This window comes from Colius striatus, chromosome 3 (assembly GCF_028858725.1).
Source record: "Colius striatus isolate bColStr4 chromosome 3, bColStr4.1.hap1, whole genome shotgun sequence".
In the NCBI taxonomy this organism is placed as follows: Eukaryota; Metazoa; Chordata; class Aves; order Coliiformes; family Coliidae; genus Colius; species Colius striatus.
Genome location: NC_084761.1, coordinates 96,593,739 through 96,665,827, shown reverse-complemented (window position 1 = coordinate 96,665,827; position 72,089 = coordinate 96,593,739).

Below are 72,089 nucleotides of genomic sequence, written 5' to 3'. Positions count from 1 at the left end.
ATGTATTTAAGGGCTGAAAAAAGAACATGTACAACCCAACGAGATACTAACAGGCCTGAAGATGCACAACTGCCTTTCGGCAAAACATTTCAAACTGGTATTTTCTCTCTTGCTGAAATGAGTTCTGGAACACAATGGATTGAAGCCTGGAGGTTTTCACTCTAAATCTGCTTCTGCTGAGTGCTTGTTTGAAGCCTCCTTCAGCAGTGAAAACCTTAACCAGAAATCTAATTTGTGTTCTTTTTGACTGTGGCTTTTGAAATTACTACTGTTTTCTTAGAGGGAATTTTTTGGATGAGCCCATCATGCCATGTTCCATGTTTTTCTGCTGCATCCTTGTTTGAATTAGCTTTTGACACTGGAGGAAAGTGCATCACTTGTCCCTTTGGCAGATCTTCACAACAGCCAGAGCTATATAAGCCCAAAACACACTTCACACAAGATAGGATTAATTTGGATGTGTCTCCCTACTGAAAAATGGCAGTGTAACATTCACAAGAAGTCTGTCAGTTTGCAGAGGTCTTTGTGCTACTCACCCATGAAAAATCCCCTGTTGCTCAGCCACTTAAAATACAAAATTACCTTATTCTTTGCAAGTCACTAGGTTTCCAAACATCTGGGATGCAGGGGCTGGCCAGGAAAACTCCTTTCTTTGGTCTTTCCAATCAGGCTGTTTTAACCTTATGTGAGTTTAATGCTTTTATACTGATATGAAAAAACTATGGAATTAGAATCTGTGGTATAGTTTCTGTCACAAGTTTCATTCAGTGATTTAAACATAACTGAGCTTTACAGAGCTGTACTAATCCATGTATTGATATTCCTATGGTTGGTGCTTAGAGGTGTAGTGATCTCTGTGAAAGGTAGGTAAGGAAACTAGTTGGTAATCAAAAATACTAATGCAGCTTTTACACTGAGCAAGGCCTAGATTTGCTCTTTAAGTGTTGTGAAGTCTAATTCTACTTGGTTCATTCTGGTGTAATTAAAATCAATGAGATCTCGTCTGTGAACCTTTTATGTCCAGGAACTCTGTTGCAGTGCTGGCTTTTCTCCAAAGCAGATAAGCTGAACTATTGACAAATGGCATGTCATTCTTTTGTAAGGAGCCTTAATCAGAGCTGATTGCCCAAGAAGGAGAAAGATATGTTCACAAAGTCTCTGAAAGAGAGATTTAAACAGGTTAAACTACATTGTGGAATCAGGTAATTAGATTATTAGGATGAAACATCACTTTTTTTCTGTGATTCTTCAATATACAGTATGATTGTGAATAGAAGCTGATATGACCATCATGATGTCTCCCATAAAGACATTTTCATGTTTATGACAAACAAAAGCATTGTGTGGCAACTCCCATCAGTAGCAGACAAGTCCAATCATAAGCTACCTCACCTACAACCCAACCACCAATGCTGAGTCAGTAGAGTCTCTAAAGCTTTTTTCCTAGAAGTTATAAGAAGTGCTGAATTCCTAAAAGCTTATGAGATAAACATGGAGTTTGGAAAGGTCAATATATTGTGGAAATTGAGGCTAAAAGCACTTCTTTCCTTTTACTGTCAACAAAGGGAGGCTGGGAGGATTATCTTAAGTGTGAATACCTAATTTGGAGCAAGGGAAATTCCCTTTCTCCTTTCCTACATTCAGTGTTGGATCCAAAACACTTGGGTTTGTTGGTTGCTTATCCCAGTCAATCCCTTGTGCTTCCATCACAAAGATCAAGAATGGAAAGTAAAAAAAATGCAGGACAAGATTCAATGTCATACTTTTTTGTGACAAAGTGTTACTTTAGTCAGTCAGCCATGCTGTCACTGTGGACTATTTCCAACTCAGCTCAAAAACTGGATACAACTCCATTGATTGCAAAGACTTTACAAATGACAGAAAAGACTGATCTAAGAACACACAAGTGCAGCAGATCCTGGGTATGGTTGCCATTAACTTAAATGGATGAATGAATTAATCTATCACCTGAGATGTCTAAATATTTGGAGATCTTTAAAATAACGGAGTATTTAAAGCATGTTACATTCTGTACTTCACATCTTCAGAACAACATAATTTTATTTAATGCTGTGCTCTGCAATCTGTCAAGCCAAAGGTTCTCTTTCTGACATATTGTTTGCACTTATTTTTGAGCTCTTTACAGTTAAGAAATGAGGGAAGAAATATATTCCTCCTTTCCTCCTCTTCCTGCTACTAAAACCTCAGAATAAGTTGTCAAAAAGTGAAGGCTGGGAGATTTTCTTAATTCAAATGAGTCAGTTTTAAAATGTTCTTAATTAGGAGATGTGCACGTTTTGTCAGCTGTAGCTGGTACACTTTGGATAATAGTGGGCAGTTTTGACACAATCTGTACCCTTTTGCTATAATTAGACAGACACATGGAACATCCTTGAGAGTAGAAAGTGACTGGTAAAATACGTAATTTGCTGTCATGCTTTAAAGAACTCATGCTGTCATCTGCCAAGACGTATTTGTCTGTCATAAACTCAGTATAAAATCCCTAAGAGCAACATATCCCTAAAAATGACCCCTCAAAGCATTACTTCATGACACCATAGATCATGGTCAATTCCACAGTCTTTTGTGAGTAAGGAAACTGTTAAAAATGTAGATTTAGGTAATATCACCAAGGAAAATTGTTGATTCACTTGGATAAGATCTTATCTCTGGTTTAGGATCAAGACCAAATGGGAAATCTCCTGCTCATTTAAGCATGAAAGAGCAGAATTAAAAGTTGCTCCTTTTTTTGCATTTTATGGTTGAGATGAGTCACTGTTACTATCCTCATTTGAAAGTATCTTCTTGAAAGGTTTTGTAATAGACAAGGCAGTCACAAAACTAAAGTCATACTGTTTGTGCCCAAGGAATGAAAGATCTACCCTTGTTGATTCTGTATGCTTTTTGAAAATGTGATTTAATATTTAGTTTTCTTGGGAAGAAATAGTTTCAGTTTCATGCAGAGATCTGTCTGTCTCTTTTATATCCTGTGCAGCCTTTTCTGCACAAGTCACTCGTATGGTTATCCACAAATCGTAACTTGTCAAATAAAGTGAGTTACAAATTTTGGGTTGAGAACATGAGAGAACCAGATCATGAAATTGCCATAAGCTCCATTCTTATTTTCTAAAAGAATCTTCAAGTACAAAAAAAAAGTTTATATTTGTTTTAAGTTCTTTTTGCTTCTACTCTGGACTAAGTCAGCAGTACTGTGTGAAGGTAAGGTTTTCCTTAGCATTTAGCATAAATTTAGTACTTTCACTTCATTACTTTTGTTTCCTATTTAATGCACAGACTGAACAAATAGGTATTTGGAGCCGACTGCAGACTACTTGAAATCTCAAGGAATTCTCCAGCACTTAAACACTGAAGGGTTAAAAAAGTGACATAAGGCTGAATTTCCTATTTTCCATGTATATGTACAGGTTTAAAAATCTTCTTCTTGGTCTGAAAGCTTTGGTCTGTAGTCTTTTAGTCTAGTTTTCTGAGTAGATATGTGAAACATTAACACCTTCACTGCAATAATGTTTGGTATGGATTTGAAAAGAGAAAATGAAGTATTTGTGATGACAAATTCTCTGAGGCGTAGGTCTGAGTTTGCCTGTGTAGGCAATGTTGGTTCTCTGTCTCCTTAAAGTCTCTCCAATCAATAACAAAATGAATACACTTTGTATTTAAATCTGTTGAGTTTAACCACTATAGCCAGAGAAGAATTTGGCTCAAAGATGAATAAAAGAAGATGTTTAATAAATACTCTTCAAACCAATTATAATTGCTGATTTACAGAAGCCACTATCTCTGTCTTATGACTTATCCAGTTATCAAGGTCCTTCATTTAAATACTGTCAGACTTAACTAACCAGTGGCATTGTAACTCTGACATTCTGCTGTAAAACAAATGGTGAAATAGGAGGTTGTGTACTGCATCACACATTGTCTTGAAGACAATGAAGAAGCTGCTCAACAGCTTCTGCTCATGTCTGGGAGAAGATCAGAGAAAACCAGGTCAGTTGAAGATTGGTGTGAAGTTAGTAGATTCTTATTACTTGTATGAGTTGTAATTCTCAGTTTAAATGCAATTAAGACCTGAATATTCTCATTCATTCCCTGCTTTGAGTACTCTGTTCTCTCATATTCCCACCATCAAGACCTTTTTCTTCTTGCAGCTGCCCTCATCTTTAAGTACCTCACTACTCTGCAGGGATTTATGAAACTACTTACAGAGTGATGAGTTACTCTGGCTAACCAACAAGTGATGCATTTTCCAACTTCATATTTCCAAATACAAAGCTAGATGCCTGAATTTGGAAGCTGGCCTCCTTTTTTTTTTTTCCCCTCTCTACTATATACCCTTCTGGTAGGTGATTGATTTAGTCCTTCTAAGATTTAAGTCTCTGGAGATGCCTGACTTCCTCCAGTGATTATCTAGGAAAGATGAATGTAAATAAACTCGTGTACCTTTCAGTTTGGTACATAAATCTGAGCTGTAGTAGTAGAGTCTGACTCCTTTTGTTACAGATCTCATCAGTGAAGACAATTTGTCTTGACAAAATGGAGTAACATGGGAGCATTACTCCAGCTCTCTGCCTCAGATGATTGCCAAAAAAGTATGACAAATATATGGACATTCCAGCAATCATCATCAACACCCACTTTGTTAGCCCAGATTAAGTTTGTGCTTCATACAAAAATTCAAAAGTGTTGCTTTACTTCCAACTTAACTTCACGGATTTATGGCCATAAACATTCAAATTACTTCCATTTAATGGATCAGTTGTCCTCATCTGGGCCACTGAAAATGCACATGTCCGTGTTCTTAGCCATGTTGCAAAGAAGGAACACATATTGGCTTAAACTACCTTCAGGCTCTGAAACAAGAAAATCTAAGGTTACATGAGCACTTACTGCAGTAACAGATGTGCTGTCCAGAAGCAATGCATGTTAATGGCATCTTTACTAATGCATAATGCATCATGACTAAAGTCAATCAATACCACTTTCTGTGACTCTTGCCCATGGAGACAGTGTGACTCATTGTCAGGTCTCTGGATGGGTCACCAGTCTGACACTTTTCCACTGTAGAGAAATGCTTCTAATCTGAGGCTTTCTTGTTGTGAGGAACACCTGATTTTTATAAGGACACTTATACTCAATCTATCTTTTTATTCATGACAGTGTTTACAGGGATTGCAAAAGCAGCTTCAGAAGTCTTTCACTTTCTGTAAACAAATAAACAAATAAATCAATAAGCTCTTTTATCTTAAGGTTAATGAGGAAAAAATAAGAGCCAGTTTGAGCAGTGGGCAGCTGAGAAGGAGCTGATAAGTTGTAACTGATGATGTTTCCTTCCTTAAGTAGGTGCAAAGAGTACACAGGACAGACTTATTATTCTATTTTATGTTGGAGACAGAACACAGTGGAGAATCAGTAAAGCAGAAATAAACAGTAAGAAGCAGTGCCGTTGACATTCTGAGGTCTTTTCTGCACTTCAGGCCTTACAGAGTCAAGAAACTCCTTTGGACATTAAGCCCAGTGGATCCATGTTAGGATCACTAAAATAATGTTGGATATCCAGCTGGGTAAGTGTAAAGATGATAAATTTCAATGCACCCGTAGAACTGTGAAGCTTAACTAAGTAGATTATATACTGTGATTTAAGAGGTAGTAACTCTTCATAAAAACATCTGTTGACCGGCCCATTGGCACTACCTCTTACTTTTCTTCTCCAGTCACTTCCAGATAGACTCCCTTCAGTTTTCTGGCTTAATTTAGTGCCTTTTCAGTGGTTTCAGAGAATAAAGCTAACATTTGTCTCGTGAGAAAACGTTATTAGCCAGGAAATTGCCTTTGTTCTTGTGGCTTTCTGGGATTTCACGCTGTAGCAATCATAAGCAATTTTTGCTCAGATGGATGTCTGGCTTAGGAAGGTCTCTGGTGAACCACTAATTATAAAGAACAGCTTCTGAAAGGAAAGAGGTATTAACAGGTTATGCTCTGTGTTGCTATTTAGGTTTCTCTCTACAGAGAAAATGCACATTCAGAAACCCTTAGCTTTGAGAAAATTACTTTTGTATGTTACAGAGTAGTTCCTAAAAATACATGCCCAATGAGGAAAGTCTGAAAGAACTGAAGCATTTTATTCTAAGCAAGAGAAGACTGAAAAAGAATATCTGTGATAGACAAATACAGAAGAAGTTGAGTATTTAAGAGGGAAGGGGGAGGTTGGGAAGATGTTTGGAGCCTGAGGTTAAAAGATGGGGAGGAGGAAGGCTGACAAATGACAGTAAGAATGTTTGTACTTTTCCCAGTATATTGTCCTATCATGGAGACTGTCTGCATGAAACAGGAGGACTTGGCTCAAAGACATTCAGCAACCTTTCACATTTTAAATATTTTTTAAAAAAAAAGGCAAGAAATTGAAACCAAGCTCCATTCTGGCCATTGAATATATTTTCCATCACATTGAATATAGACACAACTTAAGAAATGGCACTGTAATCCTCCCCAGAGTGCATCGTAGCGCATCAGTGAGAGCCATCTCAGTGTAGCCTTGGGGAGCTTTAATGCACTGCAAACATTTCAGATACCAAAGCATTCATTCAATGTGGTGCTACTGTTGCCTCCTTTCTGATCTTCCCTGTGCAGTCTTCAGCAAAGCCTTAAGATCATTCAGTAGCTTAAACAGATATGTCCTCACTGCATAGTCGTTCATTGATAAGCCAGAAGGCTTCGTGATCTTCAGCTCTTATGATGCTGAAGCAATTACAAAGCAAAAGGAAGAGTCTCTGGGGCATGAAATAGTTGCTTTTCCTAACATGAAAGTGTCTGATGTGGAACTTGCCAACAAGATAGTGTGAATGATTACACATTGCGCTTCAGGGTCTATGACTCTATAGTCAGGTTGCTGCTATGAGAACAGCAAACTCTGAACTACAACCTGTAGCTAAGTTATATTACAAAAGATGTCTGTAGTCAAGGTGAATGGATTGGAGACACAGAGCTAATGTCCCCAGGTGTGTGAGCAAGATGCCCATGTTCACCTTTCAGTAAAACAGTGCAGTCTTTAATGGATTGTGTGACTGAATCAAGAGCTGAAGGCAAAGTTTCTAGTTCATGGATAACTTTTGCTTTTAAAAATTTGCATGACATAAAACCCAGGACTACCTGAAATTCTCCAAGGATTTTTCTTAGGAGTAATGGAGGCAGAGTCCAGTCTCCTTCCTTCCAGACTCAGCCCTTATACCCTGATACCAGCACCAGATTCTATTAAAACACTCTTTTCTCCAGCACTGAGCAGTGACTTTTACCCTCACTGGGAAAAAGTTCCTTTGTTTTGGGCTTGCTTTTCCTAAGTGCCACATCTTGACAGATGACCTGGTTTGGAAAGGGGAAGGTTCCCATTTCTGTGACAGTCAATTTGCCATACTGGAGAACTGGAGACTTCAGTACTGTAAATACCCAGTTCACAGGCCTAAAGTCCAATTCCAAATTTATTCAAATTTAAAGTTCACCATCAACAACAAAAAGAAAAACAAAGAAAGAAAAGAAGTAAAAAAGGAGGTTGTACTGATGTTCATTTGAAACTCAGACGTTTCAGGTGTGATATTCCAGAATCAATAAACCTGAGTTGTTCCCATTTGTGTTCTTTATTATCTGAAAATTTGCTAGGTTTCCTCTGTCCCTCAAGAGCAGTTCTTGTTGGACAATGCCAAGCTCAGTGCTTAGTGGGAGATATTTTTGCCAGTGACATTGCAGAGTATTTCCTTGATGATACTGGACTCTGGAAATCTGTCTCATTTAACTTCATCTGCCAGGTCTAAGGGCTTGCTCTTTGAAAATCCTTGTCCCAATTTAGTTACCCCATTCTAGTGCAGAAAACATCCACGTATCCCTCATCTACGCCACACAACCCTCCCTTGGGCTTGTTGTGCAGACATAGGCGTGAAGCTTTAAATGCCACCTAGAGTGATGCTTCTAGTTATGAACTAATAGATGAATACAATTTATAACATGCAAAGCTGAAGGGGTGTTGGAGTTTTTGAATGCTATTTCCAGAAGAGAAAGCTGCGAAGAAGATTGAACTGGTGAAATTTTTAATGCCCTTTGCTACAGAGAGGAAAGTGAAAAATAAATGGATTTGTGTGCTTTGACCTCAGCTAGAAAGGATTTGGGTAAATAAAGTTAAAAAGATTCCCACGAGCTGTGTCCACTGAGGACAACCTCTCCTCCAGGAATCTCTTCCTGTCCTCCAGGACACCAGTGGATAAAAAGAAATATTTTTTGATATGAAGAATAAATCTTGCTGTTTGTTTTCTTAAGTAATTTGATGAACTTTTAAAAAGAATGTTTAAGCTCTTTTCTCCCATGACAACGCAGAGCACTTGGAAGATATTGGAGACCAACCATAATGACAATAAAATATCTTTGACTTGGCTCTAAAATTTGCTAAAGTGACAGAGGAGCACATGAATCAATTAAAAATCATGCATAGTTAAGATACAAAGGCCACAGTTGATTAAAGTTTTGAGAATCCAGGACCAAACGACATTGTCATTAATCACAACTAGCCAGCTTCACAGCTATGAGTCAGCTGCTTTTTTCAGCACACTTTGATTTAAAAAAAACCCCAAATATATTCAAGCTCAGAATCACTGAGTAATAAACCCTCCTGTAGGTATCTAGAATTTGTTGACATCAAATAGTACTTGAGAAGCTTTGACTTGAGGGATTCAAGGCAAGGCTTCACAGATGAGCCATAATTTGGAGCAGAGTAAGGAATTGTTTTATTACAGGGAAATATCCAGAACTTTTAACTTTTTTTTTTTAGAGCTATTGGCATTCCCATTGCAGGTCTGCACTGCAATCACAACCTGCAAGAAGAGTTGAAAGCACTTAGGATCTTTGTTTCTCACTATGAACAGAGCAAAGCAGAGAGGAGACAAGTGGGAGCCATTATTGCAGACATGTAGGTGCCACCATTGTAGTGACAATGACAAAACAATGTATTTTTCTGAGCTGATTTTACAAGTCAATGTAAAGCTTTCAAAATAAAGCTTTGTAAGGTCTCCTAGAACACAAATGTAAATGGTTTACAACCTCTGTGGTCCTCTGAAAGTGATTCTTGCTGTATAAAATATTACTGTGCTTAATGTTGCGTATTTTGAGATCATTCATCATGATTTGCTTTAAATGGATGCTGCATCTAGTCCCCTTGTTACACAGAGGACAATGCATTCAATTTATTAACTTTTCATTCAGGCTCTGATAGGAATACTTATGCAGCTTTCAAAAGGGCATTTGATGCTACATACAGCTTTGAAGAGATCTAACCCAGGCCCTGGGTTATAGGTCTATTTTTAAAGGGACTCTAGGGGTGACATTAACAACAAGCTTGAGGCAACAAAACACAAAGATGACAAGGTGCTTGGATAAAATGTGCTTTCTAGAGATCTGATTAATGTGTTTTGTCTCTGTGTGCCCTCCTGCAGCAGAAATTATTTCTATCACAGTCCAGTGCCTGGAGGAGAGCTGCAAAAGTGAGAAGGTGATGGCCAATGTCCTGCCTCATGGCATTTCAGGAAAACTTTCCTGACATCTGGGCCGTGCATCTCCATCACTCTGCTCTGCTTTCTGCTCTGCTGCCTCTCCAGCACTACAAACAGCCACTCACCAGCACCTCAGGCAGTTTAAGGTCCTTCTCAAAGGGTAGTTGGAACAAGGCTTGTCTTGGAGGCCAGCTGTGCTGGACTTCATACTGAATTTTGTATGGGAGAGACCTCTGGAGCTCTCTTGGCCAACTTACTCAAAGACTTAGTTTAAAAGTTGGTAGCTCAGAGCCTTATTCAGTTGAATTTTCATTATCTGCAAGGATGGAAGTTCTCTCAGTACCTGTTGTAGTTTTTGACCACTGTCATGATGATGTCAAATCCTTCTCATGAAATATTTACTCTCAGCACTTCTCCAAGTTGACAATAGGACTTGCTTGGACAATTTCTTTCACTGTGTGCATGTAAATACCTAAAGGGCAGGTGCCAGGAAGATGGAGTCACTCTTTTTTCCCATGGTGGCCAATGACAGGACAAGGAGTAACGGGCACAAGCTGTAACACAGGAAGTTCCACTGGAACAGTAGGAGAAACTTCTTTGGTGGTGAAATGAGGGAGCCCTTGGCCCAAGCTGCCCAGGGAGGGTGTGGATGCTCTTTCTTGGGAGGTTTCCAAACCCACTTGGACATATTCCTATGCCCCCTGGTCAACCTGCTTTAGCAGGGGATTGGGCTGGATGAGCTCTGGATAAGCTTTCTAATGTCTCATTTAAACCTCCTTTGATCAACAAGAGTATGACAAGGTTGCAAACCAAAAAAAACCCAAATCCCAAAACTTAATTAAACACACTAAACCAAACCCAACCATTTCTATTAGAATTTGAATTAAACACTGAAGAAACTTTTGTAATAATAAATAAATAGGTAAAATAGATTACAACATGAGGATTTAAATGGAAATCACCTCTTGCTGCTCTTCCCTTGCAGAGTAAGTCCTTGCTTTCAGGTAAAGATTCAGTCAATTCAGTGTTAAGGATATTGTGTAAATCCTGACCATTGCTCTCCAACAATTGTATTGGATTTGGGTGGCCAGGTTTTAGTAGTAAGGAGTCTGCTGGGCCAGCCTTGGTGAGATGACATTAAAAGCTTCCCCTATGTCTAATAGAACCAACACCCTGTGGCTTCAAGATGGATCCAATGCTGGCCAAGGCTGAGCCCATCAAAGCTGATGGTAGCACCTCTGGGTGAGAGGTGAAGGGAGATAGAAAAAAGCCTGTGCAACTGCAGATGGTGAAAGGAGTAAGAATGTCTGGAAGAAACATCTCTGCAGACACCCAGGTCAGTGTAAGAGGGGAGAATTGCCTCTGAAAACGTGACAAAGAAGAGAAACTGTATCTTTAAGTGTGTTTGAAAACATATAAAAATAAGGTTTAGGCTTCCTACTGTCAAACAGAAGATGCTGTAATAAAATCCCTGGAATCCTCTACTGCTCACTGGATGTATGACAGCATCTATGAACTGGGGCAGCAGGACCTAGCCAGAGCTATAGTGTGACTATAGGTCACTGTAGCAAATGGTTAAAGAGGCATGAGAAAGTGCTCAAGTCCTGCTGGAGAAGATTGAATATGTTCATGTCTTTGCAGAGTTAAGATGCACAGGATGACCTAACTCAGCAGCTCATGTCGCTTTTTAGGAGGCTGTTTCTTGGGATAGCAGACGATTTCACAAGCAACAGGTTCAGCTTCTCTAAACAGGCTGGCCAAAACCTGTCATTGGATGGTTGCACTGTGCAGAAGAGGTAAGTGAAGAGCTGAATTCTTTGCATAACCATGCTCCACAAAACTGCACTCAAGAGGTCTGAATACTTCAGTGGTGTTTGTCTGAAGTGTACCCTTCTCCTTAATCTGACTTAGATATACTGTGCCAAGTAAGCCAATATTCATGCTCATTTACCTACAGTAGTTAAAGTAATTTAAATTATTATTTTCTTTTAGTATAAGCAGCTCACTTATTTTGAAGACTTATCCTGACCCCTCAGAATCTTCTTTCTCTAGACTAAGCATTCTCTAATATTTTCCCCCTCTGAACTGCTGTATTTTGGAACAAAGTCACCCATCATGTTGAAGTTCACTTTCAGATTATTGAAGAAATCCCAATTGACTTTACACTAGAAATCAACGTGGTCAGGAAAACTTTCTGGTTGATAAAAGAATTTGGAGAGCACCTAAGAGAAAATATCTATTTTATAAGAAAACTGAGAATCTGGTATGGAAAAACACCCAAGAAAAAAGACCTATTGTGCATCTGTTGCATCTGACTCATTATTGCAAAGAAAGGAGATGAGAATGAATGAATGCTACTTCTGACCATTTAGTTCCATCTACACAAAAGAAGAAACATTTTTTGGACTAAACATTTTCAGTCTGAAGAACAATGAGAATATCTTCTATCTTCTTTATAGAGATGAATTTCAGGGACAAGTTTTATAGTGACTTTTGGTTTTATAGCAGGATTTTTAAAGTGAACTCTGAGCAAGTATATTTATTATGAATTGTCCTCCTGATGTTGTTAAGCTGCCCTCTTTGTTAGCAGATTTGTCTGAAGTCACTGTAGGGAATATCTATTACAAAAGTATTATGCAGCTTTAAAAACATTTATCATGGCAACAGCTCTTGAAGACAGGAGAGTGGTTTGTTGTTGTGGGGTTTTTTTCTCTATTGGTTTCAAAGGAGCAATAAGACTGGTGCTTAGTAACTTGTCATAAGCTTTATAAGAAGATAGTGATTGAGAAGTGGACTAAATGCAGTATTCCCATGTCCTGGGTTAACATCCTAATGGCAAGAACATTTTCTTCTGTGTATCAGATGTCTCTGTCCTCCAGTGTGTCTGTGCGTAATAAAGACGAAGACTTAAAGCCTCCCGCTTTGGGACACTGTACTATCCAGAAATGTTATGAAATCAAAGTATCTTTCTCCTTGTGTTCATTAAAAAATGTTCAACAAAGAATATTTTGGTGGGGTTTTTACAGGAGCACACTTTCACTCAATTTGGAAATTCAAATTTGTGCCTGTGCATTTCATCTGCCCACCAGTATACCCAGGATATATTTAAGTAGCATGTACACATTAATTTTCACATCATAGCTGTATCTCCTCTTGTGAAATGTGTTCACTTCCATACTAGCTATGTATCACCTTTTTTTTTTTCAGTTAAATAACAGTGCAATTCTCATTAGTCTATAAGTTTAAAGATATACAGTTGTAGAAAAAGCAAGCTGGTGCTGGTCTGAGGTGATTCAAGGCTGTGCCCTCAAACACTGAATATGAAGTTGGTTTAAATTCTCTAGTGACAAAGAATAGAATTGAATCCAAAACTTCTTTTGGAGTTAATTGTCACTTACTCAGATATTTTTCTTCCCAGAGATGTATATTAGTAGAAAATGGATTGCAAATACATGAAATATGTTAGGTGATTAACTATTGCAGCTAGTCTGGCAGGAACATTTTAAGTAAGCAAACAGATTCAATGCTTTTTTTTTTCTCATGAGTTAACCCACCTAGTCATTAAACACCAAATCTGTAGCCTAGAAAGGAGTGTTCTATGCAAAAATCATCTACATTGTGGATATGCATAAATCAAAGGAATAATGACACATGCATTTAGCAACCCACTCCCAGCTCAGTAACATATGTTCCAGTTGGGTAAGGGAAGAGACTTGGAGGGAAACCAAAACCCTTGGAGATACTGGCTCTGCTCCTTGTTTTGTGCCAAAATCCTAACAGGAAGAGCTGTAAGAACACCAGAAGCATGGCCTGAGACCTTCTGTGGTGTCTCAGAGATTAGGCAAAATGAGGAGACTGGTATAATGGACAAACACTAATTCACTACTAGGCTGAAATGTTTAAGCACCGTAGAAGTGCCCACAGGGATGGACTTGGTTTTTCTTGCAGTATTATAAAATTGCCAAAAGTAACTGGAAATTTAACAGGAATAACTGTTTGGGATAGTTTGAGCTCTATTAGGTAAGTCATTTGCATAGCTACAAAAACTGCTGATGTTGATCTAACTAAAAGCTAATGTTGATCTGATGATCCTTAGTATAACCTGTAACAAGTATTTCATGCAAATAGAACTTGTATTCCCTGATTTTAGCCTTTATGACTGAGAATCCATGCAGCTCTGTCTATGTACAGGAAAGAGATACAGATATAGATCTGAAAATCTCAAGAGGATTGAAAACAATTCTAGAAAAGCCAGTAATGCTCACAGCCACAAGAGTTGTGGGAAAGGGAGGAAAGCCAGTCAAACAGCAATAGTCTTTCTATGCACATGCACACAGCATCCTCTGTTTTCAAAGAATAACATTGTAGGTGGAAATTTGTGCTGGAAAAAGACAAAGAGTGGCTTCCCTGGTTGCCTAATTCTGGCATCTGATATATGTCTGTGTTTTGAAATTAGAGAATCACATCTTGCTTTTCTCTTTCTAGGAGCTATACCTCATTTATGGCTTTGCTTGGAAAGTATTCCCTAAAAGAGAAATAGTTCATTACTTATCTTCCCCCCTGACCGTGAGTGATGGTCCTGGCTTATGTACAACACATGGTCCAAAACCATCAACTTTATCCTGGATTTTATTGCAAGTCTCATTGACACAGTGCTTTGCCTTCTGGATATTAATGTGTTTAATTTTCACAACAACTAACTCGGGTTACAGAGGCTACCTTATTCCTGGGCTTGTTTTGCAGATAAGAAACTGAAATGCAGGAAGATGAAGGTCAAATGTATTACTAATTTGGCATCCTCATTTTAGGACTTGTAATATAAAGAAGGTCAGAATAAATGTCATGGTCTCCCCTGGCCTTGAACTTTATGAAAAGGCTGGTTATTAAATCCTACCTGGATATCTCTATGTATAGAGGATAGAATTCAATCAGATGTGAAATCACTTTTGAATTAGCAGGGTACAAGCCAGCTCCACACCAGGCTGTGTAGCAATGTACCCAGGCTATACTAATCTGAGTATGGAAACCATGTACATTTGAGATCAAGGCCTGCCCACATCCAGCTAGTCTGAAAGAAAGCAAGTTTTCATCTGCCTACCATGTGCCACTTTTTAGAGTGTCTTTATCAGTCTGGTAGCTTTTGAATGAGATGCTTTTCATTTCTCTAAAGGCTTACCTGTAACATGCAGTGAGCATGGGGAAAGCCAGGGCTGCTGCTGGAAAGAAGCAGGTTGTCTGTGTGATTTGAGCAAAGAAAAAAGATGTAAAAGGTGGATGGCAGCAACCCCTATGATTTCTTCCTGAATCCCAACCTGCTGCATGCTGTGAACACATATGTGACTAAAGTTTTTAAGAAGGTAAGTTCCCTGTCTGCTTCAGCTCATGCTGGCCTGTGCTTTTCTCTGTGTTGCTTCCAGCTGCAGACAAAGAAACCAAGCCAACAAATATACAAGTATAGCTGCCCAACTTTGTACCACAGGAAATTTGAGTCCTGCTCAACTCATCCAGGAGACACAAAATTCTGAGACATGAATGAATATTCATTATTATCATTATCTTAATGCACAGCAGAATGTACTCTGAGCATTTTGAGGGCAATGCAGGCATATTTTGTTCCAATTCTAGTCCAAAGAACTTATCTTGTAGCTGAGATTAATTTAAAAGTAGGAATTGAAGTAATTATTCAGTCTTTGATTCAGTTATCTCGATTGGGCAGTGTTAGGTTTAAACTGAGATGTGTGCTGCAAGGGTCACAAACATAATGTAAAACAATTACTTTCAATGACCTTTTCTCCTAATTCAGTCTTGACTTGAAGACCTCAAATGAATGAGGTGAGTGACTTCAGTGGTGTACTAGGTTTGCACAGCAAGATTTTGTTAGCAGGGTGGCTACAGAGGTGGCTTCTATGAGAAGCTCCTAGATGCTTCCCTGATGTCAGACAAAGCCTGTGTCAACTGGCTCCAAGACAGACCCACTGGTGGCCAAGGCTGAGCCCATCAGTGACAACGGTAGCACCTCTGGGAGGACATTTAAGAAGGGGGAATAAAAGTCAAGGCAACTGTAGTTGGAGAGAGAAGTGAGAATGTGTGAGAGAAACAACCTTGCATACTCCAAAGTGAGTGCAGAAGGAGGGGAGGAGGTACTTAGGCACTGGAGCAGTGGTTCCCCTGCAGCCTATGGTGCAGCCCATATAGATTTCTAACTGTGCTTTCTTCCATAAAACATATACTTCTTAATCACAAAGAAGACTTTAAAAAAGAAATGTGTGGGTAGCACAGGTTGTTCATTTGTTTTTTGCTGAGAGATTGACCTGTTAATTATCTACTCCCATTTAGGCTGATCTGTGAGGAACAATTGGTTTCTCAGTCTCTTCCAGTGCAAAATGGAGTTGTCTTTAGTATCTGCTGCATTGTCTTGCTGGCTGCTCCTGAATTATACCTCACTGAGCAGAAGTGCTGACAGACATAACGTGCAATGTAGGTTATACTGAGGACAGACAGGAGTGAACACAGAGACAAAGGCAGAGGCACTCACTGGGGTGATTCAGGTAGGTAAGGTGTCAATGACTCTGGATGCTCTAGTTAGACAGCTGAAGGAAGCAAACAGAAAGGACTGTATTCCTCTGCTAAGGTCTGGTGGGGAAGAGTATTTTCTGAAGTCATTTCTTAAAACTGTTGAGAGGTGGGATGGGATTTCTTTAAAGGCCTCCAACACAGGTCATATGAAGATTCACCAGTGACATGTATTTCTTAAATACTTCAGGGCTTGACAATTTGCTGGAACAGAGCTAAGAGGTCTGAACTTGGAGCCCAGGTTTCTCCTTTATGAGGAGCCACTCTACCTTTAAGTCTGGATCATTTTCTTCCAACAATGAAACTGTACAAACCTCATACAGACATCCAAGTTTCCCCATTTTATAATAGAATTTGCTGAAAAAAAAAATTTCCTAGTTTTATAAACTTTACCTTTAGGGTCACTAAGGTCACTTAAAACACAGTTTTAAGTTCAAATCTGCCATGTTATGTTTGTATCTCTCTTCTTACCATTAAAAAGGGGAGAAAGTACAATGAGCCACCAAACAATGTATTCTTGGTGCTGACTGCAACAATTAAAGATTACTATTTGTAACATAAATAGTCTAGAGTGAATAAAGTTTAGCGTTCAGTTCTGTCCCCATCATCAGCCTTTGCTTGATATACTGATATGTCTTGGCTCTTACTTTGTTTTTGTTACAGAAATCAGCCATACCTAACATCATTTCAGTTCCTTCAGGGTAGAATGCTAAAAACTAAACAACTGGTCCTCTCCATGACATTTTCCAAACCCATATCAAGTTTCCTTGCTGCCAACTGTAGAAGTTATGAAAGCAGGGCCAGTGAAAGGAATCCATTGGTAGGGTTCATTCTGAGAAGAAAGTTATTTCATGCTGTCTAACCACAATTGCCTACATATTGAGGGATTTCTGTGTGTTTAGAATTATATCTCAATATGCACCCTTGCTTCTTTAAAAAATGACCAGCTTTTATATTAATCAGACCAAGTTAATATGACCTCATTAATATGACCAAGTTTCTTTCCATTGATCATAGAATCATAGAATCATGGAATGGTGGGGATTGGAAGGGCCCTTTAGAGATCATCCAGTCCAACCCCCATGCCAAAGCAGGTCCCACCTAGATCAGGTCACACAGGAATGTGTCCAGGTGGGTTTTGATAACCTCCAGAGAAGGAGACTCCAGTACTACACAAGGAGAGAAGGTAAAATAATAACAATAATACTAACAAAAGAGCATGCAAAGTGAGTGATTCACAGTGCAATTACCCACCACTTGTAACACAATGCCCAACTGCAATCTATCCCACTCTCCACCTGCCCCTGACAGCTCCCCTAATTATATTGTGAGCATGATGTCATGTGATATCAAATATCCCATTGGCTAGTTTGGGTCAGCTGTCCTGGCTGTGCCCCCTCTCAACTTCTTGTGAAAATTAACCAAGGACACTCCACTACTTGTAGAGTTTCAGGTTTTTATGCAGTGGAGTCATTTGAAGCGTTACTGAAGGGATAACACTATGTAAAGCTCCAATTTAACTACTGTTTGTGGCATGGATTTGTTATCTTATACCTCCAGTGCATGCCCTTAAAAGCTGCTTTGTGAGATTTTCTGGATTTCTCAGGTTTTCTTTCAGACCTCTTCTTTTTCTTTTTTTTAAGGTTCCCTCTTCCTGATGCCCACTAAAAGCAAGGCAGAATACCCACCAGCCAGGTGGTCTCAGGCATAATTTTCTTTAAGGACATTCTCTGCAATCCTAGATATCAACAGCCTGAGATATCAGTCCAAAACATCCTTTTCTTTGTGTTCACCTCGACCTCTAATGGGAATGTCAATGGTTACAAGAGGTTACTTTTCCCCCCGTAACGTTGCTGGAGCAGTATCAACATTAATCTATCAGAATTTGACAAGGAGCACTGACAGTTGACTCTTGTCCTTGTGTTCACATTTAGGAGATGACTTCTTAACCATTTTCTGGAACAATGGTTAAGTTTCCCATCAGTGGATCCAAAAGAGAGAGTTTTGCTTCAGGGGTAATCACCCCATGCTGATTCATGGCAATGGGTGCCTCTGCTAGTAGAAACCTTCTCAGAGAAGGATCTGCAGCCTAAGATTTCCATGACTGTTCCAGTTCAAGGTTTCATTTTTACTTGACACTCAAAATTCTATTTTTCCTCCACAGAAATACTCCAAACTTATTAATTCCTTTCAGATACAGAAGAAGGAACAAACCCTGTTATTATTTTCCTTAACAGGTTTAACTTACCTACTAAATACCAAACCATACCTTCTTCTTGTAAGCAGCAGCTGGACTGTAGATTTGTCTTTAAATGGATCTATTTAGTCTTGCTGCTTCTCTATCCTTAAGATGAGTCACTCTTAACGGTAAGTACAAATATAACTGAGATCTTAAAACTGGCTTCACTTTGTCTGCACTTCCTCATTTTGTGTACTTGTAACAATTATTTGAGCAAATCAAGATAATGGGTCTGAAAATAGGTCCAGTGGAGATGTTGACTGGAAAGAAATGTCTGTTTCTCGTTTGAAGGTGTTGATGCCAAGAGATATCAAACTCCCTCAACTTTACTTAACCCCATTGAGAATCAATGTAACTTGGCACTTTGCTGCCACACTCCCACCCGGGCAGACAGCATCGATTCCTGTTCATTTGCACTTTGATATTTGTGAGAAGATTGAGAAGAGTAAAGGTGAAACGACTGGGGGTTGATTTCTCCTTTGAACTCTACTGAATGTTTTAACTCCAGATAAATTTGCCAATTACCACTTGGATATCTCATAATGTTTTCTCTTCTCTCAAGGCAATCAGTGGACAGAACAGAGAGAACTAAGTCTGAACAGAGCATTTATCTTGATAGCATACGGTGTGCCAGCATTCAAGTTTTAAAAAATGTCTTTCCAATTACTGTAATCTCTTTTAATTTGTTTCAGCAAAGTGAGGAGAGTTAATGTTTATAATACCACAGTTGGCAGGGTACAGTTCCTGACTCATGAATATTTGGTATATATTTAGTGACTCGAACATTGGAATCGAGAATGTGTGACCTACTGTGCCATCATGTAGATCAGTATGTGTGGTTTTATCTGGACTAGTTTGTCTTGTATTCTGTTGTCAATCAAACTCCTTTATTGATTCATTTTAAACTATCCTCATGTTGGTTGATGTTCACACAACAGAGCTCTTCATCTTACATCAGCAGCAGGCTTTTCCCAGGTGCCGTTTCTATGGGTAATAATTTGGCAAAATGAGTTTGCCTTTCATTTCAGTGAAGCTTATGCATCCTGGCTTTCCTGTTTGGACTGACAGATCCCAGCACTTCTGAACAGACTGCAATCTTGGTTTCACCATCCCTCAGTCACATTTGTTCGATGTCTTACCGAAGCTGTGACTTCTGCTGTGGATACAGAGCAATTAATCTGTGATCTCAAAATGTTATAAAATAGCTAGCAGGAAATTTCCCTGGACCATAATTCCCACAACAAATATTTTGTATTATTTAAGTAGTCAATAATATAGTCAATAATATAACTAATACAAAACTAAAGAGTAAATAATATTGACTGGAGTAGTAGGTATTTATTGTTTTAGAAGTACAAAGAGGTAAGTTAGGTGACTGTTGCTGTAGTAACTGATTTTCACAATCTGTAGAGTGTGACTCATCTCATCAGACTCTTCATGTGTAATGCATATGTATACACCTGAGCTTTCATTGTCATTACACAGTGGAGAGAAATGGACACTTCCAGGGAACAATTAAATTCCTCCCAAGGTAGGATTTACCAGTATTAAAATAACTCTTTCCCAGTGGTTCAGAAAGGTCTAGAACTAAGGTTCAAATCCTGACATTTTTGGTCAGGATAAATGAAGCCTATCCCAGTTTTCTGGAAGACAGAAAAACAATTTTCATGTTGTCTGTCTCTACAATAATTCTGCAAAGTACTTTCTGTGTGAAAACTTTTCCAATCATTTGAATATGTGAGCTTTTTGCTGTGACTGATGTTAGTAGTAAACCACATGAACATGCTCAGAATTGCTTAATACAAATTACTTCCTAAACTGTTTTCACAAAATCGTTTTGTATATTCATTGCTGGAGAAGCTGTGCATTAAGCTTAAAAAGTGCAGGGTTTAACTCACTATTATCAAGCAATACCTCTCCAAAATATTGCAGATAGGTGAAATCACAGAATCACTCAGAATCATAGAATGGTAGGGGTTGGAAGGGATCTTTAGAGATCATCTAGTCCAGGTCCCCTGTCAAAGCAGGTCCTTCCTGGATCAGGTCACACAGGAACACACCCAGGCTGCTTTTGAAAACCTCCAGAGAAAGAGCCTCCATACCCTCCCTGGGCAGCCTGGGCCAGGGCTCCCTCACCTCAACAGTGAAGTAGTTTTTCCTTAAGTTCACATGGAGCTTTTTGTGTTCCAGCTTTTGTTCACTACCCCTTGTCCTATAACTGGAAGCTACAGAAAAAAGTGCTGCCCCAACCTCCTGATTTCCACCATTTATTAATGAGATCGTTCCTAAGTCTTCTCTACTCCTGACTATACATCCCCAGGTTCCCCAGCCTTTCCTCATAAGGAAGATGCTCCATTCCCTTTGGCATCTTGGTGTCCCTGCACTGGCCTCTCTCTAGCAGTTCCCTGTCCCTCTTGAGCTGAGGAGCCCAGAACTGGACACAAGACTCAAGATGAGGCCTCACCAGTGCAAAGCAGAGGGGCAACAGAACCTCCCTCCACCTCTCACCCCACACTCTTCTTGATGCATCCTAGAACACCATTGGCCTTCTTGGCCACGAGGGCCCGTTGCTGCTCATGGTTAGCTTATTACCACCCAGTACTCCCAGGTCCCTCTCCTGGAGCTACTCTCCAGCAGGTCAATCCCCAGCCTATACTGGTACATGAGGTTGTTCCTCCCCAGCTGCAGGACTCTGTACTTGTCCTTGTTGAACCTCATGAGGTTCCTCTCTGCCCAACTCTCAAGCTGGTCAAGTTCCTGCTGAATGGCATCACAGCCTTAGAATCATAGAATCAGAATTGTTTCGGCTGGAATAGACCTTTATGGTTGTCAAGACTAGCCTTTGTCCCAGCCCTAACAACCACTAGACCACTTCTCTCAGTGCAACATCCACCCATCCTTTAAGCCCCTCCAGGGACAGAGATTTTAGCATCTCCCTGGGCAGCCCTTTCCAATGCCTGACAACCCTTGCAGGAAATAAATGCTTCCTCAGATCCAACCTAAACTTCCCCTGGTGCAACTTGAGGCTGTTTACCCTTATTTTATTGCTTGTAACTAGGGAGAACAAACTGACAGCCTCCTCGCTACAGCTTCCCTTCAGGTAGTTGTAGAGAGCGAGAAGGTCTCCCCTGAGCTTTCTTTTCTCCAGGCTGAACAGCCCCAGATTCCTCAGCCTTTCCTGATCTGAGACATGCTCCAAATCCTTTCATAGTTTGGTAGCCCACCTCTGGTGAATCAACCAGTGCTCCCAGTTTGGTGTCATCAGGGAACTTGCTGAGGGTACACCATGTCCCCTCATCCAGGTTGTTGATGAAGATGTTGACCAAGACTGGCCCCAGAACCCATCCCTGTGGAACTCCACTGGCCACAGGCCTCCAACTCGACTCTGTGCCATTGCTCAGCACCCTCTGGGCTCTGTCATTCAGCAGCTCTCCATCCACCTCACTGCCCACTCATCCCAGCCACACTGCCTGAGCTTTCTGATGAGGATGTTGTGGGAGACAGTGTTAAAAGCCTTGCTGAAGTCAAGGTAGGTATCTGCTGCTCTCCCTCTTGTGACCCTGCTAAGTAAACTTTGAAACTTATCTAGTTTTGCAACACAATAACCTCTTGGCAGGGTCGTATGTTCTTTATTAGCCTATCAGGAGCTCAGCTTTTGTAATATGTATGAGATGATTAGTTGATTGTTCCAATCAGCATGTGACTCGTTGGCCTTCTGAATATATAAATATGTTGCCTGTATTCAATAAAGTGGACACTTTGCTTGCATCAAGTTGCGTCTCCGTCTCTCAGTCGCGGCAAACGGTGACCCTGACGTGATCTCTTGTGAAGAGTCCGTCGGAGACAGATAATCACCTATCTGGTGGCGTGCTGCGAGTCCCGCAGAACTGAAGGAGCTGCTGAAACGAAGCAGGAAAAGCCGGCTAATCACCCCCGTCTGGAACGAGAGGTGAGCTGCGGGAAACCGAAAAATGGGGAATCAGACTAGTTCTCCTGAAAGAGACGTTTTTGAACTAATGGAAGCTTTGCTTGAAAAGCATGGAAAAAAGACCCTTTCGGGTCAGGATCTTAAGTTGATCCTTAAATGGGTCCAGGTTAAGATCCCCACGGTTACTACCTCTTCAATTTTTACTCAGGAACTTTGGGATGATGTGGGGGTAAAATTATGGGATGCAGCTACTTCTGGAAATGAGGAGGCTCAACGAATGCTTCCACGGTGGAGATCGATTTATGAGACGGTAAAAGCGCAGGAGCAAAGCCAGGGAGACTTAGAGGGGGGAACGCAGCCCTCAGCACCACCACTTCCCGCTGTTTCGTCACCCCCCCCATTAGCCTGTGCTGCAGGTTACCCACCAGAGGATGATCCTTTTGATCCGGGACCCATTGACCCTGAAAAAGAGCCTGATCTTTTCCCTCCTGGCCCCCATGATGTTTGGGGAGAGATTAAGCGCCAAGCGCTGAAGGAAGGGGAACTAGAAATAGCAAAAACCATAGTGGCTCCTGTAATCTATAAAGGAAGGGGGGGGGCGGCTCAATGGGAATCGCTATCTTTCTCAGTGATTAAGGAATTGCGTCGTACGGTTACTGAGCATGGACTGTCCTCTCCTTATTTTGCGAGTCTTTTGTCTTCTGTATTCGATACATATGTCATGACCCCGCATGATTTAAAATCTCTTGTGCGATTGTTGTTAACCCCGGCTCAGTATACAATGTGGGAATCTCAATGGAGGTCAGGGCTACAAACAATTTTATTGGGGTATGCGGGGCACGCTAATGCCGCTTTAGCAGCTTTAACTATGGAACATCTTACTGGGACAGGGCAACACGCAGACCCAGCCGCTCAGGCTAGAGACATCCCCCGAGACGCTTTAAAAGCGGTCCGGGAGGAAGCGAGAAGAGCCTTAATGAAAGTTCCTGATTCCCAAAAGCCTCAAAAAGTCTTCACTAATATCACTCAAGAGCCTCGAGAACCATATATGCAATTTATAGATAGGCTGAAACAGGCTCTAGATCGGCAAATAGATAATGCCGAAGCTCGGGAGATCCTATTGCTGAAATTAGCAGTAGAAAACGCTAACGCCGATTGTAAAAAACTTTTAAAATCGCTTCCGAATCAAAACCCCACGATAGTTGAGATGATTGAGGCTTGTAACAGGATTGGCACGGTGGATCATAAATATGAAGCAATGGTCGCCGCTTTTGCAGCCATGCAGGGGCCCGTGGGAGGTAATGAAAGGCAGAACTGCTTTGGTTGTGGGAAACCAGGGCATATCAAAAGAGATTGTCGTAACATTGGACTTGGAAAGAGACCCCCAGCACCTAGCGTTTGCCCTAAATGTCAGAAGGGACGGCATTTTGCGAACCAATGCAAATCCAAATTTGATGTGAATGGGCGTCCCATACCGGGAAACCGGCAGCTGAACGCGAATCCGCGGCGCGTGCAGACACAAATTCCGCGACCGGCCCCGGTGCCCCTCCGTACGCGGGGGGGGGGCAGGAAACCGGAGGGTTTCTGACCTCTGCCCAGCAACCACAGGGAGCGCCGGCTTGGACCTGGCAACCTCCCACACAGTAACTTTACTTGATTCCTCTGTTCACCTGTTATCTACTGAAGTTACTGGCCCTTTACCACCACAGACTCAAGCATTATTAATAGGGAGGTCGTCTGCTACCCTGTTGGGTCTTTTTGTATTGCCAGGAGTAATTGATTCTGATAGTGAATCGGAAATTAAAGTCATGGCTTGGACTCTGTTTCCACCTTGTACCATACCAAAAGATAGTAAAATGGCACAATTGATTTTAATCCCTAAAGTAACTAGCCTCCAGTCTGGTGGCCAACCGAAACAAAGACAGGGAGCTTTTGGTTCTACAGGAGTGCCTGAGATTTTATGGGTCCAATCTATCACCCAGAAGCGCCCCATGTGCCGCTGTACTTTAGTTCGCGGGGATCACCGAGTGGTTTTAAGTGGAATCATTGATACAGGGGCAGATGTTACAGTTATTTCCCAAGCTAAGTGGCCCCCACAATGGCCACTGGCAAATGTTTCTCAGGCGCTGGCTGGGATAGGGGGCTATGGAACTAGCCGACAAAGCTCTGATTTGATTCAGATTCAGGATTCGAACGGTCAAACAGCTTCTGTTAAACCATTTGTTTTACCTGTCCCTATGGTTTTATGGGAACGTGACGTGTTATCTCAATGGGGAATGTTTATTCAAACTACCCAAAAGCCTTTTTAGGTGGGGCCATTGCAGGGCGTGAAACCCTAAAATTAACTTGGAAGACTAATTCTTCTATTTGGGTCGATCAATGGCCCCTACCTATAGAAAAACTTCACGCCCTCCAAGAGTTGGTTGCAGAACAGCTCTCTGAGGGGCATATTGTTCCCTCTACAAGTCCCTGGAATTCGCCAATTTTTGTTATCCGAAAACAGACTGGCAAGTGGCGCTTGCTCCATGACTTGAGAAAAATTAATGATGCTATGGAGAACATGGGAGCCCTACAACCCGGGCTACCATCACCAACCATGATTCCTCGTGATTGGCATTTAACTGTTATTGATCTTAAAGATTGTTTTTTTAATATCCCACTGCATCCAGACGATGCCCCTAAATTTGCTTTTTCAGTCCCTAGCATCAATATGCAAGCCCCTTTGCAGAGATACCACTGGGTTGTGCTGCCACAAGGAATGAAAAACAGCCCCACAATATGTCAATGGTTTGTAGCGAAAATACTTAGCCCCGTTAGGGTTGCAATACCTAAAGTGTTGATATATCATTACATGGATGACATTCTAGTGGCAGCTCAGCGCCAAGAAGTCATGGAGGAGGCCGTAGCCCTTGTCATGGCTGCTGTAAAATCAGCAGACCTCTGTATCGCACCAGAGAAAGTACAAAAATTACCACCTTGGAAATATCTAGGATGGCGTATTAGAGCTCAGACTATTGTTCCACAACCTTTACAAATACGTGCTAATGTAAAAAACTTGCATGACGTACAGAAACTGTTGGGAACAATTAACTGGGTGCGGCCTTTACTTGGTATTACAAATGCAGATTTGAATCCATTGTTCCAAATGCTTAGAGGAGATACAAACTTGTGCGCCCCACGGAGCCTTGACAATGTGGCTATGAGTGCGTTACAAAAGGTTGCCACAGCAATTACCAGCAGACAAGCGCAGCGGTATGCACCTGAGTTGCCTTTTCAACTCATCATTCTAAACCCTGTGCAGCAGCCTCATGCGTTAATCTTCCAGTGGGACGACCAGAAACCGGACCCTTTATTGGTTATTGAGTGGGTTTTTTTACCCAATCAAGCAACAAAAACTATCTCGACACAGCATGAAATGTTTGCATCCCTTGTCATCAAGGCCCGGCAGAGACTGTTGACTCTGGCAGGGACAGATTTTACCCTTATTTGTTTGCCAGTGACAGCAGTTTATTTGCAATGGTTATTGCAACAATCGGATGCTTTGGGGACAGCTTTAGTCAAATATGCAGGTCAACTTACCTCGCATCCACCTTCTCATAAACTGTTACACGCTGATTTTCACCTATTGCCGATGCCAAAAAGAAGTGATCAGCCTCTGCAGGCCTTTACTGTTTTTACAGATGGATCGGGAAAAACCCACAGGTCTGTCATTCTTTGGTGGGACGATAAGTCTGGACGTTGGGACTCTGATGTAGAAACTGTACAGGGCTCTCCTCAAATAACAGAATTGTCGGCCGTGGTTCGTGCCTTTCGGAAATGGTCTATTCCTCTCAATGTAGTCACTGACTCTGCTTATATTGCAGGAATTGTTCAACGAGCAGAAGCCTCGGTACTCCGTGATGTTTCTCATGTCGCTTTATTTATTTTGTTACAAGAACTTATCTTTCTTTTAAACTCTCGCCATCATCCTTATTTTATTATGCATGTTAGGTCCCATACCTCCTTACCTGGGTTTATTGCAGAAGGAAACCGACAGGCTGATGTGCTTACGTTACCCGTACAGGTGTTACCTGACCGTTTAGCACAAGCTCGACTTAGCCATTCTTTTTTTCACCAAAATGCCGGAGGCCTAAAACGGCAGTTTAACCTTACGCCTCAGCAGGCTAATAGTATCATTGCCACTTGTCCCGACTGTCAAAGACACTCTTTTCCTTCTATAGCAGGAGGGGTTAATCCCAGGGGTTTGCAAAGCCTTCAATTATGGCAAACAGATGTTACCCATTTTGCTGAATTTGGGCGTTTGAAGTATATTCACTGTTCTATCGATACATTTTCTGGAATGCTGTTTGCTTCTTGTCATGCCGGAGAGAAGACACGAGATGTACGCAAACATCTAATGCGTGCTTTTGCCACCCTGGGAGTGCCCTCCCAGACAAAAACAGACAATGGTCCTGCATATATCTCTAAATCTTTAACTGACTTTTTTGTATCCTGGGGAGTTTCACATACCACTGGCATTCCTCACTCCCCCACGGGTCAAGCTCTGATAGAGCGTTCCCATCAAACCCTCAAGCAGCTATTACAAAAACAAAAAGGGGGAGTAGGAACTGACACACCAGAAGAGAGATTACAGAAAGCCTTATATGTTTTTAATTTTTTGAATTGTTCTTTGTTAGATAACAATCCCCCGGTAGTTCGACATTTTACAACAACAATCTCTTTGAGCCCAGGGTGAAACCGCCAGTTTTGGTTCGAGATTCAGAATCAGGTAAGATAATGGGACCCTATCCCCTTATTACGTGGGGCAGAGGTTATGCTTGTGTCTCCACAGAAAGAGGTCCTCGTTGGATTCCAGCAAAGTGTGAGACCCTTTAGAGAGACATTGCAGCAGCTGTCAGCCGACGACACCCCGGAACCTGTGAACGAAGATGAGAATACTGCTCCTGAATGACATCAATCCCAGAAACCAATAAGCGGGAACTCTAGTGTCCCCATTGTGGACTGTGTAACTTTTGGATTTTTAGCTGTAGACATGGATGCCAGGAATTTGAAGGAATGTGTTGTATGAATCTGTCTGATCATTCTGTGAGTATTCATAAGCAAATTGCAGAATTGCGAGACAGAATTCACAATGTACAAGAGGGAGTGGATGGATTTGATGGATGGTTAGCATCTTGGGGAATTACAGGATGGTTAAAAGACTTGTTTAAACAAGGAGTTTTGATTCTTTTAATAGTTTGTATATTGTTAGTAATAATGCCATGTATTTTGCAGTGTTTGCAAAAATCTATAGCTACCTCTGTTAATAGGATTCTTTTTGTACGACAGCAAGACCTGGCAAAAAAAAAAAAAAAAAAAAAACTTCTAGTACTGAAGAGCTAGTGAAACGAGACGTCCTCGAGCTAGTCGGACGCAAACCTTGGGAAGCGGATGTTGCTTAAAAACAAAAAGGGGGAGATGTGGGTTATGTATGAATAGGAGTTAGTAGAGTTTATAGGGTGTTAGTAATTATATAGATATATATAAGTAATAAAGTTGGTTTTGGCCGTTAGGCTTGTTGTGTCAGTATGGAGAAGTGCCGAGGGTGGTGGAGAATTGCAACATGCAGAAGTAAGCACAAAAGAATAGGATCTTGTGACCCTGCTAAGTAAACTTTGAAACTTATCTAGTTTTGCAACACAATAACCTCTTGGCAGGGTCGTATGTTCTTTATTAGCCTATCAGGAGCTCAGCTTTTGTAATATGTATGAGATGATTAGTTGATTGTTCCAATCAGCATGTGACTCGTTGGCCTTCTGAATATATAAATATGTTGCCTGTATTCAATAAAGTGGACACTTTGCTTGCATCAAGTTGCGTCTCCGTCTCTCAATCGCGGCATCTCCCCTCATCCAGACAGCCGGTTATGCACTCATAGAAGGCATCAGGTTGGTTAAATAGGATTTCTCCTTGGTGAATCCATGTTGACTCCCCCTGACACCTTCCACTAGACCAGGTTGCTCAAAGCCCCATACTTTGTTTTCCAGGACTATGAAGCTTAAAATGTTCCAAGAAATATAAAAATTTCACAGAGCATAAAGTGATGTAGGCTCATTTCTACCAGGGAGTCATCATAGGGGACACGGGAATGCAATGACTTCAGCTCAGAGCTAAATGTATATCCTGCGTAAAAGGGACATAAATTCAACACAATATCTGCACATCATTAGTGAAGCTGAAATTGAAGCCCAGTTTCTCAACTCTATAACCACACATTTCCATCAAAAGAGAAAGTCTTCCTTTATTTCTAGTGTCACCTTTTTGATGCCTCGAAGGTAGACGACGACTTCTATTGTGCAGTTTTTCTGTTTTCACACATTGAAGTTCCTCTGTGCTGTCACCTTGACCTACTTAACTCCAGAGCAATGACCCCAGAAACCTTGAAGATAGTTTTCTTTTTGTTATACTTTTATCAGTTGGAAATTCTATGCCTTTCTGCTGTTTGCTTCTTGAGCTCTGCCAAAAATTAAAAGAAGAAAATATCTCATGCTTTTAAGAAGGAAAAATAAATCGCTACAACAGCTGTTGGGCTTCATCTTGAGAAACTCTGTCAAAAGAAAATCTGTGAGGAATTAATGTCTCTGAGTTAGGCAGCACAGCAAAGGAGAAGTCTAATTGTTATAGAAAAGGGTAAGAAGCTTAAATCTTGCAGACTTTGGTCATAAAAATTTGCACAATTAAAATATGTATCAGAGGGCAGAGGATTAAGATGAGAACACATTGGAAATGGTTCTACATTGACCTGGTGACACCCTCCATTATGTCTTCAGACTTATGCCTCAGAGTACTGTAGGAAGAAGAATGACTGAGGTTGAGCAAACAATTGCCAAGAGCTATCTTGATATTACAATGAGACCTGGCAATTCATTAAGTGTTCTTATTTTATATCCCTCACGTAAATCCACAGCAGATCCATGATGTTAAATACTACTGAAGGTATAGCCCTGTATACATTTAAGATTTTTGTCAATGTTCTTAAAATGCCATAAGCCTTTGGTAGCACCAATGTGTTGTATTTTTTGTTTTTGTTTTTTTTTTGTAGGGTGACAAGGAATAGCACCAACACTGTGGGTGTCTCTGTGGTATGTGCAGCCCAGAATGCTCCTTTTCTGGGAGCTTAGACCTGGAAGAGCTGAAGGTTTCAGGGTATGAGATGTGAAATCCTCCAGACCTGAGCTGGCTGTAGATGCAAGGCTGCAGTGTTTATACATGGTATCTGTGGCACAGATACCACGGAGATAGCTGTACCCAATAAATGACAATTACTCAAGTTCACTGAGAGGACTGTGAGGCAACACTAAGCTATGGACATAGGAACATATTATTGAAGAACATGATTTACACCTCCAACTTTCCCCCACATTTACAGCAGATAACATTAAACATGCTGAAGTTTTACCATAAAAGCTCTGTCTATGATTAACGTGATGAGTAGTTGCAATCACCTTGTATAATGAAAAGAGATGTTCTCCTGGCATTGCTGAAGAGATTTACGATGCAGTAAACATTTTTTGGCTGGTGCACTGTGCCAAGGGCTCTGAGTCAGCAAAGGTGGCAGAGCTGCAGAGAGCTGGCTTGTGACTTCTGCAAGTTTTGAACTTTCATGCCTCTCTGTGAAGGTTGCTTGGAGGTAGCATGTGCCATGAGGAATGGTGATACTCAGTCCTGTTCCAATGAATCCCAGCTCCTGGAAGGCTCCTGATACCTGTCTGCTGGGTAGGAAATTGATCCCAGTCGATTTGAAAGGAGTCCTTTCAGTGAGCCACGTATCTATGATTGTCTTCTATTTACATTCTGTACATCTTTCCTGCTCTTCAGCTGAATCCCTGATATTTATGTAAGTGTATCACAGAGCTGGAGTTTCTCCCTCCAATTACATCATCTTGCACATTAAGTCTGGTTTTGAAACTTCTCATTTTGGCTTCTAACTCTGTAAAAATAAAACAAGTCTCTAGTATTATCCCTTGTGAAGGCTGATTAGTATCAGAAAAGTCATATTTATTACTTCATTACTATTTTCCATAAATCTTACAGGTGTTGTTATTAATATAATAATGTCAAACAAGCACTGAATTGACTTTGACTTGAAAAATAACAATTCTGAGATCATACCCCAAAATAGCTATGTTTTTAGAACAAGCTCATAACAACCATGTTTTCCTTTTAGCATGATGCATAATCCCATTATATTAAAAAAATAACCCCAAAAAAATCATAAAAATAGAAGGTACAAGACATAATTATTGACTCGGTTTGGCCTGAAGGAATAGAATTCTCTTTCAGCCAAACATGATAGCATCAAATTTTTATTCCTTGCATTTCATTACTTATGACTCATCTCTGGCCAATCCAATTATCACTCTAAATACTGCAACTGTTTTCAAAACGTATTTCACATTGTTTTAGACAACTTCCTCTGTCCTCTTCACCAAAATTGAGCAAGCAGTAAATTAAGGTAAGATGCATTACCAATACATTAAGAAAGTTACGGTTGAGAAATTGTTTGCCCAGAAAATAATGCAAAAGGTAAATTAAAGGAGAAGGTCCTAGAATCTGAGTTAAAAAAAAGAGATGAAAGTTACACCCATGTGAAGATTCAGAACATACTCTTTTCACTCACAGAAGGCTGTAGAGAGTCTGTGGTTTCTTTGTAGGAACAAAGAAATTAAAATATAATAGACAAGACTAGCAATTAATTCAGTAGTATGTCACAATTCAACTTCTAGTACTCTTTTTAAAAAAAGTATTATTTTGTTCTAGTTTGAGAGATTTTAGTTTGTAGTAGCTGTAAAGTTGTAAAGCTGTCTTTGTAAATTCTGAAGACTTCATGGAATCACAGAATGGTAGGGTTGGAAGGGACCTTTAGAAATCATCTAGTCCAACCCCCTTGCAGAAGCAGGGTCACCTAGATCAGGTCACATAGGAACATGTCCAGGAGGGTCTTGAAGACCTCCAAGGATGGAGACTCCACAACCCCTCTGGGCAGTCTGTTCCACTGCTCCCTCAGTGAAATAGTTTTGTCTTAGGTTTAAGTGGAACTTTTTGTGTTCTATCACCCCTTGTCCTGTTACTAGCTACTACAGAAAAAAAGGGATATCTCAGCCACCTGATACTCACCATTTAGACATTTATAAATGTTAATAAGATCACCCCTCAATCTCCTATTCTCCAGATTAAATAGCCCCAGGTCCTGCAGCCTTTCCTTGTATGAAAGATGTTCCAGTCCCCTGATCATCTTGGTAGCCTTGCACTGGACTCTCTCCAGCACTTCCCTGTCCTTCTGGAGCTGGGGAGCCCAGAACTGGACACAGGACTCCAGATGAGGCCTCATCAGGGCAGAGTAGAGGAGGAGAAGAACCTCCCTCGACCTGCTGCCCACCTTCTTCTTGATGCATCCCTGGATGCTGTTGGCTTCTTGGCCTTGAAGACACATTTCTGGCTCATGTTTAGTTTATTATCAATCAGGACTCCCAGGTGTCTCTCTGCAGAACTGCTTTTCAGCAGTTTGACCCCCAGCCTGTCCTGGTGCATGGGGTTGTTCCTTCCCAGATGCAGGACTCTGCCCTTGTTGAACCTCATGATGTTCCTCTGTGCCCAACTCTCCAGCCAGTCAAGATCCCACTGAATGGCAGCACAGCCTCTGGGGAATCAGCCAGTGCTCCCAGTTTGGTGTCATCATCAAACTTACTGAGGGTCACTCTGTCTCCTCATCCAGGTCATTGATCAACCCTTAAGATCAACCCTTTTATAAGCCATTTTCAGGTGAAACCTGTAGACATTAAGTGGTCTGGGGAGATTCATATCACCTGGGAACAACTTTGACTATTTGGTTGCTCCTTTGTCTGTATGGAATTCAGCTGACTGTGTAACATGTGGCTCTGCATTCAGTGCTTCACAGGTTGTGAAGGGAATGTGTTGGTTCTTGAAGTGTCACAGCCATGGCCAGAGCCTCAGCAGTATGCAAAGGGAGCCTAGCTCTCGATGCACAGATACACAGTCGTGTGTTACTTATATAGCATGATTTTTAGCAGATTTGGGAGTGTAAGGGGTTGGACTGGCTCTTTCCAAGGACAAGAGTGAGCTGCTCACACTTCCCCATCCATGTCTTCTGATGATTTTGCACTCTCCTCACTGGCTTGCCTGAAGTATGTAAAAATTATTCTCCTTGCTTGGAGAGGGGGAAAGGGGAGTGAGAAGAAGATGTGTCAGAGAGTCAGTGTCAAGAAGGGGACTAAACTCCATCTTTCCTGAATCACAGCCTGGCCTGGGTCTCCATCAGAGCCTTTCTCCCCTGATGTGTGTAAGGAACAGTTTAAGTGTCCCATAGAGTGGATTGTGTAAGACTTTCACTTGGTAACTTTAAATGGAGGTTATGGTACATGGATGCAGGAGCTTTGGTGATTTTCTTGAGGTCCATTCCATCTCAGAAAATGTACTTCTTTAATTTAATGGAAATACTTAAACCTGGTGAAACCTATTTCCAGCTCTTTGGATAAGAGGGGATGTTTGGGCTACTCTCATCCAGTGTCCATTGCATCTTTACTCTGGACTGCTTAGAGAGAAACCCATGACTCATGTCAGCACTACTCTGCTTTCTGCTTCTTAATGCTCTATTCTAAAGAAACCCATCAGGAAGCTGTTAAAAAAATGAATACACTACCCATATGGTTATAATTTAATGTACTTCTGTGTTATTTGGGCTTTCTTTGCATTTTCAGTTCCTAATCTTTGTTATTCAGCATAATCTGGAGTTGAATGGATAAAATATTTCCATCTTCCTCAGTAATATGAAGATTTAGTGAGTTTCCTTTTTGGTTTTTCTTCAAGACACAAAACTTCTGTTTCCCACAGTAGAAGCCCAGAACAGTTTGCTACAATGGATATACGAGAAAGAGTATTAATTAGTTGGTTGCACTGGAAACAGGGTTCTGGTTCATTGATGTGCATCCTCTAAATTCAGCAATGAACGTAAGTACTCAGAAGGATCAGCAGACTTGTGCAACAAAACAGTACAGAGCCTCTGGTGACAATTGAAACTAATGTTTAGTCATACAAGCTTATAGGAACCTAAGCAAGTTGAAAATAGAAAGTCTGTATTTTGATGCAGTTTTGAAGCCTTTTAAATATGCTGCAGAGGTGTTTGAACCAGGTCCAGACTTTGCCAGAACTCAGGCACACATACAGAACACATATTGTTTATGCCAACCCTTTGCAGTTTTATCTTGGTTTATCCAGTGGATTTTTTTGAGCTCTATACAGTGTGCATTTACAGCTTTTTATCTCTCTTGGCACTTTTTCTAGTACCTAGGCAAAATCAAATCAAATTTGTTCCGATCCTGTAAAGTCTGATAACCTACCCCAAATTATGGCACACTAGATTAAAAACTATATATGAAAATAGGTATTGCAAGGTAATTAATAGGTGAAAAATTCATTCCTAATTGCTTTATAGCAACTTGTTTCTGTGACTCAGAAAAATAATATCTTGTGTAGGTACTAACTGAGATTTGGAAGCACTGCATGACTTTTGTACACTCGCTATGAAATGGGAAACATTTCACATGGATTGTAGATGGGAGTAAAAGGGGATCCCACTCTGACACTCTGGGAGTTTTATAATAATCATAAGTGTAACAAATAAATGTGTCAAATGTAACAATGGTTCTAATTTGCTCTGAATGTATTACCTGATTAACAGCGATTCACTAGCCAGGTCTGTATTGAATTAAATAACATCCTCTCAAACAAATCATCTTTCAAGCAACTGTATTAACCTCCCCTTCCCAAAACATGAGAGAAATGGCCATGAATCATGTCTTTTATTCATTACTCTAAAAAGATACAATCCAGGATTACCATAAAGCCAAATGTCATTTTGAGAGAAGACATGTACTGTAAAATAACAGAAATCCTCCCTAGGGAGTTGCTTTTATGGCTATGGATGCTACTTCACACTGACTTTATGCTCCACATGGCATCATAAAGACAATTAAATGTATTGTTTATCCAACTTGTAGAAGACAGTATTTCTGCAGTAAGATCTGCAAAGGAACAAATAACATTTTTAGCACCATGAAACTGACAAAGAGTAAAATCTGATTCTTTACATAAGTAAGTGACCTTTTAAACAACAGAAATCTCCTTGGCAAGAGCATTTCATAGTGGAAAGAAACCAAAGGAAGATTTAAAGATTCTGTTTTAAAAAATTATTATTTTCCTTACAGTTCAATTCCTGTAGAAGATGGAAACTTTTTGGGAAGGACCATAAAGGTTATGAAATACATTTTCCGTGATAATAGCTTTAAGTGGTTTTATTTGGGAGTGGTCATAGATAATAAAATCCCTCTGAGAATGAAGTCTAAATGAGATCAAATAGGAAAAGTATACTGGGATATGTGTCAGAGCAAGGCCACAGCTCTTAATGCTCCTCCTTGCCTGTCACTTTTTGGGGGACTAGGACTGGAAAGTGGGTGGTTGTTAGGAGCAAATGTCTCCTTCATGTTTGTACCAGTGTCCTCCTGATCAGAGTGTGTGACCATAACAAATCACTTGTTGTTTTGCTGTGCAATGACTAGTTACATCATTACCTCATCTCTTCTGAAATACCTTCGTTTTCTCTTGGAGTCAGTTGGGTTTGCCTTCCTTTACTTTTTCAGAATACTCTTTTTAAGCCATGTAACTGTGGTATTGTGTGCTCTTTAGAATGCTTCTAAAGAACCATTCACTAATGAGAAACAAAGAGTTGTTTTGCTAATTAATATCTTCAAAGATATTCTTCCCGACCACTTGATTGCTAATAGGTTGCTGTATGTTCTTGCCTCTGAAATCAGAGAAATCTCCACTTCCAATATAATTGTAGATAGTCATTTGAGACAAATGAATCACAATCTTTATGATACAGTGGCCAGCAGGGAGGCTATTGTCTATTGACCTTTTGGTTTTTTTAATAAGGAAAGATTAAACCCTGTAGGTCAGAGAAGAATGAGTAACAGCCTTTCCTCTATGGCACTCTAAATTATCTGAATATAATAGTTTAATGTTAGCTGCTTTAGTAAATAGTGCATTTTTATTCCAGGAATATCATCATCTACTTTAAATTCTTTTAATTGTTTTTTTTTTTTCATAGAAACAAAGAGATTTGTTTCACTTGTTTTCACAGGAAGAAATCTGTGCCCAAAGTCTTCAGTTTGGATGACTCATGTGAGCTACCGATATATCTGTACTTTTTGTTGGCTTTAGTAACCAATAATCTCTGATTAGCATTCAAATTTAACTCATATATATGCTGGGATAAAGGCATTTTTGTACTACAGTAAGTTAAATCATAATTGCATAATGCATAAATACCTATATTAGGAAGCTTAGTTGAAATTTATATCACCTTTAGACAACCACAGTGCCTTAAAAAATCCATTTAAGGGAGGTTTTTGTAATTATCTGTTGTTTATATTTTGTGGGGTTTTTTTTGTTGGGTTTTTTTTCTATCTACATTTTAAAGCTGCAGATAAAACAGAATATTAATTTCTTAAATCTTGGTGTAAAATAAAGAGAGAGCAGTTGATTGATTCTCTAAAACTTTGTGTTGCAAATGAGTGCAGTGCACAGTGTGATGCTCGTTTTGCTTAACCGCTGCACAACCTCAGCAGGCCAAAAGCCTACTCTTACGTTAGCTATGGATGTTCATAGTAATAGCTAGCAGAGCACAAGCTGTATTTAGTCTTTTGGGCTTCAGTTATGATCAGGTAACTGTAATCAGTTGCTTGGAGTGATATATTTCTACCTTTTGGTTGTGAGACTGGAATACCAACAAATAGTATAACAGGAAGAGGTCGGTGAGCAGTCGGCTGTTTTAATCAGTGCAGCTAGAAAAGACACTTGCAAACAAATTCTTTGTGCAATTGCAGAAAGAGCCATGTAGCACAGTCCTTTCCACACAGTTAGGATATTTAGGAAGTGTTTTGCATGTATTTTAAGACAAGCAATAACACTGAATCATGCATTTACACTGGAGAAGAGGAGACTGAGGGGAAACTTCATTAATACTTACAGGTATTTGAAAGGTTTATGTCAAGGGGATGGAATAACACTTTTTTTCTGTAGTGTTCAGTGACAAGGGGTAATGGACAAAAGCTGGAACACAAAAAGTTCCACTTAAACTTAAGGAAAAAGTACTTTACTGAGAGGGTGATGGAGCCTTGGCACAGGCTGCCCAGGGAAAGGATGGAAACTCCTTCTCTGGAGGTTTTCAAAACACACCTGGAACACCTGTGCAACCTGACCTAGGTGGACCTGCTTGAGAAGTGGGATTGGACTAGATGATCTCTAGAGGCCCCATCCAACCCCTACCACTCTGTGATTTGGCAATTCTATATTTAGTCTTACTTGAGAAAGGGTAGAGAAAAGGTTTAAGAGCATGAGTTATGGAGCAATGTTTGAAGGAACTGAGTTTGTTTAGTCTAGAAAGGAGAGGATGAAGAGGAACATTTCAAGCTGATGATATATAAGGTGTTGTTAAATTGATGAGAATCCTCAGCATTCTCAAGGCTTTACTGTAAGGGTGAGGGAGCCCAGGCCCAGATTACCCAGGGAGGGTGTGGACTCTCCTTCTTGGGAGGACACATTCTTGTGTGACCTGATCTAAGTGGACTTGCTTGAGCACAGGGGTTGGACTAAATGATCTCTAGAGGTCCTTCCCAATCCCTGCTGTTCTGTGATTCTGTGACTCTATGATGCATGAGTGGAACTGGACACATAGCACACCCTATGTAAGGATCCCAGTAAAATACAAGTGGGTTTTCAACAGACACTGAATGTGAGTGTGCAATAATCTGAAGAACAGTACTATTAATCTAGGGATAATATATTTAGTTATTCTGTCTTTAGGAAGACAATATAAAGCTGGAAGAAAAACCCAAAAATGTCTCTTAAACAGTAATCAAAACCACATGTGACTGCACTTACCTTTCTCACTTTTACCTTGCTGCTGAACTCCCTGTAAGTTTTGTTCGAGGCAGGGAGGAAAACAAAGTCAATCCTTCAAAGAGCCTTCAAAGATATTAGCAAACTTGTGACAGGCATTTTTAAGGCAGGGAAATGCTTTCCTATGTGAAAAAAAAATGTTTACAATAGTCAAAGCATCTGAAATTAAGCTGGGCATCAGGTTTGAGTCAAACTAAATTTCATGCTGTTGACTCCTTGGTGTAAAATGAGCCTCACAAGCCATATAGTCACTTGTTATTTACAGCAAAGGTTTTGTGTTGCAAGTAATCTTTATTCCCGTCTTTTTGTTTCCTTCTTGTTTTCTTTCTTTTATCCCTCCTTTTTTCTTTCTTTCTTTTTATTTAAATCTGTTTTTTTTTCAGTTTTCTTTCAATGTGATGCTTCTGTTAGCAGTAATGTCAGACTGACCCAACCTGTGACACAGGTTTGACAGCATGGTTTCATCCAAAGCCTATCCATGTAACTCCTACAAATATCAGTCCACATAATCTACCCATTGGGATAAGATTTAACATTGACAACTAAAATAGTTGTCCAGGTAGAAGTGGGTTTTGAAAGGGATTGGGATTAACTGTCTCCCCAGGATGTTTTAATTCAGCATAAATCAGATCTGATGTGATTAGATGAGGCTCAGGTGAGAAGAAATCTAGTTGTGAAAGCATGCTAAATTTTTCATTAACAGATTTGTCTGAGCAATCAATGAATCATCATCTTGCATGTGCTTTATGCTTTCCCTTCACTGTAGGCTTTTAATTGGCAAAATACTTCTATGCTTAATGACTGCAAATACTAGGTACTATTTCTGTTTTCCCCACCTCCAGAGCTAAATGTATCATCACAGTCTTAATTGCTTCCCATCCAAGCAATATTTCCCATTTATCACTATGATTGAAAACTTTTCTACTTGGATCTACCTGCTTGTTTCAGCTGTCAAGTAAATCACCATAGAGCAGGAACATGCCAACCTATGGCAAGGAAAGGGAGATATCAGTGTTTTGATTATTATATTAAAAAGGCACAGGGTAAAAAGCAGACGCTGGGACTAGCTTCTAAGTATCCCCAGAGAATTGGGTTTTTCAGTGATTGCAATACAATGATATGTCTACAAGTCTCAGGTGTCTGACTCAGTAAATCTTGATCTTTATTTATTTATATTGTACACCCAGGTTGTTGAATCACTCTCCAGAATCCAGCCTGCAGGCTACAGATTTTTAGGGGTGGAAAATACTGAAAATTGGCTTCCCATTTCCTAGGTAAACACTCTATATTCTCACACACTGCTTAAAAGGTGAGCTCAGTCCCTCTCCTAAAAGAAAACTATGACCATCCCTGCATTTTGCATGATGTCAAATTTTGTTGTAGAGTAGCTGTGTTTTTGTATAACGTCTCAGCACTCTAGATGTCAGCTAGAGGCTGACTTGGTAAAAGGCTGAATTCTGACTTTCAGCATCCCCTGAGGCACCTATATCTGGTTACTTCCTCATCTGGATTCAGAAAAGGGCTGCAGTACCAGGTCAGGGGTTCATTAGAATTTTCTTGGCATGGTTTTGCCAGACAACCTTTCCTTACTGCAGTAGATAAACCAAATGCAGATGTGGTTGTGCTGTTAAACAACTGCTTTTGCTACTTGATATAGTGTCACTGGTGGGATGGAGTAACAACCATGATGGGAACCCTTCTCCTACTGGCTTCTTTTTACTGACAGCTTCTTCAGACCCCAGTGCCAGCTATAGCTCTGTCACTGTGGCTGTTGGGACTTCCTTTGCTTGGGCAAATAATTGGATTGCCTATGGGTGTAGAAAGAGTAGGGGCAAAAGAAAGGGAGCTTTTAGATTCAGGCACTGTTAGGATTAGACAATATGGTTTTCATATTTACCCTTGATTTGTTGGATATGTGATAAGTCAGTCATCTGAGAAGCTAAACCTAATATTCCACTTTGATAATTAAGAACCAATATTTGTTTAATAGCAATCCCAAGGAAGCCCTATCTTAGGATAGAAATCCTACTACAGCTGGTCAAGAAAAAGGAGGCCCTACAACTATGGTTTTATCAACATCTTCTGCCTTAAGGAAAACGAAGAGATCATTCAACCAGCAACCCCAGTCAGAGGTATGGAACTACTTTACTTTCACATATTTGCTTCCAAGGTAGTTTCATAAGCAAATTGAGATATCTTCCAAAGTATGAAATAAGCATAGTGATCTCATTTTTAATAATATCTGATTGCTTCTAATTCAATCTTTGTCATAATAAAGAGATCAATTAAACCAAATGTCACCATAGCCATATCTATAATGAATATCAGTGCCCTAAAATACTCAAAAAATTTACACAGGAGCACAAGATGCTGTATTAAAAGGCTATGGCATTTAGTAAGGGCTTAATAAAGGGTAATGATATAAATCACACCAACAGTTTTAAGTACTTGGAATAACCTTTTATTTACACATGGCTGTATTGTCTGGGAGCCCTGGCTAGGACTGTGGGTTGCTATACCATGTGCTGTGCAGATATACAGTAGGATGGTCACTCTCCCACAGAATTCCCAGTATGCATAAGCAAGAGACTAGGGTAAGTGCTGGGTTAAAAAATTCCTGACTTCTCAAATTGCTGCTAAAATCAGCTGGCCATCAGCACCTAACTGCAGCCTACCCTTCTACCCTTGAGTGTTCTCCCACTTATCTGTGGTGACTCAAGTTAGCTAGCTTGCTTGCTTGCTTGCTTGCTTGCTTGCTTGCTTGCTTCCTTCCTTCCTTCCTTCCTTCTTTCTCATATGGGTAATTAACAGCAGAGCATCAGCCTTTTCTTGGTCACCCTCCTGCTTTCTGAAAAGCAAGAGAGTCTCTGCCAACTTCCACCTGATGGTTAATGATGGAAAAAATTCAAGGCACAACATGAAGCTGTGGTGAGGAGCCTAAGTGCCTTCTGCAGATTTATGATCTGAGACAGGCCTTTTTGGATACCTGTTTTTTACAGCATCTCCAGCTGGTAGATATGCTGTCATGATGGAAGGAGGCAAAGTATTTTGGCCACATTAAATATCATCACAACAAGCACATTGGAAACGTTAACAAAATCAAGAATCTGCAGGCTAAGCATATGGTTAATTGTGCTAATCTGACAAATTTCTCTGCTTTCTTTTTCATTTCTGGTCTAATTGTTAGTACAGTCCTTTGTGTTTGTCACTTCTGCAAGGCAATCTCTCCAGAGCAGGCTCCCCTCCTGTGTCTGTAAAGGTTGGTTGGTATGACGCATCTCAGTAGCTTGTACTATTCAGCAGTGAATCACAGAATCACAGAATCTTAAGGGTTGGAAGGTACCTCGAGAGATCATCTAGTCCAATACCCCTGCCAGAGCAAGCCACCTAGATTTGATCTTTTCTTGCAGCTGAACAAACATAACGGAGCAAGCTTAACACAATCTTTCACACACTCCCGTTCATACTCACTTGTTTATAACATTGCAGAATTCAGTTAAACTCTATCTGCCTAATCTAAAAGCAGATGTACAGAAGTACCTAAACACCAGACACATATTATCATGACTGTTATCCATATGGCAACTGTAAAAACAGAAATGTAAAAAGTTCAAGGCAAAAAACCTCATTTTAAAAGATCACTAAATGTTTTGGAATCCCTTTGTAAAAATTCTTACAAAATGCATCTATTCTTCTTGACACAAATTATCTTGAAAATTGAGTTTTTACCTTAGCATAAGATAGAAAAGTTCTTTAGCCTTATAAACCCTCCTTGTCAAGATAGCCTTCAAATATATCTCATTGGCTAAACCAGAACAACATACACTATATAGAATTGGCAGAAGTTCCTCTCTTTTGCAGCCTAAACATATTCCAGATAGGCTTCTAATCAATTGGTCTTCTGCCAAAATTATCTTTGAATTACCAGTACACAGACTTTCAGAGTCAGGATGCTGTAGATGTGAAAATAAGTTAGTTTGAGTGAAAATGAAAAGAGAGGAAGAGAATGAGTTGTAACGAAAATGTCAAGCAAAAAAAAAAGGATCATATTTTCCTTTCAAATTACTCTACTTGGAGAGTGGCAGGAAAAGTTTCAGGCTTAAAAGACCTTTTGTTTTCTGAAAGTTTTCAGCATCTAACAGTCCTGTGTTATATTGGAAAGTCTCTTCCTTCTTTTAGCTATGCTGTAATTTTCTATGAGAGGCAGACAGCTTAACAATAACACTTACTGTGTCGTGCAGTTCTTCAAAGTCTTGCACCGACACTAAGGAACTCTCTGGAAGATTAGGCAAGAAATCATAGTTAAACACAGCTGCATCTTAGTTAATATTTTAAATGCATGTATTTACAAGAGATGTATAATTAAAACTGGGAGGGGAGAATTCTGCTCTCACTACAGTTGTCAGTCAAACCATTTTTAGACCTTGGTCTGAGGCTGTGTCTATGTGTAATACTTTAGATTGACAGGCAAGTTCCCTCTCTGTGGATGCAACAATCTATTTTTATATAAGAATGTGGGTTTTGATTGGCAACTCAACAATGGTAGAATTCAGCCATCCATGTACCCATTTTACATCCTGGTTATCTGTTGCTATATCACTCTAATTTCACACACACCCAAGCTGTCAATGACAATGGATCTAGTGCCCAATTGAACACAACTGGCCCAGTCCAGAGGATCTGAACATCAAAATAAGAGTGTTAAAAAGCAATAAAAAAGAATAAAGTTTTAATAGTCTGTCCTCTGTGACTGCTTTGCTGCATACTGAACAGTGTGAGTGGTGTTTCCAAGTCCTTTAGAAAGTGTATCTTTGGCAGTATACCCTTGTCATTGCTTATAATTTCCAGGATCTTCCAGAGAGAGATGAGAGTAAGTTTGAAATATTCAGTATTAGTTCAGTTCAACCTGTCTTATATAAACTCACATCACCTTTGTATGCTGGATGCAACATGTTGGATGTTGGAAACCCAAATAGCTCTGAGTTCCACACTGTGATCTTCACTGCTCAGTTTCTTAACAACAAAATGTTTTGCTTTGGTTTACTGAGCAGCTTCTCAGCTTTTGTAAAGTTTAGAGAAGTCAGGCTTGTGGCACGGTTTGTTCTACTGAGGACAGAACATTTTTCTTCATTTAACAGATCTTGGCTCTTATTGTGATAATAGAGATGTTTGCATGCTGAGCCATTTCATACACTTTGAAAGGGACTTTGTCAAATTATTATAAGGCTTTATATTTTTTCCAGGTAACAATACTGCAATTCCTTTATTCATGACTTTTAATGTTAGGTGAATAGAGCTCTCCTGTCTTGAAATTTTGTTTCCCAGTACTAACTGTTCTTATAAACTTCCTTTAGTTCAATAGAGAGAGACAGAATTGGAAACTGATTCATCTCATCCATCTCAGACAATTTCCTAGGAGGGATGTGCCCCTGTGTTTCTGGATTTTGGGCACTACTGTCCTTTACATATACTTTGTGTTTCTGGTGAATTTTCTTCTTCAGTATAAGATTTTTTTTTAAACCAAGAATTGCTCAATCTCAACCCTGCTTTAAGCTTTACTGAATATGTTTGTGGAGCAATTAAAAATAGACAAACGTGTCTATTGTGACTTCTGGAGGCAAATGTATCTTATCTGACTCAGATTCCTATCTTAATTTACCTCTCTCAGATAAACAGTTCCTTGAGGGCTGGTAGTAAAAGAGCATTTAGAAGATTTGTCAGGTTATCTACTAATCTCTTCCATTCTCTTCTAGCCTTAAAAAACAGTTTGTAGTAACAAGAACTCAGGGTAACATTTGTATGTAAAGACACAGGAAAACTGCTGCAAGTTCAGGTTGCTTGAGAACTTCAAATATTCATTTATCCAAGACCAACCTTCACATCATCCAGAGTTGATCCTGGTGTCCTCAGTCCAGGCTTTGTCTCAGTCCATAATCTAAACACAACCTTTGAGTTGCTGAGAGGACAAATGGAACGAAACAAAAATTACCTTGTTAGATGCTCACATGGAGAAATGAGATTCCCTCAGGGAGTCATTTGGAGAAAAGTGATATTATCACCATTATCTTGAAAAAAGGATTCAGTGACATTGTTGAGTTGTCATGCTACAGCTTGGAAGGGCAGCAAATAGAGGAGATAATACTATCAACGATGTGACTTGGAGAAGAGAGACCATAGCAAGCTATCACTGTCAAGATAGCCCGTAACAGGGAGTCTGACTTCTCTTTTCCTCATGAATGAGTGAATTGGTGGTGAAAAGATGCTGACAGACTGTCAACAGAATAGCAGGAAATAATGGGATGGTTAACTGCTAAGTGTTGTGTATTTCTGTCCAGGAGTGGCTTGTGAAACCAAAAGAAGAAATGAATAAACATCAAGTCCTAGAACTACATTTTCAGCTGCAGATATGTGAAGTCAACACCCGAATTTCTAAATGAGCTGTTCAGTTGTCAATTGGTGCAGAAAACCTGAACTTCTGAACTGCAAATTCAAAGGTTTGTATCTCTTCAGAGGATATAGATTCATTTTTTTTTTGGTTAGTGTGAGAATTCTAGCTCCTAGTGGGTAAGGTGATTCTGTGGCCAAAGAGAACAGGTAATTATGCTTCTGTCACACTGTTCATAAATGTCAGGGAGATCATGCCCATCCTATCACATGCCTATTAAATCACACCTTATCTTACAAAGCTGAGTTGCACCACAGGTGGTGGAAGGCATCCACTATCTTTTCTAGAAAGTGTTCAGCTTGTAAGAGCATTCACATTTTTCTTCAATTCATTGCTTGATTTCTTCTTCTACAGTGCATTTTGACTTCTGTTTCCTAGGAAGGCTGCATAGCTGTGTTTAAAATGCAGAAAGATTCTTGGTACCCTCAGTGAGTACTAACCACAACTGTAAAAATAACCCCAGTCACCCCCATAAATCCACCCTATTTATATTATTGGAATAAAATGATTTAATATTTATCTTCAAAATTTAAATCAATTCAAGCAAAGAGTCTTCCTTTTATTCTTTTTAATTAATCTTCAGTATAAATGACTGATTTATATCTTGGTAATAAAATTTAAAGCTGAAGAAAGCTAATGCAGGCAAAATAATTAAATTTGAAAAGTGTCAAGCAACTCAAAATTGCAGTGGGATGGAGTTACTTTTGGTAATTTTCCCTCAAGACATTCAGAATTTAGAATGGGAAATGTTTTTGCTAAATAGTGCAAAAGTTTAAGTAGAAGAAAAAGCATTTCAGCAAATAGATCTGAGAGAGTTCAATGACAGTGTTATATACTTCTATAAAAAGCCTTCTTGTCTCTTCATTTCCAAGCATCACTCTGATTAGGAAATGAAAACAAAATAATACAATCTCATCAGGTTTGGTTTATGATAGACATATAGGTTTATAGTATGTAGAAGGGATTGTACTCACATAGTAAAATGAACAAGGTATGGCTTAAAGTCAATGGAGAGATTAAGAATTTTCACAAAAACTAATAAAACCAACTATGTTTACAAGATAAATATTATCAAAAAATAATGTGAACTCGGTCTAACAGTTGGTCTACATGAAGATTAAGAACTTTTCATTTCTGATATTAAAAAAATGAATTATTACATCAGCTTAAACAGTAGAAGTCTGTGCTTGCATTGTAAGGTCTTATCCCTCTGTATAATCCATGAAGCAATAAGGCTTTTTCTCCATCAAATGTTGTTTGACTTGAATTATTTGCCAAAAAATCTCTAAGACTAAATGCTTTTTTTGAAAGATGATCTGATTCTGGTCAAAATGAGGTTTCACGCCCAAATTCTTTGGTGAAAACTCTTTTCTGAGGGTATCACAGTAAATGAGTCTGAAACTTGCTTTGTCCATGCAGTTTTTGACTGTTTTTATTGCTTTCCCTCTCAGGATGAATCCAAACTCCCTTAACCATAAGAGAATATTCACAGTGAAGCCTACTTATGTTGGGTTTTGAGTAGTGTGTTATTGGCCATCACTCTAGCTGAGCAGTAGAAGCAGGTTTTGAGCAGCTGTTATAATCAAGATTTTAAGACATTGTAAATCTCTTTTGTGTTAAAAACTTACCAGTAAGCAAAGAACGTGTATTCAGGTATCTTTGAGTTTAAAGTCATTTGGGATAAAATAAATGGGACTTAGTTTTCAGGGAAGATTGATTCAACAGAGCATGAACAAGCAGTGCTATGAAGCCATTGCCCAGTATGACAGAAATTCACTGGATATGTTCTATAAAAGACTGGTATTAATTAATGGTGAGGGAAACATGTCCTGAAACACGGTGGTTTATTTGAGCCAAAGTACAAGTTTGAAACAACTTGCTGAACTGTTTCTTGGTTTTACTTGGCAAACTTGTATAATATCTATCTATCTTTGTAAGTTTTTAACAGTGTGAACAAATATTGCAGTATTCCACCTGATCTTACTGGCCCTGCCCTATTTGTTGCTTTTCAAACTGACTTGTGCATCTGCACCTAAAGGTCCTGAGTGGGCTTTACATTTAGATTATGATGAAGAAGCATGAAGGGGTTACTGTACAGATTAATGATACAAGAATTGCTGATCCAAACTAGTTGAAAAATCGATTGAGATTGCTTTCCTGGTGTCTGCTGTTTAATTTTACAGGTCATAAATAATTCCAGAAAACTATTTGTTCTTCTGCTGGAAAAAAAATGATCCTCTGGGCTATGTTGAAACCTGTTAAGTTCAGATGAGGAAGGCAAAAGATAGGAGGCAGTAGGTGGTTTGTCCCCTCTGGCTGCCACTTTGATATTTTTAATATCATTTTTTCAGAAGAAAATAGGGAAGTTCTGCCTTATGGAGCTTGGGTGATGTGGCTGGAACACATGCCAGTGAAGACTGAGGTAAAGAGTCTTTGGGGGCTGGACTAGATGATCTCTAAAGGTCCCTTCCAACCCCTACCATTCTACCATTCTATGGAAGAGTCATTGAGTACTCCAACCTTCTCCATATTTAAGAAAACCAAATCTTTCTGTCCAGAAAGGGCTCACATTTTCCCTAGTCTTTCTTTTATCACCAACATACCTGCAGAAGCTTTTCTTATTGCACTTGACATCCCTGGCCACATTTAATTCTATCAGGGCTTTAGCTTTCCTAACCTGATCCCTGACTGCTCAAGCAATTTCTCTGTATTGTTCCCAGGTTAGCTGTCCTTGCTTCCACCCTCGGTAGGTTTCTTCTTTGTGTCTGAGTTTATACAGGAGCTACTTGTTCTTTCATGCAGATCACCTGGCCTTTTCTACTTCCTCTTTGTTGGGATGCATCACTCCTATAATACTGTTCTATAAATAAAAGAAAATGAGGAAAGAATAAAGAGATTTCTATGCAGAGACACCCACAAATTATGTTGTAGATAGCTAGAAGACAACTTAAATATTCTGCCTTAGAGTGCAACAGAAACCTCTTAAGGAACGAGGGGATGGATAATAGGAATGACAACACAGAAAGTGACACAACAGTGATAGAAGGAAAATGTGAAATTCTTTGTGACACATCATTTTAGAGTGACAGTTGTATTATCAAGAAGGGGTAATCGTGACTATAACACAACATTAAAAATGGGGTAAAGATTGAAGAGCTAGTATAATGGAAAAAGGGTGAAATTCACTATGGCATTTTGCATGTTTTTGTACTTAGGAGGATAATGAACATAGAAAACTTCTTGAGAGGGAACCAAAAGAAGTTAGCTTATTTATCTGACAATAAGGCCTGGGAGAGGATACAATTTCTCTCTCTATGCTTGGCAGGACAACCAGCAACACTAAAGTTAAAAGGAACTGTTGGTGCTAAAGAACACATTGACACAAGTGCAAAAGGTTATAGCATTTTCCATGACCTAACTGTTCTTAGGGAAGGCTGGGAAGAAATTAGAAAAGGGCTCACAACTAAACTTCTGTGGTTCTGAAACAATCTTTCTGTAAGGCAATAGAGTGATAAAAATCTGTGCATCAGTAGAGATTCATATAGTGAAAGAAATCAGAATGTATTGAAGAAGCAAGATAAAAGGGCAAAAATAATTTGGGAGATTTTGTGAACAGTGCAGAAAGGCCCAGGAATCCCAGTCTGTGGCTGTCTACAGATGCCAACTCCATGCAGATGTCTAATATACTGTGAAACATCTTGACTAATACCAAACACCTGTTCAACAGCTGAATCATTCCTCCAATGCAACCACTTCCATCTGAACAATTGTCTCATGGATGTCTTTGTAGTTAATAGAGAGCTCCAGATACCTATATTTGTCTCTTCTGACTAAAAAGAAAGATCAGAATAATTAGCTGAAATTCAGATGCTATTGTGTATTTGAATGAGATGAGCTACTTTTTAACTGTACATCTCTCAAGCATTTAAAAAATCAATGCAAGTCTCCAGAAAATTACCCTATTAATAAAGATTGAGAGGTGTGGCAAGAGTCTTCCATTGACTTAATGGTAGTAGATCTAGAAACACGCTCTTCTTGTTCACTCTATGTGGGAAAGCAGAAATGGTTTAAATTAAAGCAAGAGTGATTTGTATTAGGCACCCAGGAGACTTTTCTCAGACTAAGCCCAAGATCAGATTGTTGTGGAAAATTGCACCACTTCCCACAAAAACCATTCTGGGAAACAGTATAAAAGTGTTCCTCAAGATCAGATTGGCAGTTTTCAGGTAGTGCTTGAGATGATCTCTTGAATCTCTGCAGGCACTATTTTCTGCTGTTTCTGTAGTTAGAAGCATATTAGACTTCCAAATCACTGTTTAACATACTGCTTCATTTTTTTTCTGTGGTCTTTGTAAAGATGTGTAACTTATTCCTTCAGAATCTCATGCATTTTTATGTCCTCAACCATTAAAACCGAGTACCACCTCTGCCCAGGGAGCTGGTGGAGTCCCTATCCCTGGAAATATTTAAAAGCTGTGTAGCTGGGGTGCTGAGGGCCATGGGTTACTGGTGGGCTTGGTAGTGTGAGGGGAGGGCTTGGACTCTGTGAGCTGAGAGGTCTTTTCCAACCAGAACAATTGTATGATTGTATGATTCTAAAACAGACAGTAATGAAGGTGGCGTATATCACTTCTTACCTGCTTTGAATTTCATTACTATGAAGTGATATATACAATGAAATTATCATATCTCTCTACATTACTCATCTATGAGTATTTAGGAGTTAACAGAGGCTCCAGAGATGGGGATTGCTGGTCATATATTTGCACTAAATGAGTAACCGGTTGCTTGTTTATAATCTGTGTTGGTGTAGGCTTCTTTCTCAACTCCATGTGCTATGTGCTTGATTTGTCACCTTGATTTCTTTGTCAGTTTTGGGGAAGGCTCTCTGTCTTTGTACCTGTTGGCACTTTCTTTAAGCACAGGAAGATCCTGTCATTGACTAAAGCCTCTATGTAGCCTCTAAATCATATCTTCTAATGAATTTCGAGACTTTTCAAAGAGCATCGTGTTTTCAGCTCCTCTTTTGTCCCTCCTCTGTATTCCTGGCTTTTGAAGTCTGTAGTGCTCTCATAGGTTTGACTATTCAATCCTGTGAATAATGGCTCTCAAATGACACTCGAGTTACTGCATTTTCTCTTCAGTAACTATGTACACTCACAAACCTCGGGGAAGGAAGATGCACTATGACATGGTCATGAAAGCTTGTGAATTTTCAAAGGCTAGTTCCAAAAGCTCTCATGGGCTGTCACATTGAATTACTGTAGTAAGTTTTGTATGCTCCCTAATATTCCTTTTGCCTTCTTTGCAAAGACTGTAATCCTTTTATGGATATCATTATGTCATTTGATTTTAAATGTTAGCAGAACTGAATATGCCCACCTGTGAATTCCCAGGTCATGTAACCAAAAAGACATTATCACCAGCACTCTACACACCTGTAAAAGGTGTATCTGGTCTTAAGATGTAGGAATCACCAGAAGGGACAGAACAATGAGTAATGTCCTGCTTTACCCAACTTTTATTTCTTATTTCTATGATGGCAAAAGATGTAACATGGAGCTATGCAGAAAAACATGTTAATCTTTGCTGCACTGAAACTGGTAAATTGTTTCTGATATAAGGCAATTTAGGAGGATGAGGTAGATGTAGCTGATCTTAATTCTGAAGAATGGATTACCTAATCTTAATGGATTATCTAACACTTCCCCCCTCCTCCCCATTTGAAGTATTTTCCCTGCTCATAGAGTCAGGATCATTTTCTAATCCTTCTTGGAATTCTACAAAAATTTGGGAGCTGAAGAAACTGTGAAGTCTCCAAAGGAAGTATTTCCACTGATCTGTTTCCTTCCAATTGCTTTGCTTTCTTTCCTCCTATGTATAGGAAAGCAACCTATATATAGGAGCATCTTACCTTTATTTGCTAAACAATTGATTAGTTTGTGTACCTCTTTCTTATGCTTCATTTCTCTCAAAGCGAAATACTGTCCATGTTAACAAAGATACTGACAGCATTTAAGGATTGGAAAGTTCCTGTCATTTCATTTGCTCTTCAAGATTAGCCTAATCACTTTCTAATCCACCCTCTTTTAACTGTCTGTGACTTAGTTATCCAAATCCAATTGCTTTTATTTCCACTTAATCAGTTATTTTATGGTCCATCTCAAGACTGTCATTTCTGATGGCTGATTTTCAAAGTGTTTGAAATCAAATTAATTAATTTCCATGTAATCTCTCCAAGAACTTTTGGGTTGTTGCTTCCTACACCAATTAGCCTCTCAAATTACTGGCATGTGCTTGGTAAGAAATTTCCTCTTATCTTTCAGTTCCTATGCATGTAGCTGTTTAGTTCATGGCCCCTTTGATAGTCGAGTAAGCTTGGAAATCATGGGCCATGCACTGCTGCTCTTTTGTCCTGTTAATGAGTTCTCCTCTGAATGTTGCTTGCAGAACAGGATCACAACAAGGAGATTAAAGAGCTCTTTGGCATGACAGGCATTTAACAACTTTGAAATATATTCCTGCTTCACCCTGACTTTTAGCCATGCATCAGGTTAAGAGAGACCAAATGCACTGAAACATATCCTCAGTCTTCTCAGTAAGAAGCTTATTTTTCTTTGGATGCTATTTGGACATTAGAAACATGTGTATATAAAAAATGTCTAAATAAATGTATATACCACATCTTTCCTTAATCATAGAATCATAGAATCATAGATTGGTAGGGGTTTGAAGGGATCTTTAGAGATCATCCAGTCCAACCCCCCTGCAGAAGCAGGTTCACCTAGATCAGGTCACACAGGAACGTGTCCAGGTGAGTCTTGAAGAGCTCCAAGGAAGGAGACTCCACAACCCCTCTGGGCAGCCTGGCCTTTCTCCAGCAGTTCTCTGTCCCTCTTGAGCTGAGGAGCCCAGAACCGGACACAGGACTACAGATGAGGCCTCACCAGGGCAGAGCAGAGGGGGAGAAGAACCTTTCTCGACCTGCTGACCACACTCTTCTTGATGCATCCCAGGATGCCACTGGCCTTCTTGGCCACGACGGCACGTTGCTACTCTAGTTTATTAAACACCAGGACTCCTAGATATCTCTCTGCAGAGCTGCTCTTCAGCAGGTCAGCCCCCAGTCTGTCCTGGTTCACGGAGTTGTTCCTTCCCAGATACAGAACTCTGCACTTGTCCTTGTTGAACCTCACGAGGTTCGTCTCTGCCCACTTCTCAAGCCGGTTGAGATTCTGCTGAATGGCAGCACAGCCTCTGGTGAATCAGCCAGTGCTCCCAGTTTGGTATCACCAATAATATTTGCAATACTATTACTTCTGTAACTAAAGTTACAAACTTTTCGTCTCTACCAGTTTATAACCTATTGATTTAAAGACTTATTTTAGATTTCCTCATAACCTGACTGACCATCACCTCAGTTTCTTATTACAATTATTTAAGGCAGAAACAGGAATTTAGTACAGAATAGAAGAGTGAGAACAGGGCATTGCTGCCCCAGCAAAGGTTACATTCCTACCTGGGGGTTGTAAAACAGGGGAAAGAAGAGAACCACATACTGGATGTGGAAAAAACAACAGCACAGCAGACCAGAGGTCATGGGGATATGTCAGTGTGATGACTCATTGTTGGGTTTATGCACCTGAAATCATTCTGTGTGATTAAATATGAATAGTATTTAACTCACTGCTTGCAGGAAATTATTTCCTTTTAGTCTTCTCAGAAGTCTTTGGCAGGAAAAAGACAGATACTCCCTCTAGTGTTCTATTGTTTAGAGTAGAAGAAAGAGAAATGTTTCTTTTTGGGACATTGAGTGTCATTTTCCCTGATTTGTCACGTGCATGCTAATTCCAACCAGTCTTTTAAAATCCTTTCCACTCCAATTGCCCCAAACTGATTGCACTGAACTTCCTTGTGAAACTCTCTTTTGAATCAGGAGTGGGACTAAAAGTAACAATCATTTACAGTGTTTCTGGGTTTCAGCAGCCTACTCAGAAACCAGGGGTGCCCAGCACTATAAAAAGCAGGAACAAAAGCACTAACTCTGCCAGAAAAAATATATTTGATACATGAAATTTCCCTGAGTCTCGGGGAAGTAAAACCAGTGTTTGACTAAGCACTCATATTGAGATGTGAAATGCTCTAGAATGGCTAATAAATAGATATTTACAGGATTGGGGGTGGGGGCTAAAGAGAACTGAAGTCCTTTACTGTCCCTGTTAGAGCCAATGGGCAACACATACATGATGCTTTACATCCTCCACAATACCCTGGCTCAGGACAAAGCTATTTTGTACTGTGCATTGGAGCTCCAGGGTTAGTTCTGGTTTGCTTTTAACTGTCTACTTCCAAGCAAAAAACCCAAATTCTAAGGCTATAAATCCAACTCTCATGTCACTGGAGATGTTTTTGAATTTCCCAGTAAAGCATGCTTGAGCTCCTCTTTGACACAAAATCAGACACAGAAAGAGTTTTTGCGTGCCATGGTTGCAAATATCCCGAGTTAACAACACCCCAATACCAGCTGCTCAGGTCAAACTTGCTTATTTTCAGTGTTCTGTTGCAGTAATTCTTTGTGTAGACACATTTTTGGTTTAAGCCAGGGGATTAAGGAACAATTATTTTTCATACAAACACTCTTGTTCAGCTGCAGATGGACTGATTTAGTTAGGAAGCAAGGGAAGTCTTTGTCCATTACTGACTTATTCTCTGGTTTTCCATGTCCACAGAATAGAAATATAACATAAAATGACTAATACTCAATTATCCTGCACAGGGTGCTGAAATATTGTAGCTGAGCAATTTATGGAATTGGACATTTCTGCCTTTGTTTGTCTCTGAGTGGGTGAGAACATAGGAGAAGTTTAGAGAACAACAAAAGCCCTCAACAAGCAGCTTTTTGACACCAACTTACAACTTCCAAACTTATAGGATAGCTCTCAGAGGAATAAAAGAGAAGCAGCTAGACACTATGACATAAGTGATAACTAACCAGGCCTTTTCTCTGAGATGTTTGCAGAACCTGGTGGAAAGTCTGGGAAACAGCAGTAAATATGAAATGGTGAAAGTTTAACTGTCTCCAAAGTGTTTCAAACAAATAGCAAGTTTAAATTTTCAGATCACTTTTATGTCAGGGTTTTTTTCCTCTCTTTGCTGAGGATGGGGACACCTTCCTTCTTCCAGTAACACTTCACTTGCCCATCCTGATATCTGTATACGGTCAAATTGGTTCCCTCTCCTGCATCCTTCAGTAGTGATTTCCAGAGCAGCCTTTTAATGTCACTGAGCACCAGCAGATATCAAGATGTCAGTCTTCAGAAGTGGCTTTCTGGTAGCAGCTGCTCTCCAGCCCCCTGCAAACATGTGCTCATGTCTCCACTCAAACAGGACCTGGAGCCCATCCATCTGACAGTGCTGTGACCATGTTTGGGTCACCCAACTCACAAAATGCTATGGACAACAGGCTGAGCACAGTCAGCCTATCACATGAAGTATGATAGTTTCTTGTTTCCCTTATACAGCACTGAGCCATGTAAGTATCAAGTAAGCCACCAAATTGGAAAGTGGGGTCAGAGGGAGGAGTAATTGGAGCAGTTTAAAGCCTTTATCTGAAGAATTTCTGTTCATAAAGTCGGTGTATTATAGAAAATACTGCATACTACCTGGGTTATAGACAAAAGAGGCAAACAAGCAGCAGAAGGATGACTGACAGGGTAAGAATGGTAGGTATAACCCACAGGAGGAGTGAGTGGAGTGTGCAGGAAGAGAATAGGCAAGAGGAGCATGTGAAATAGTGAAGGAATGAAAAGATGAGATATAGTAGAGAAGACATTTTTAAGAGTAAATATTTAGTTCTGTTAAAGATTTAAATTCACAGCTTAGTTAACTTTCCAGAAGGAGGATGCTACCTTCTGTAGGAATGAGAGGCTTTGTTGTCAAAGTCAATTGACCTCCCCATGTTTTGCTTTCTCAGCCATAGAGTAAAATAAAACCCTGCTTTGTGGGGGCCTGGAAAAGTCCAGTGCACCTAAATCCTTTGTATAGCCTCAGGCAAGAGGAACAAGACAGGAGGTTGATGGAGCCATTCTCTTTCATCTCCCTGCAGCAAAGCTAACAGTCCTGAGCAGGAGTCTGCTCTCAGGTTCATCTGCTTTGTAGATAAACAAGGATGGAAGAGTAGGACAGTTGTATTGCCATGAAGCTTTCATCTTCCAATTTTCCTGGCCTTCATTTGTTGCTGTTTTGCTCTCATCTAGCTTCAACTATTTCTCAGTGCTTTGTATGCAGCCTTTCTAGATGAGATCCTACAGTGAGAACACACTTTGGGTATGGTAGTCCTAATAACTGTCATTTACTCATTCAAATGTATTCAGGAATAATGGTGTTTTGTTTAGCAGATATCCACTGCTGCAAACTGCTTGAAACCCATGTCACACAGAGGCCCAACAGTGTGTTATTTTAAAGGGGCACAATAAACATTTCTGATTTTTCAGTTTAAATTTGCAGTATCCTTTCCTTCTTATCCTTCCCCAGAAGAGACTCTTTGGGCTTACGAGATTTTGTCATTTAGGTACAGATGAGACTTTCCAGCTCAGGCAACCTCATTGCACTACTCTTTGTATAATGTGATTAAACTCTATTTTTAAAGTATTTAAGGTTTTATAATTTGGAATCATATTTAAACTGACACAAGCAGCCACACATTTTTTCTTGCAAGTCACTCATGCAAAATACCTCTTTCAGCCTTATTTACTTGTTCATCATTTGGATAAAACACTACTCAAACACTTTCAACTACGAACAAGTGCCATCTCCCACATGGCTCATCGTTCCATACCTCCTCCATATATCACTTCCCACCAGTGCTGACATAACAGCAAAGTAACATCTTTTCACATCATTTACCAAGTTCATTGAAAGCTTTGGAAAATAGACTAGGGAGCAGCAGTTTTCAGCCCAAGTTCTAACTTTTCAACAAATAAATAGGAGATTGGGTCAATGTATTTAAACTGTCTTGTACTATACTGTGTATCTTAATACTCTACATAAGAACTGAATAGTGATATCCTTTAGAAATGAAAGTGGCTCTCAGACTGTGCAAGATGAGATATGCAAATAAAGAAAAAAACCATCTGTTGAAACCTCTCTGTCCTTACTCCTTTTCTTGAAGTGAATTAAAGTTTGGAACTTCTCACTGTATTGCTTCAACGGACAGAAGAGCCAAGTGTGCACATGGGACATTGCACCTGCAACATACCAAAACAAACAAATGTCAGACTGGAAAAAGCTACTGCCTCTGAGAATTATAAAGTTTGTCCTTCTTGATTTGAACTGAAGTTTTAATGCAGTATCCTTGTCTCTTGTGAGCCATTCTCCAACACATCTTCCCCTGCTTACAATCTCCTGCTCTCTGGAGAGGCAGTGGGTACATGGTGAGACAGACAGCACCATCTCTGATAGCATCTCCTGGCTCTGCATCAGTTGTCCTAGAGCATCTCTCTGCCAGTTGCTGTGGTGCCTCTCTTGTCAGCCTGGCAAAAAATGAACTATCTTGTAGTGGAAATAATCCTGTGTGCAGAATAAGTCACCAGGAAATGGATTTTCTAACCTGCAGGCTTAATACCTCAGTGATTATAGTATGACTAAGTCACCTGTTGGCACTGGATACCTGTATCTTTCTCACATTATCAATTATCACTCCTCATCCCATAAAACACACATATATGTGCCCTCTTGAATGGGAAGAAAGTCGCTCTTTTGGAAAAGATAAGCTGAAGTCCCATCCCTCTGATGGATCTTGAATCTTTAAATCATTAAGAGCTCCCTTTTGAATGATCTCAAAGGCAGCACTTTTCTCCCACTTACACATTTTTGAAGCCACTAGCCCAGGTTGGCTGTGTGCCACAGTATAGCTTATGACAATTAGTTATTTTTTTCCTGGTTATTTTTCTAATAATGAATGCTTTTTATCTTCCTTCCCCTCCCCCCACCCCCATTCATGTTAATTTAATGTTTCTTCTTTTCATCCTTCTGGCAGTTGTGTTTTGCTGTGAGGCTTCACTACTGTGAAGACAGTTTTGATGCTAGATATTTGTTCTTTGCTTCTGTTAGTCATTGCAGTAGGTGTCTGGAAAGGCTAGGAAAGGGATCCATAGTATTGGTGTTACAAGGACAGTCTTTATGCAAATCTGAAAATCAGTTTTTACAAAAGGAAATGAGAGAGAGAAGTATTATAATTCCATTTTACAAATAGCAAATAAAAGCCCAATGAAACATTTGTTATGAAAGCCCTGTTGGCATCAAAGTACCTCTCAGTCACTCACCCATTTCTCTCTCCTGAGGTGGTATGGGAAAGAGAAAATATAACAAAGGCCTTGTGGGTTGAGATAAGGACAGGGAGACATTATTCACCAGTTATTATCATGGTCAAAACAGAATCAACTTGGTGAAAAACAAAATAAGTTTAATTAGTTACCAATAAAAACCAAGTAGAATGATAACAAATACAACCATTGGCCTTCTTGGCCACAAGGGCACATTGCTGGCTCATATTTAGCTTATTATCAATCAGGACTCCCAGGTCTCTCTCTGCAGAGCTGCTCTTCAGCATTTTGACCCTCAGCCTGTGCTGGTGCAGGGGGTTGTTCCTCCCCAGCTGCAGGACTCTGCCCTTGTCCTTGTTGAACCTCAGCAGATTCCTCTCTGCCCAACTCTCCAGCTGGTCGAGATCCCGCTGAATGGCAGCTCAGCCTCTGGGAAATCAGCCAGTGCTCCCAGTTTGGTGCCAGCAGGGAACTCGCTGAGGGTCCCTCTGTCCCCTCATCCAGATGGTTGATGAAGATGTTGACCAAGACTGGCCCCAGAACCCATCCCTGTGGAACTCCACTGGCCACAGGCCTCCAACTCGACTCTGTGCCATTGCTCAGCACCCTCTGGGCTCTGTCATTCAGCAGCTCTCCATCCACCTCACTGCCCACTCATCCCAGCCACGGTGCCTCAGCTTTCTGATGAGGATGTTGTGGGAGCCAGTGTGAAAAGCCTTGCTGAAGTCAAGGTAGATGCCATCTGCTGCTCTCCCCTCATCCAGCCAGCTGGTTCTGCACTCATAGAAGGCACCAGGTTGGTCAAACAGGATTTCCCCTTGGTGAAGCCACGTTGACTCCCCTGATAACCATCTTTTCCTTCATATGTTCAGTGATAACATTCAGGATGAGTTGTTCCATCACTTTTCCAGGGATGGAGGTGAGGCTGACTGGCCTGGAGTTTCCTGGGTCATCCTACTTGTCCTTTATGAAGACTGGTGTGACATTGGCCTTTCTCCAGTCTTCAGGCACTTCGCCTGTCCTCCATGATTGTTCAAAAATGATAGAGAGAGGCTTAGCAATCATGTCAGCCAGCTCCCTCAGCACTCTAGGATGCATCCCTTCAGGATCCATTGACTTATGAGCCTTAAGCTTGGCCAACAAGTCTTTAACCTCTTCCTCTTCCACCCAGAAGATTTGTATCTTTAAGTCAAAATCTAACCTTCATTTTCATCCTCAATGTTTTTGAGATTCCATCCCAACCCAGGGATCATTGTAAGCAAAAATTTGGGATTGGACAAAATTCCTGGACAAAAAAAAAATCATTGATGTGGGGTAAATTTTATTTGTACACTCTTATGCTGCCTTTTCTCTTCTCATTGCCATCAGCATCGCAAGAACAGCAGCTCAAAACTTACATTTATCTTGTGAACTGAACCATGGAAAACAAATGAGTGTGAGTGATTAAAGTGGTCTGGGAATAAATAGTGTCCAGGGCTGTTAAATTGGAACTTTTCAGAACAGCTATGTAATCACTAATGGAAAAAATATAAATCAGCATTTCCAAAAGACAGTAAATTGTCTTTATTTTTCATCTTGGGTGAAGAGGGCTCACAAATCAGTCCCATTCAACTGGAATTTTTGCCTTAGTTTCTGTATTGCTGGGTTAGTTTGTTGTGGTTTTATTTTTATCCAGAAATTTGAGTTGTCAGGCCAAAGTTTCTAGCTAATCTTCCCAGATTCACTGTGCCAGGAAAGGGTTTTTCTACAAATTTGTTACAATCTGGCAACATCATACGTTGTTAACATTTTAGATATGATGAAGGCACATGAGTCAAGGTTTTAATCAGGAGAGTTAAGATGGACTTATTGCAGGATAACAGGAATAGAGTTTGAATCATTTATTTTTAAGCTGGGATTTCACTCAAGATGCCTCAAAGCATTTTGTTCTAATAATAAGCCTACTTCTTGGGGCACTAAGAGATCCCCAGAGAGATTCTCATTTTGATTTACTTTGACTGCAAAGTCTTCAGGGTAGGTAGCAGAATCTTAATCTGTGGCCTCTTGAAATAAATCCACATTTTCCACTTCGAACTACAGTTCAAACTTCAGTTTGAAGCCAACTTGCACCCTCAAGGTCCTTTGTTCTTGCTTTATCTTTTCTCTTCAGATTTTGATTCCATTAGGTGTTGGGTACAGTATCTTCTGCAGGTTTGGTTTATTCTTTCCATCTCTAATTTGCTTGTTTCATTTAAAAAAACCCCACCATTTTAAAAGAAAAAATTTAAAGCTATCCTGCAGCTTGGGGCACTGCAAGATTGTTTTATTATTGTTATTATTCATTTTCTTTTTTCACATTAAATCTCATAGTTGTTGGCAAAATCGTGAGCCATTTCCAGCACTAGATCTATTTTCACTAAGAAGAGTTTTGTATTATATTTACAGAAATCTGTCTTGTAGATTTGCCTTAAAAACAACTTAGAGCTGCTTTAATTTGGCTCTAAACACTAAAGTGACTGACTTACTGCCACTGCCTTTGACAATTCGATGATACGTGGATTTCTTGCACCAGAAAGTCTTGGGGAAAAAATGGCAGATGATTCAGAAAAGAGTCAGAAAATTGATCTTAAAGGACTCACATTAAGGAAGGGAAAAAGATCAGGACTTTATGATTAGTGGAGAAGATGGAGACTTAGTTTTGTTAATATATGTAAGTATCTGCACAAGATATAATACAAGGGAATAAAATATTTTTCTAGTAACCAGAGAAAATCTGAACAGAGTAAACTATAAACAGATCCAAAAGGGAATTACAGCATTTATTGTGCTAGCAAGTAGAATGGTCTACCCAGAAAAACTATAGCTATTATCAATTTCAGATGAAGACAGGGAGTGTTAATCACTGCTGTAACCAATTTCCCAGCGTGAAATCTGCATTTTGTGGTAGTTTTGAGCCTTCCTGGACTGGAAGTTGGCTTTGGGATAAGATTAACAGTACTATTCAGCTGAAAAGAAGAAAGGGGGAAATCCCCTACAAACCAACCCCCTAAAAATGGTGTTGGAAGTGACGTTTCAGTTGTATTTACATTGCATCCAGATATACATATTTGAAAAGTAGGGTTGGACCCTCAAAGCAGCTTTGGTACTGCTGTGTCAGGATCTTCTTTTGCCTCAAATACGGACAAACCCATCACCTAAAATCCCAATCTTGATTAAGACTACTTCCTGGATTATTATAAGCAGATCTAAAGCAATAACATTGATGCAATTTATTTAATCTTTCTGCTCCAATCGACTTTAAATCTTCAGAAATCACGACCAACTGGACTGGATTCATATTCTGAGTTGTGCTAACATTAACAGAATCATGTTTTCTACTTTTCTTTCCAGCATCAAGATCTTCTGCAGTTGAAAACTGCTATTTCTCATAAAGTGTTAGGAATCTTTATAGTTGGGACATCATTTAGAACACTAAGAATTCTCTAGTAGAGCTTGGAGAGTAGGTGATTCTGCCATTTTAATTGTTTTCAAGGCATTACAAGTAGCAAAATAGCCTATGATCCAGAAATTGATCTGAAGCCAGGAGACACTGTAACTGCTCCTAAGTATTGATCTAAAAAAATGTGTTCAAAAAGACATCTTCGGTTTGCATTTACAGCATACTTTTATCAGTTATATATATGCCCTTTAATCCTTGTGAAATACGTGTTCATTCACATTCACATCATTCACAAGGTTTGTAATTGAGAAGAAGAAATATGTTTTACATATTTACAGATCTTATTGAAAGACAGGAATCACCATGCCTTTTTTTACAACTATACTGAAATACCTGTTTTTTTTTTCCATGAGCCATATATAATAACTGTGAGAAGCAAAGGGAAAAACATACTCAATTATTAGAAGCAGTAAAGATCCATATACTTCATCTTTTCCAGTTGTTATATCAGCCTGTTGCAATATGTATGGAAATCCTATTGTTGCATTATTTGTTAGAGAAATAGAATCTCATTCAATTCCATTAGCTTCCAAGAATCACTGGAGAACTACTTCCAAAGCTTCAAACCAAACAGTGGAAAGGAAATTAAATATTATTAGGAAGAAATAGAAGATGTAAACAAAAAATGGACTGTGCAGGTTAATCAGCATTAACTGTTTAGGCTACAGGTAAAGAAAAGCACTGCAGCCTTAATAAGGAAAAAGACCCAAAGTAGGGATTTGGTCTTTTTACAGCCTTAATATGGAAAAAGACCAAAAATACTACTGGGAAAGATGCAAAAATGTTATGCTTTGTTAGTCAATCATAAATTGTTTGATCAGCAGTGGAAATTGGAATAGCAAAGCTCAGGGTAAGGGAGTTGGTACATGAGTTAGTTCTAATGAAACACAGCAGATGTTTCCCCAGATGTTTATGCACAAAATAGTGTTTTCATACGATGAAAGAGCATATGCAACATGTCCTAGTCATTAATTTTTCAATCTGAGAATGCTTTTTCAAGGAGTTATTTTTTACTCTTCAAAGCAAATGACTGTAAGCATTAAAGAAAATAGACCTGTTGGGAAAACACTTCCATGTTTTGTTCCTTGAAGGGTAGTTATTTCAGCTATTCCTATATGGCACATTAAGTTTCTAGCCTTGAAAAAACATGTGGCCTATGTGTTACCCAGAACCAGAACTTATACATGTCCTAGTGTATGTATCTCTTGAAACATTTAAGGGGAAAAAAATGTATTTTTAAATATTTTAAAATGAATGTAATAAATATCACAAGAAGATTTTTATCTCTATAATATTTAACAAAGAAAACAAGTATAATCATTTGTCTATACTCTATGACAAGAGATAGAAAATATCCTGGGAAATAAAGAAACTGATATAAAATATATGTCTGCAGAAATTAACACAATAGTGTGTGGAAGATGATATGCAGAAAGTAGAATGTGAATATGTCCTTAGGATAAAAGATTGCCTGGTCATGCACCAGTGGCAACATTTAGGGGACTTTCTGTTCTTTAGGTGACTTTTTTCTTCAAAACTTACAGTACAATCTGCAACATCCTCACTGGTGAAATAGGAAGAGTTATTAGATTCATAGCCCTAGGCAAAAATAATTGCAAGAAGCAAAGTCTCAATATCCTGTTCTGTGGAAGAAAAGATTTTAGCTTTATTAGAACAACAACAAAAATATTCAATTACCCAAAGCTTACTGCACTATCTTTGGACATATTAATAACTATAAATAAAGAATTTTGCTCCAGAAGCAACTATTTTGTCAGTTAAGCTGCTTTGCATAGTGGTACACCTGAGCTAATGATGCTTTCACTGAAGGCAACATCTTCTAACTAAACCTCAGAATACATTTTTCACGTGTAGTCAGCAAGGTAATTTCTGTGCTTCAGTTTGAATGAGGTCATGTCAAGTCTTTCAGATTTGGCTTGTTTCAATCACTTGACTTTGGTCCGCTATTATACTTGTCAATTTGAGGGGAATAAAGCTTTTAAAAGGAAAAGGGACTAAAAACAGTGGTTAAGAAGTTTCTCAGAGTCAAGGTTCAAGTATGTATTACATTTCACTGAGAGGGTTGTTAGACACTGTCAAAGGCTGCCCAGGGAGGTGGGGGAGTCCCCAGCCCTGGAGCTATTTCAAAATCATGGGGCTGAAGTGCTGAGGGCCATGGGTTAGTGCTGGGCTTGGCAGGGTGAGGGGAGGGCTGGGACTCCAGGACCTTTTCCAACCAAAATGACTCTGTGATTCTGTGCTACTCAGGGGACATTTAGACAACTGAATGGATTGAGTAGAACCTAAATAAACGTGTCTCAGTGAAGGACATCAAAGATACAGTTCTCTATAGAATCTTTCCTACCCTTTGTTATAACAATACAGCATGAAAATAATACAGTCAAAACTATCTTATCTTTTCTTATAGTTTGCAATGTATTTAATGGTATATACTTAGAGATATATATTGGCATATGATGATACTGGTTTCACTTTCCAGACTCTAACTCTGTGTTACCTTGTTATCTACAATTGAATGCCAATCTCTGTGATGCACATCTTGTTTCCAAGCTTTGAGCCTGCAGATCAATTAATTGCTTGGAACAGTTACTGGAACAGCTATAAGTAATCATTTCCCTCCCTCTGAGTATTACACACTGCCCAAGACCTGTCTACTCTTCACAGATGACAAGTGAGGCTTAATTTTATTAGCAGTCATTGCAGGACATGCCCTATTTCAATGCATCATAATTGAACAAAGATTTTATGGGCTTAAATTTGGTCTGTCCTGGAATCCTTTCTGACCTCTACCTGGTGCAGTTTGAGCTATCTTTGTGTTCTTTTGCCATGGCACTGTGTTCTCCTCCTACCCATCGACAGTCAAGAAACAGGTCTCATATTATTTTCTGATTGGGAAGTATCTTTCACAAGAAAAAAGTCAAAATGCATGTTAACTAAAGCCCTGAAGGCCAATAGAAATATGCAATCTATTCAAAGAGGACAAATTAAATAGTAATTAGAGATGAAAGCTTTATTATGCTTATGTAACCCATAATAGCACAATTTTCCCATGACTTGCTGCTTACAAAATAGCTGACCTTCTAACATTTTGCCACTTCTTTACAAATCTGCACAATGTGCTTTTAATTAAAACTTGCCTTTGAAACAAAATCCAAATGAGTTATCCTTCAAAACAAAACAATGAAATAGGACCCACATTTCTGGTTTTACTCTGAACTAGATCCTGCATATTTTATTCGCAGCATAAACAACATTCCTCTCGGTGTCATCCTGCTGTAAACTGAAAGTTACTCTCACCTGGAATAACAGTGACAAAAAAGGGGGTTTGCTTTGTTAAAGTCAGTTAGCTATCATGTATGGCCCTCCTACAAAGATGGAGAGATGGAAATAAGAGCGTTTGGTGTGTTTTTCACTTTCTGAACCTGTCTCTAAAGACTGATTTTTCCAATTGCTGATCACCAGGAGCTATGGGCATGGGAGCTGGGTTTTGAGCTTGTCAAATAAGGAAATGATGACGGGAAGGCAGAAGTAATTCAGAAGAGCATGCAGGCAAACTTTGGGAAGAGAACATTGCAATTTTCAGAGGTAGTTGCAAGCTAAGTGCCATCTTAACAACTAGGGGACAAGAGACACAAGTAGCTCCAGGAAAATGGAGAAGGTGCAAAGAATGTAAGGCAACTTTTGAGTGAACAGTTGTCAAAGTGTATTAGATTTAACAGTTTCTTTCTAACTGAGAAAAAAAGTCTAGATTAGTTACATGATTCTTTCTAGTAACATGTTCTATATTTTAAAAGTAGTAATGAGAGGACATTCACACAATCCACATGAGACTCTCTAATATTTGCCCTAAATGAACAGTCCCCTGGAAAACACTAGGTTCTGATCCTTGTCATAAATGACACTTCAAGGTCACATCACAAAACATCTTTCTGTACTGCACATTAAAAGCCTAGGTTGACACACTTCATTTAAACAGAGAAGATGGAGTTGAAGTTATGTGAAGCAGCATTAAAAGGGCTATGAGCAGGTTTAAAGAAGATTAAGACAATGAGCTTAAAGGGAAATCAATAAACTGAATTAAAGCAAATGATTTAGGAATAAAATCTAATTGCAAGTTTGGACTGTGGAATCCTGCACACTCACTGCCTCCATTCAGCAACAACTAGGAGCTGAGTGTAAGTGAAGTAAAATAAGGGTTTGGCACATGAAGCCAATATTATTTGTTATGAAGATGCATCTGAAATTGTGAGCCCTTCTCAGTAGAGTAGCACGTGGATAATTAGTGTTGATCAGTGGTATAATCATCAGAACCTCTTCTGCAGTTTAGAGAGATCATGAACAGGGAGCATTGCTCAGGGTGAGCCATGTAGGAAATCATCAGCATGAGTAAGAAATGTGAACACATCTCCTGGGCTCACAAGCGAAGTCTTTTCTCATCATTCCCTGTTGTAAGAGGGTAAAAGAAAAGTTCTGGATGTGCTGTTATTTTCCATGCTAGAATCTGCCAAAATAGAAATCACTGTTACATTGCTCTACAGATTCAGAGATAACTATTTAGCCAGAAATTACTAATAAGAAATAACAGTACTTTCCCCAGAAAAACCCTCTTGTGTTCTTGTGAAAGATATAAAAGCCACAGTCAAATCCCACATGGCAATTGTTACAAACTTGGTTTCTTTCTTTCTCTTCTATTAAAATATTGTTCCAAAACTTCAACAGTCTTATAGCATGAAATCAGATCAAAAGTACTCATGGACAGTTAAATCCAATTGTTGTTGTTGTTCCAAGATTGTTCTTCAGCTTAAAAAGAACTTTTCTTTCTCTGGAATTTGTTCCACTGAGGTACTGAAGAGAACAACCACATCCCTTCTCGGCCTTCCTTTTACATCATATCCCACAAGAGAGTTGTTGGTCCCCCTGATCATGAGTCTTTCATCACACCTTTTCAAAACTCATGATTTCTTGACCATGAAGAGACAGATTTGAACACTACATTTCAAATGAGATCTCTTGGACTTCTTGTACTAGGGCACTGGTTTTTCTGGAGTCTACTAGAAGTAGTTCTTGGCTATTACATTACATTTCCTTGATTTTGAGTGATTCTGTGATTTCATGGTCACCCTGCTGTCAACTGCACCACATTGTTTTCCTTCTAGCTCATTTCCATCGATCAACCCACAGCTTGCAATAGAAATGCATATGGTCAGTCTCCAAATATGCAGTCTTACATATTCTTCTATCAAATTCCTTTGAGCTTTCTTTTAAATCCAATCTTCAATGGCACCCAACTTTTAGGATATAAAGTCCTGATTTTTCTGTTAAGAGAAGATGCTCTCAATTCAATTCAATAGGAAATTAAATTAACATAGTCTCCTTTTGTGCCAACTTATACAAAAAATCATAAAATGAGATGGGCTCTGCATCTATTTTTACCGGGGGAACTCCACCAATGACTTTTTTACCTGCTGTCTGTTGTTATTCCCCTGTTACTCCCCTGTATTATTGTTATGGTAGTGTTTCCATAGTATTGTATCAGATGTTGTACCCATATTCAGATTAAATGTGTAACACTTTTCCTGGAAAATCTCTTCTATTTCCAAAGAAAGATATCAAGTTATTCTGGTATTATCTACCCACAGTACATTCAGCTTGAATTTAATATTTTCATTTATTTCTCTCTCAAAAGACTCCTCCAAACTTTCACACAACCTAAAAGCCAACTTTTCTAGCATGGTAAAACTTACTGCTTAGGGAAAACTCAGTGTCAGATACATCATCAACCACAAAAATAGTGAAAATCCTTCCTCATAGACCTTTGGGTATTTTTTTAGAAGACTAGATTGAAGATTCTTTGAATCTTTGGCTTTACATGGGCTTTTTATACTCCACGGGATACTAATTTTCTCCTTTTGTCTGGATCTTTCTGTGTTTTCCAAGCCATACACTAAACACTTCAAATAGGTTAGTCACTTAGCTCATGACATAAAGTGGGTTGGAAAATGACAGTTCTCCACTGAATGTGAGGTACATAGAAAAGCAATAAAAAAGAGCTTTAGACATGGAAATTGTTCTGTTCATTGATGAATCATAGTCTTTTGAAAGAGTTCTGGCTGAAGTGAGTATTAGCTGGATCTGCAGCATATCTATTTTAAATTTGCACCCTGTACCGTCTTTACTGATATGGGCAAGGAACTATTTTCTGAAATAACTTTGTATGGTTGTGCTCCACATAGTAGAGGATTTAATAATATTTTTTTAAAAGCCTATATGTGGATGTACAAATTGAGTTTCTAAGTAAAAATACATACCCAGGCAAATAAAAGAAACTATATTATTCTTTCTGTATATCTGCATTGTTCCCTCAAAATGAGAGTACCAATTGTTTTATGAGATTATAAGCAGATCATAGACTCATAGAATGATAGGGGTTGGAAGGGACCTTTAGATATCATCCAGTCCAACCCCCCTGCAGAAGCAGGGTCACCTAGATCAGGTCACACAGGAACATGTCCAGGTGGGTTTGAAGACCTCCAAGGAAGGAGACTCCACAACCCCTCTGGGCAGCCTGTGCCAGGGCTCCATCACCTCAACAGTGAAATATTTTTTTCTTATATTTAAGTGGAACTTGTTGTGTTCCAGCTTCATCCCATCACCCCTTGTCCTGTTACTATCTACTATAGAAAAAAGGGATGCTCCAATCTCCTGACACCTATCTTTTAGATATTTGTAAATGTTAATAAGATCCCCCCTCAATCTCCTCTTCTTCTGACTAAACAGCCCCAGTTCCTGCAGCCTTTCCTTGAATGAAAGATGCTCCAGTCCCCTCAGCATCTTGGTGTCCCTGCACTGGCCTCTCTCCAGCACTTCCCTGTCCCTCTTGAGCTGAGGAGCCCAGAACTGGACACAGGACTCCAGATGAGGCCTCAGCAGGGCAGAGTAGAGAGGGAGAAGAATCTCCCCTGACCTGCTGGCCACACTCTTCTTGATGCATCCAGATCCTTTCTTTTTATCAGGAGACTCAGCAGCAATAATATTACTAGTAGGAAATATCAGATAAAAATCACATAGCCAAGTATATAGGAGGATTCCAACCTGTATGCACCTGTTGCTGTAGCATCTGCATAGCTGAAACTTGGCATTACAGCTTTCAGTGATTATATTTATTTTCTATTTTCTTCCTTCTGGAAGACTTCAGTTCACTTTGGGTGAACCCTTAGGGTCAGATGCATTGAGGCAGCATAGATGACAATCACCTTCATTATGTACCACAAAGACTAAAGAACAAGTACTTTTATTAACTACCTGTTTACTGCAGCATCTGAGCTGCAGTGAAACAACAATTATGGATGCTAGTTTACTCAAATATGAAATCACCTATCCACTAGAATTGCATTCTAGCTCAAAACCTTTTTTTGGGGGGGAGGTGTGGGATGTAGAGGGCTGCCTGGAGAAACAGATATTATTCTACATACATTGATGGTTCTCTCCAGTTTTGTGGCAGCTTTTAACATCTTTGAAAGCTCAATCATCCTCCATAAGCAGTCAGAAATTACTTCCAATGTCTCTTAGTTCCCTAAGTGTCCTAGGGTGATGGCAATTTAGCCCAGACCATTTGAAGACATTTAATGTACAAAAGAACAGCTGAGTCTCTTCCTTCCTTATCAGAGACTCAATCTTCCCTGTATGTTAAAACGCTCCAGTATAGGAAAAATGGATTTAATGGCAAAATGTTTCTGAAAGTTTCCTCAGAACATTTTGTCCCACTTTTGGGGTTTTTTTTTTTAAATAAGTAATTAAATTTTTGTTTCAACAAAGTTTGAAATATTTTCATTTATTATCTGACATGGAACTTGTTCGATTCTGTGCAATGCTGAAGAGGACTAGCTGACATCCATTTGCCTGGTCTAGGAATGTACAAAGACTATAAGCACAAAAACTATAAACACAAGCCTGAAAATGTCAGTGTCACAGCTGTTCCATCATTGGTGAGTGTACACAGGTCTTTTTTTCTGAGCCACTTGCAACCAAAAAGTTCATGTATTGCATCAGAAATTGCTGCTATTGACCTTTTAAGTCCAAAACCTTAATTTTTTACTATTAGATTTTGTCCTGGTGAGTATGCTGTTATCAGACTAGCTTCAATTCCCTTCAATCCATGGCAGAGAGCATGAAAAGGGAGAATACAGATTATTAGAGGATTATAGCACTGAATCTGTTTGAACAAAAAATTTATCCTGACCACCCTTTAAAGAAGGGGGATAAAAACTGTTCTTGCCTAGTCAAAGGGAGGATGATTGTATTTAATTACTTTAATTTTTAAAATTTAAATTAGTATTTCATTATATTCAGGTGATTTTAAACTCACAGTAACAAATTATTAAAGATAAAAAAATAATAGCCTGGGATGCATCAAAAAGAGTGTGGCCAGAAGATCAAGGGAGGTTCCTCTCCCCCTCTACCCTGATGAGGACTCATCTGGAGTCCTGTGTCCAGCTCAAGAGGGACAGAGAACTTCTGGAGAGAGGTCAGTGCAGGGACACCAAGATGCTGAGGGGACTGGAATATCTTTCATACGAGGAAAGGCTGCAGGAACTGGGGCTGTTTAGTCCAGAAAAGAGGAGACTGAGGGGAGATCTTATTAACATTTACAAATATCTAAAAGGTGGGTGTCAGGAGGTTGGGACATCCCTTTTTTCTATGGTATCTAGCAACAGGACAAGAGGTGATGGGATACAGTTGGAACACAACAAGTTCCACTTAAATATAAGAAAAAATTATTTCACTGTGAGGTGATGGAGCCCTGGCACAGGCTGCCCAGAGGGGGTGTGGAGTCTCTGTCCTTGGAAGTCTTCAAGACCCACTTGGACATGTTCCGATGTGACCTGATCTAAGTGAGATCTGCTTCTGCAGGGGGGTTGGACTAGATGATCTGTAAAGTTCCCTTCCAACCCCTACCATTCTATGATTCTATAAAATATGTTAAACATAAATGTGGTCATACTCCTGAAGATCAAATCTCACAATCTGAAACCACAGAGGGTTTTTTTTGAGCTGCCTTGCTCTTCCTTTTTATCTTTTATAGTAAAATAAAATGTATACTTTTTGCAAGAAAAATGAAAAAGGAAAAAGGACAGCCACCTGATTTTCCCTCTGGAATAAGCTAAGAATCATATAATGCAGTTTCAAAATGGGGAGATTTCTTTAAATCATGTGCTGCAAATATACTTCATCATTCCTAAGCAATGATACCTTCTTAGCAGAAACTCTATTCCACACCAGAGTATTCATTCCCTTCATTCCCTGCCTGCCAGTGTTTTTAACCACTACAATGTAGCTGAAGTCTGCAGCATCAAAACACCACAGCACTAATTACCTCTTTCTCAGCTCATTACTTGGGACACAGTAGGATCCTCAGTTCCAATGTGCTGGAGGATATCAACACAGCAAAAGGTAATATGGAAGACTGAAAAAGGAAAAAACAAATCCATACATACTCAGTGGCACATTTCAGAGTGAAGTTGAGAAGACAAATGGGATATGCAAAAGCAGAAAACAAAACCCAAAGCAGGATTGCAGTTGACTGCAGGTCACTGATCCTTTTGCTACTGTGTCCAAACATGGAAATAATCTCTCTGGAAGCTGAAGGGAAAAAAACCCAAAAGTGAAGCAGGGTTTTTCTGTATTTATTATGCTTCCATATGAAACAACTTGTCATTTTGAGTGCATCAATAAATGGAAGAAAGGGGTGCTGTCTGTGATGAAGAGGCACTGAAGGAACTCACAGCAACCACAGATACACTGAAAAAAGTTAAGTAGCCACCTAGGATAAAGCAAACCTAGGTAAAACAAACAAAGGAGAAAGGTAATAAAACAATTGGCTTTAAAAAGGAGTTTTTTCTTCATGGGTATATCTAGAAAACAAAATACAACAAATCATTGATAAGCTATTCAGAACTACTGATTAGACCATATGTTAGGCCATATGTTCAACAAGTTAATAGAAGGAGTTAAAAGGAATATTGGGTTTGCCTGGTAAGGTTTTGGTAGTGTGAGGAGGTCAGGGGTGGCTTCTGTGAGAAGCTGATAGAAGCTTCCAGCATATCCAATAAAGCCACTGACCAAAGCTGATCCAATCAGTGATGGTGTTAACACCTCTATGATAACATAATTAAGTAAGGGAAAAACCTCAAAACTCTTGCAGGATAGCAATCAGAAGAAAGAAGTGAGACTATGTGAGAGAAGCAACTCTGCAGACCCAAGGTAAGTGCAGAAGGAGGGGAAGAGGTGCTCCAGGCCTAGAACAGAGGTTCTCCTGCAGCCTGTGTTGCAGCCCATGGTGAGGCCACAGGGCCCTGCAGACAGGGAGGCTAAGAGGGACCAGCCTGAGGAGGATCCCACACCGGAACAGGGGGATACCTGAAGGAGGCTGTGACACTGTGGGAAACCCATGCTGCAGCAACTTCTGGCAGGACCTGTGGAGTCATAGGAAGAGGAGCCCACATTGAGCAGTTTTACTGTCAGGACTTGTGACTTTGGGGGGGAAACACGTTGGAGTATTTTGTGAAAAACTGAAGTCTATGGGAAGGACTCATTTGGAAAAGTTCATGAAAGACTCTGCTGTTGGAGGGCCCCCATGCTGGAGCACAGGAAGGGTATGAGAAGTTCTGTAGCTGTAGAGGCAGAGGCAGCAGAAACAATATGTAATGGACTGCAACTCTCCTCCATTCCCCTGCACTACTGTGAGGAGGGAGGTAGGGAATTTGGTAGTGAAATTGAGTCCAAGAAGAACAGAGGATTAGGAGGAAGATGTTTTAAGATTTGGGGTTTATTTCTCAATATCTTACTCTGATTTTGATTTGTAACAAATTTAGTTACTTTTTTTCACAACTTGAGGGTTTTTTTTGCCCATTATGACAACTGCTGAGTAGTTTCTCCCTGACCTTATCTTGACTTATGGACTTTTCATTACATTTCCTCTCCCCTGCCTAGCTTAGAGGGGGATATGATAGAGTGGCTTTGGGAAGCACTTGTCCTCCAGCCAGGGTCAACCCACCACAAAAGGTCACTTTGCATCTTGGAGGATCAGATTATTGGTAACTTACTCTTATTTACCCATTTGAATTGTTTTGGCTGTCTCTTTGTGGATATTGCGGCAGTGACTGTAAGCACATAGACACACATTCCCAAGCAGCATAATCACCTAAAAACTGAGATGTAATTATCTCTAACATAATCAGAGCTTTTATGCAAACCCTGTTCTTCCCTGAAAAACAAAGGTTCATTAAACATCAGCAAAGGCACATGCAGCAAAGGAAACATGAAGCTTGTAATTAAATTCGACAGGAAGTAAAACTAAAACCTTCCACCATACAGTGTTAACAAGGAGATGTTTAAATGAACACAGTCAGGTGTTGTGAGACATTGAGAAGTGATTCAGTAAATGAGAAAAAGATCTTCAAGGTGGGAGAAAAACTTAATGCAATTCTCCAGAACAAGAAAAAAAATCTGAGACTTTTCCCATTTATTCCAGAAGAATCTGGATCAGACCACGTAACAGTTTAGAAACTTCTCTTTTACCTTATTACAGTGTTTCAGAAATGCCATGAAAACCAAGCACTGCATGTGACTATGATCAGTTCTGTGCAAAAGCAGGTCTGAAACTTACACAAGTGACCATATATCTGCACTGAATTAATTACTACTAAATCAGACGCCACAGGGTTGGAGGACAGGGAAGCTATGAGGGTTCACTAGTTTCTGTCCTTGTAGAGAGTATCTACTTCCAGGCAAAATCAGATATTAAGAAAATCTACCCAGTGCATTTTTGGATTATATTTGCCTTGATTATCTAGAAAAAAGTTATAATCTCTCCTGCAGGTTAGTCATGCTCCCTAAGCTTATATCTCCAAAAATTTCACCTTTGGGTCTACAGCTAATCTTTGCTGTCTCTATGAACCTCAAAGTCATAAGTAAAGGTAATAGCAATGGATAATGCTATAATGCATGAATGCATTTCATAATAATATAAAGGAATTATCCCCTGTACTCAGCTTTGGTGAGGCTGCACATTGAATACTGTGACCAGTTTTGAGTCTTTCTCTATAAGAAGGATATTAAAGTGCTGGAGAAGATCCAGAGGTGGGCTACCAAGCTAGGAAAAGATTTGGAGCATGTCTCAGATGAGGAATGGCTGAGGGATTTGGGCCTGTTGAGCCTGGAGAAAAGAAGGCTCAGGGAAGACATTCTCACTCTCTACAACCATCTGAAAGGAAGCTGTAGTGAGGCAGGGGTCAGTCTGTTCTCCTCAGTAACAAGCAATAGAACAAGAGGAAACTGGCTCAAGTTGCTTCAGGGGAGGTTCAGACTGGATGTGAAGAGGAATTTCTTTGCTAACAGGGTTCTCAGCCAATGGAAGGGGCTGCCCAGGGAGGTGCTGGAGTCGCCATCCCTGGAGAGGTTTCAGAGATGGATGGATGCTGCACTGAGGGAAATGGGCTGGTGGTTGATAAGGCTGGGACA